Source organism: Oncorhynchus masou, chromosome 23 (genome assembly GCF_036934945.1).
Source record: "Oncorhynchus masou masou isolate Uvic2021 chromosome 23, UVic_Omas_1.1, whole genome shotgun sequence".
Classification (NCBI taxonomy): Eukaryota; Metazoa; Chordata; class Actinopteri; order Salmoniformes; family Salmonidae; genus Oncorhynchus; species Oncorhynchus masou.
This window is the reverse complement of record NC_088234.1, coordinates 15,418,552-15,490,640: the sequence shown is the minus strand read 5'-3', so window position 1 is coordinate 15,490,640 and position 72,089 is coordinate 15,418,552. Positions and strand designations below refer to the sequence as shown.

Sequence of the window (72,089 nt, the reverse complement as noted above, 5' to 3'; positions counted from 1 at the left end):
CACACTCAGAACACCATCCATAGACGTTATAGTCTTGTGTCTCATTGTGACACACTCAGAACACCATCCATAGACGTTATAGTCCGGTGTCTCATTGTGACACACTCAGAACACCATCCATAGACGTTATAGTCCGGTGTCTCATTGTGACACACTCAGAACACCATCCATAGACGTTATAGTCCGGTGTCTCATTGTGACACACTCAGAACACCATCCATAGACGTTATAGTCCGGTGTCTCATTGTGACACACTCAGAACACCATCCATAGACGTTATAGTCCGGTGTCTCATTGTGACACACTCAGAACACCATCCATAGACGTTATAGTCCTGTGTCTCATTGTGACACACTCAGAACACCATCCATAGACGTTATAGTCCGGTGTCTCATTGTGACACACTCAGAACACCATCCATAGACGTTATAGTCCGGTGTCTCATTGTGACACACTCAGAAGACCATCCATAGACGTTATAGTCCGGTGTCTCATTGTGACACACTCAGAACACCATCCATAGACGTTATAGTCCTGTGTCTCATTGTGACACACTCAGAACACCATCCATAGACGTTATAGTCCGGTATCTCATTGTGACACACTCAGAACACCATCCATAGACGTTATAGTCCGGTGTCTCATTGTGACACACTCAGAACACCATCCATAGACGTTATAGTCCGGTGTCTCATTGTGACACACTCAGAACACCATCCATAGACGTTATAGTCCTGTGTCTCATTGTGACACACTCAGAACACCATCCATAGACGTTATAGTCCGGTATCTCATTGTGACACACTCAGAACACCATCCATAGACGTTATAGTCCGGTGTCTCATTGTGACACACTCAGAACACCATCCATAGACGTTATAGTCCGGTATCTCATTGTGACACACTCAGAACACCATCCATAGACGTTATTGTCCGGTGTCTCATTGTGACACACTCAGAACACCATCCATAGACGTTATAGTCCGGTGTCTCATTGTGACACACTCAGAACACCATCCATAGACGTTATAGTCTTGTGTCTCATTGTGACGCACTCAGAACACCATCCATAGACGTTATAGTCTTGTGTCTCATTGTGACACACTCAGAAGACCATCCATAGACGTTATAGTCCGGTGTCTCATTGTGACACACTCAGAACACCATCCATAGACGTTATAGTCCTGTGTCTCATTGTGACACACTCAGAACACCATCCATAGACGTTATAGTCCGGTGTCTCATTGTGACACACTCAGAACACCATCCATAGACGTTATAGTCTTGTGTCTCATTGTGACACACTCAGAACACCATCCATAGACGTTATAGTCCGGTGTCTCATTGTGACACACTCAGAACACCATCCATAGACGTTATAGTCCGGTGTCTCATTGTGACACACTCAGAACACCATCCATAGACGTTATAGTCCGGTGTCTCATTGTGACACACTCAGAACACCATCCATAGACGTTATAGTCCGGTATCTCATTGTGACACACTCAGAACACCATCCATAGACGTTATTGTCTGGTGTCTCATTGGGACACAATCAGAACACCATCCATAGACGTTATAGTCCGGTATCTCATTGTGACACACTCAGAACACCATCCATAGACGTTATAGTCCGGTGTCTCATTGTGACACACTCAGAACACCATCCATAGACGTTATAGTCTTGTGTCTCATTGTGACACACTCAGAACACCATCCATAGACGTTATAGTCTTGTGTCTCATTGTGACACACTCAGAACACCATCCATAGACGTTATAGTCCGGTGTCTCATTGTGACACACTCAGAACACCATCCATAGACGTTATAGTCTTGTGTCTCATTGTGACACACTCAGAACACCATCCATAGACGTTATAGTCCGGTGTCTCATTGTGACACACTCAGAACACCATCCATAGACGTTATCGTCCGGTGTCTCATTGTGACACACTCAGAACACCTCCATAAACGTTATAATCCTGTGTCTCATTGTGACACTGCTCAAAACACCATCCATAGACGTTATAATCCGGTGTCTCATTGCGACACACTCAGAACACCATCCATAGACGTTATAGTCTTGTGTCTCATTGTGACACACTCAGAACACCATCCATAGACGTTATAATCCGGTGTCTCATTGTGACACACTCAGAACACGATCCATAGCCGTTATAGTCCAGTGTCTCATTGTGACACACTCAGAACACCATCCATAGACGTTATAATCCGGAGTCTCATTGTGACACACTCAGAACACCATCCATAGACGTTATAGTCCGTATTCTCATTGTGACACGGCTCAGAACACCATCCATAGATGTTATAGTCCGGTGTCTCATTGTGACACGGCTCGGAACACCATCCACAGACGTTGTAGTCCGATGTCGCATTGTGACACACTCAGAACACCATCCATAGACGTTATAATCCGGAGTCTCATTGTGACACACTCAGAACACCATCCATAGACGTTATAGTCCGGTGTCTCATTGTGACACACTCAGAACACCATCCATAGACGTTATAGTCCGTATTCTCATTGTGACACGGCTCAGAACACCATCCATAGATGTTATAGTCCGGTGTCTCATTGTGACACGGCTCGGAACACCATCCACAGACGTTGTAGTCCGATGTCGCATTGTGACACACTCAGAACACCATCCATGTTGGAGGCACCACCCCACAATTCTCAACCAGTGCGGCTCCTGTACAAGTCTAATCCTCTGAATATGTTGACTTTTGGAGAAGTTGCTCGAGCTGCACTGAGAATTCAAAAGATAGGAAGCCCACAGTGCAATATTATATAACACAGCTGTGCACACATTTGACTATGATAAACAATTTTAACCATAGAAACATGCTTTTTTTTGTTGCTGGAGATGAACGCTGAAAGTGGCAGAATGGCCCATTAACGCAAAATGGAAAGGTGCACATAATTGAATGAAATACTGCCCAAAATATTTAACTTTGAGCTTGTTTGAATGTGACACTGTCTATTTTAATATGGAAAATTAATCAAATAATTCTAGTCACAAGTATATCCCAAAGTTGAATGGTCTATTCATCACCTTGTTACTGCGTGTGAGTTGATAGAGGTGAGGTTTGGGATTCACCGATGGACTGCATCCCAATAAATATCTCCGTTCTCATGAAGTGTGCACTGCACACTCCCAGGAATGAGTAATGAAATGCTGTCCCTCCAACGCTTACACATTTATGACATGGTGTGCAAGTGCACACAGAAATGTGGAGAAATGTGCATAGCCCTAGAATCACCTCTCCTTTTCAAAATCCAGTGGTGGAGGTCAGAGGGGAGGGACCTCTGGCATTCTCATCCAATGGAAGCGGAGGATGCAATTGAGCTCTTCCCTGGGTTTCAACCCCATTAGAGAGGATCCAAGGACCCTTCTTCAGACCGCCTCCAACAACATGAGAAAGGTAGACATTAAGGACAAGGGAAGCAATGTTTGAAACACTAGTCATGGTTTCAGACTCATCCCACGTTGAACGAAATTAAGGCGACACAATAGTAATATACAGTCTTGTTAGTTGGCAGGGGAAAGACTTGTGTTTTCTACATGCAAGCATAAGGAGCCGGAGGCAAATAGTTAAAGCTTTTATTTCGTGAAACATTTACAAACAAAAAAAACATTAATAGGAACAATAATTATTCCTTTTTAAAACTGGATAACACATTTATCAAAAACTAGTCAAGTGATCCTGACCAGAAGTCTGCCCCAAAAGGCTTGGACTGGCAATGAGTGTCATCATCCACATAAGTGGTTTGCAACAGTGTGGATTCTAACAATCATGCCGTGGTTGGCAGGGTTGAATGCGGGGGAAATAAAGTTAGGGCTGAAGACAGGGAAGAGTATTTCATTGGTTGGCACGTGGTCGTATGTGTAGAGGTAATGCGCCCGAAGCACACACCCAAATTTGCCTGTAAAGTGTAAAGAAGCTCATTGATAAATTCCATTTACCATATGTCAGTTTTATATGAAAGAAATGCCACTCTGGGATATATTAAATTTGTCTTTAAAGCAGTGTATATAATGAGTGAAACAACCACTTGAATAATAGTGTCAAATATCTAAATGCATTTCTTCACATACTTATACGTCAAAGGCTAGCGCCAAAGACATGCATGACACCAACTAAAATGACCTATTTCGCCAGGTCAAATATCCCAGTGAGCCGTCACCTGATTGGCGACACAACATTTAAAATAAACACAACTTCTTTAATGTTAAAGCACCTACCATAGAACATGTATTAGACAAGAGAGCCATTTGGGCCAAGTGTGCCCTGTGTCCAACTATTCTTCTACATACCTTTCTCATTTGTGTTACGATGGCCATAAGGGTGGTGGCAGGGTTGGGGAGTAGTGTGGGCCCAGAAACTCACCTCACGGTGTACCAGGACACAGAACCCCTTCTCAGGGGTGAGACACACCCCGCGAGATGTCATGACTCAGTTGCCACAGATCCATTTCCAACCCAGTCCTTCATCTCAACCTCCCAGTGGGCTCGGTGGAGAGGACGCACGGCACCTGGGAACTTCCTATCCATCTTATTCCGGTCCACTCAAATCTCACAACCATGAGACCCCCTTCTGAACAGGAGCAATGGGTGAGCTGTGCTGGGGTCAGGAGTCACCTCAACTGAGAGGAAAAGAGAAATGGTAAAAGTTGAGGAAAACTACAATCCATTGTTGAATTAATTTTCCAACGTTGAGCAGACATAGGGTTAGCAACACACCAGACACTAAATATAATACACAGCATGGAGGCAGACTCAGGACTACACATTAGCTCACCTGTGAACTCTAACCATGGCAATCTCTGATGGATAAACAGAAGGCAACAAAAATGTATTAGAAAACAAAATTGCAAATGTTTGACGTTGCACATCTGGGCCTGTGTTCATATGTTGTCAGTCTAGGAGCACTGATCTAGAACCAGAGGGGTATCCTACTAATCAGGTTTGAGGAGTGAGGTAGCTTAGGTCAGCTTTGAATGAAACTCATTAACCAGTCATACGAATGTGGCTAACCGTTACATCAGGTAAATGTTTATGGCAAAAAATCCTTCAAAACCAAACTGCTCCCAGGCAGGCTAACACAGGGCTAAAGCCCTTTATTCTGAATTAAGTGTTGGAGTTGAGACCAGTGAATTAAGTATTATTCCCCCTCCCCCCTACAAAGATATCATATCTCCTCCTTTGGAGGAAGATGGCGATAGTTGGCGAGTCCCAGAGTTAAAATTCCGAGTTGGATAACTTCTTGGTGACAGGGAGGCAGTATTGAGTAGCTTGGACGAATAAGATGCCCAGAGTAAACTGCCTGCTACTCTGTCCCAGATACTAATATATACATATTATTAGTAGTATTGGATAAAAAAAAACTCTGAAGTTTCTAAAACTGTTTGAATGATGTCTGTGAGTATAACAGAACTCAGAAAAATCCAACCAGGAAGTAGGAAATCTGGAGGCTTGTAGTTTTTTTAAAACTCAGCCCCTATTGAATATACAGTGGGATATTGGTTATGTTGCACTTCCTAAGACTTCCACTAGATGTCAACAGTCTTTAGAACTTTGTTTGAGGATGCTACTGTGAAGTGGGGGCTCACAAGGGCTGTTTGAGCCAGGTGTCTGGCAGATTGCCACAGGCTCTGAGGCGCAGTCATGAGAGAGTTAGCTCTCGTTCCATTGCTTTTCTACAGACAATGGAATTCTCCGGTTGGAACCTTATTGATGATTTATGTTAAAAACATCCTAAAGATTGATTCTATACTTAATTTGACAATATTCTACGGGACCTGAACGCGCTTTTGGATTTGTTTACCAAACATCCTTACAAAATAAGCTATTTGGACATAGTGATGGACATTATCGAACAAAACAAACATTTATTGTGGAACTGCAATTCCTGGGAGTGCATTCTGATGAAGATCATCAAAAGGTAAGTGAATATTTATAATGCTATTTATGACTAATGTTGACTACCCAATATGGCGGATATATTTTTGGCTGCTTTGTCTGAAAGCGGTACTCAGATTATTGCATTGTTTGCTTTCTCCTTAAAGTTAAAAAAAAAATCTGACAGCGGTTGCATTAAGGATAAGTATATCTCTAAATTCATGTACAACAGTTGTATTTTCAACAACATTTATAATGAGTATTTCTGTAAATAGATGTGGCTCTCTGCACAATCACAGCATGTTTTACAACTACTGAATGTAACGCGCCAATGTAAAAATGTATTTTTTGATATAAATATGCACTTTATCAAACAAAACATACATGTATTGTGTAACATGAAGTCCTATGAGTGACATCTGATGACGATCAAAGGTTAGTGATTAATTTTACATCTATTTTTGCTTTCTGTGACTCATCTCTTTGGCTGGAAAAATGGCTGTGTTTTTCTGTGAGTTGGTGTTGACCTAACAATCGTTTGTGGTGCTTTCGCTGTAAAGCATTTTTGAAATCAGACACTGTGGCTGGATTAACGAGCATTTTATCTTTAAAATGGTGTAAAATACTTGTATGCTGGAGTGTCTTCTGATGAAGATCGTCAAAGGTTAGCGATTCATTTTATCTATTTTTCTGCTTTTTGTGACACCTCTCTTTGGTTGGAAAATGGCTGAACAAAAGAAGCTCGTCAAAGGTAATGCATGTTTTATATTTTATTTCAGAGTTGTGTAGCGCCTGCAGGGTTGATATATGCAACTCTTTGTTGACATTGTGCTATCATCAGATAATAGCTTCCTATGCTTTCACCGAAAAGGTTTTACAACGAGTGTAACTTTAATTGAGTATCTTACATGTGTGATTTAATGAATGTTTGATTTTTATATCATTATTTGTTTGTTTTTTCTTCTTCAAGTGGGACGCAAGCATCCCCTATACCATAATAAGTTAACAAGGCATCAGGGCAAGAGTTGCTTTCCAAAGAGATATCTGGGATTGTAACATACTCTGTTTCATGGAAACATGGCTAGCTTGGGATATGCTGTCAGAGTCAGTACAGCCAACGTAATTTTCAGTGCATTACGGTGACAGGAATAAGCATCTCTCCGGTAAGAAGGGCAGGTTGTATGTTTCATAATTAACGACTCATGGTGTAACCGTAACAACATACAGGAAATCAAGTCCTTTTGTTCACCTGACCTAGAATCCCTCACAATCAAATACCGACCGTATTGTCTCCCAAGAGAACTCTCCTCAGTTATTGTCACAGCCGTGTATATCCCACCCAAAGTCGATACAAAGACGGCCCTCAAGGAACTTCATTGGACTTTTTGCAAATTGGAAACCATATTTCCTGGGGCTGAATTTATTCTAGCTGGGGATTTTAACAAAGTTAATTTGAGAACAAGGCTACCTAAATTCTGTCAGCATATCGAGTACATACACAAGCAAGTAACACGCTCAACCATTTCTACTCTACCTTCTGCAAAGCATACAAGGTCCACCCCAGCCCTCCTTTTGGCAAATCTGACCGTGGCTCCATCTTGGGGCGGCAGGGTAGCCTAGTGGTTAGAGCGTTGGACTAGTAACCGGAAGGTTGCAAGTTCAAATCCCCAAGCTGACAAGGTACAAATGTCGTTCCGCCCCTGAACAGGCAGTTAACCCTAGGCCATCATTGAAAATAAGAATTTGTTCTTAACTGACTTGCCTAGTAAAATAAAAGTAAAATAAAATTGATGCTCCCTTTCTATAGGAAGAAACTAAAACAGGAAGGGCCCATGCTTAGGTCTATCCAACGCTGGTCTGACCAATTGGATTCCACACTTGTTTCGATCACGTCGACTGGGATATGTTCCGGGTAGCCTCAGAGAATAACATAGACGTATACGCTGACTCGGTGAGCAAGTTTATAAGGAAGTGTATAGGATATATGTACCCACTGACTATTAAAACCTTCCCGAACCAGAAACCATGGATGTCAGCATTCGCGCTAAACTGAAAGCATGTTCGACCGCATCAAGGCAAGGTGAGTGGGATTATGGCCAAAAACAGTGTATTTTTTCCTTCCGTAAGGCAATCAAACAAGCAAAGTGTCAGTATGGAGACAAAGTGGCAGTCGCAATTCAACGTCTCAAACATGAGGCGTATGTGGCAGGGTCTACCGACGATCGCGGATTACAAACAGAAAACCGCGACATCGACATTTTGCTTCCAGACAAACTAAACACCTTTGAGGATAATACAGTGGCACTGACGTGGCCCGCTACCAAAGACTGTGGGCTCTCCTTCATGGCCGACGTGAGTAAAACATTTAAAATTTGTTAACTTTCGCAAAGCTGCCGGTCCAGACGGCATGCCTAGCCATGTCCTCAGCATGTGTAGACCAGCTGTCTGGTGTGTTTACATTTTCAATCAATCCCTATCCCACTCTGCTGTCCCCACATGCTTCAAGATGGGAACAGGAACAAGGGTGGCCACGAATGCAAAGCTAACTGAACTGAATGACTATCGGCCCATAGCACTTACTTCTGTCATCATGAACTGTTTGAGAGACTTGTCAAGGATCATATAACCTCCACCCAATAAGTCCACAGATGATACAATCGCCATCACACTGCCCTATCCCATCTGGACAAGAGGAATACCAATGTAAGAATGTTGTTAATTGACTACAGCTCAGCATTAATCACCACAGTAACCTCCATAACTCATCATTAAGCTTGAGACCCAGGGTCTCGACCATGCCTAGTGCAAATGAGTCCTGGACTTCCTGACGGGCCTCCCCCAGGTGGTGAACGTAGGAAACAACATCTCCACTCTGCTGATCCTCAACACTGGGGCCCCGCAAGGGTGCGTTCTCAGCACCCTCCTAGGACAGAGAGGTGGCTGCCTACTTGCAGACTTGATATCATTGGCCACTTTAATAAATAAATGGAACACTAGTCACTTTAAGAATGTTTACATATCTCGCATTACTCATCTCATCTGTATATACTGTATAGTACACCATGTATTGCATCTTAGCCACTCCATCACTGCTTATTCATATATTTTTTATATATTCTTATGCCATTCCTTTACTAGAGTGTGTGTGTTAGGTTTTGTTGATATTACCTGTTAGATAATGCTGCACTGTCGGATCTAGAAGCATAAGCATTTTTCTACACTCACAATAACATCTGCTAACCATGTGTATGTGACCAATAACATTTGATTTTACCAATATGGAGGCACGGTGGCTTAAACACAGCACCACCTATCAGTCATCTAGTGTATATATAAATCTTTGTTTTTCAATGAAATATGTTTGTACACGATTGATAAATGATTGTTGCAATAAATGGTTAAAACATTTTAAAAGGTTGTTTGTGCAGTCCTTAGATTACAATATATCTTGTAGCACAAACTACAAACTTCTGATTGTCAAGAGCGCCATTTGTGTTTGAAATAGTGGCAAGGGAATTATGCTGCTTAATTTACTACAAGTTGAAAATAATTTCCCACTTAAAACAGGCCTCCAACTGGAGTGTTACTAGTAGGAAACTAGTCTTTCATCTTTAGCACCCACATGCTGACGTCACTTATGAAGGAAATTAGCTTGACAACTGCATTTCAGCAGTTAAATACAGCAACAAAACATGTATAAAAGCAATACATTTGTTTTATGCTAGCTTGTTTGCAAGCATGATAGCTGTAATTTTACTTTATGCAGCGTCATCATAGGGCTTGATGGTTTTTGCGACTGCACTTAATGTTCTGCATTGACTGACCATGTCTTTAAGTAATGATGGACTGTCATTTTGCTTTGCTTGTTTGACCTGTTCTTGCCATAATATGGACTTGGTATTTTACCAAATAGGGCTATCTTCTGTATACCACCTCTACATTGTCACAACACAACTGATTGGCTCAAATGCATTAAGGAAATAAATTCCACAAATAAACTTTTAACAAGGCACACCTGCTAATTTCAATGCATTCCAGGCATGAACTGCTCATTTCAAGTAATGCCACATCTCAATTGGGATTAGGTCTGGATTTTGACGAGGCCGTTCCAAAACTTCAAAATGTGCTTTTTAACCATTTTCAAATAGACTTGTGTATTTTGGATCATTGTCTTGCTGCATGACCCAGCTGCACTTTAGCTCACAGATGGCTGGTCTGCCTGATACAGAGCAGAATTCATGGTTCCTTCTATTAAGGAAAGACATCCAGGTCCTGAGTCAGCAAAGCATCCCCAAACCATCACACTACCACCACCACGCTTCACCGTTAGTATGAGGTTCTTACTGTGAAATGCAGTGTTTGGTCTCCCCCAGACATAATGGGAACCATCTCATCCAAAAAGCATTTGGAAGCACCTGGAGGATCAAAGATTCTTGGAGTCTTCTATGGACACACATCGGTCCCATTATGCCTGGCGAAAACCTCGAGATCTGCCACACCCCTTTGAATAAACTTTACTTTAAATCAGAAGAGGAAACATGCACAAATTTAAAAATGATCAAATGTATTGAAAAACTTGTTTTATCACTTTACAGATTTTGCGATCTACCTCTGTAAAACGTAATTTGCTTGATGGGCATGTAGAAGAGTTGCTTAGTACAAAACATATCCTTCCACATTCCCTTAAGCCACCACTTCTCGATTACCTTCGACATTTCTTAAAAAGGAGCTGGAAGAGGAAGCAGGAGTTGAGTAAATCACAGTCCATAGACGTAGTCCGGTGTCTCATTGTGACACACAGAACACCATCCATAGACGTAGTCCGTTGTCTCATTGTGACACGGCTCAGAACACCATCCCACAATTCTCAACCAACGCAATTCCGGTAAGAGTATTAATTTGAAAATTTTTATATGGAGAAATTCCTTGAGCTGCACTGAGAATGAATAAGCCAAAAGTTCAATATTCTAGAACACTGCTGTGCGTACACATTCTGAACCAATGTTTAACCACATGAAGCCATTTTCACATTTGTAGACCCTGGTTTGACGCTGGAGATAAATAGGCTGAAGTGTCAATTGCCAGTTAGTACAAACGGAGGCGTGTCTGACACTTGCCAGGATGTTTTAACAGCTTGTTTAAACACAGGATTGTGTTAGAATGTCATGGAACATTAATTACCTCAAGTCAATAGTATATCCCAAAGTTGAAGGGTTTATTCATCACCTTGCCACCCTGGAAGTCACCCTCAGTTTCATCAGCAGCCTGTGCTAATGGAAGGCGAGGGGTTTGGTTTCCACCAATGGATTGCATCCCAATAAATCTCTTCTCATGAAGCGTGCACGTCACTCCCAGTAATGGATAACAGAAACGGTGGAAACGCTCACACCAAACCAATGCTTTTAAATCCATGAGCTGGTGTGCAAGTGCACACAAATGTGAAGAAGTGGACTGCAACATTCTGAATGGATAACCAATTGATTTGACTGGCAAGAGTCTATACAAAACATGTGCCCAGTTCTACACACTTGGACTGAAATAGGACTTCAAATTGCATAGTCCACGCATCCTCTCCTTCTCAAAATTCACTGGGGGAGAAGGTCAGGAGCGGGACATGTTTTCATGCAATGGTTTACGTGACGAGGGAGCAATTGATCTTTCCCGGGTCTCCTCAACTCCATTGAGGAGAGGACCAAGGTCCCTTCAGACCGCATCCAATGACATAAAATGTAGACATTAAGGACAGGGGAAGCAAAGTTTGAGAAGCTAGTCACACTTTGACTCATCCCACGTGAATCGCAATTAAGGCAATGCCACTATAGAAATATACAGTCCTGTTAGATGGGAGGGGGACAGCTGTACTTTTTCTACATGAAAGAATAAGGAGCTGGAGGTAAATAAAAAAATATATTTTATTTTGTAAAACTTCACAAAGAAATATTCGTAGAACAATAAGTCTACCTCTAAAACATTTTTGAATTCACCATTTTCTAATGATTCTGACAAGAACTCTGCCCCAAAAGGATTGGACTATCAATGAGCATCATCGTCTACGTAGGGGGTTTGTTGCAGTGTGGGTTCTAACAATCATGGCGTGGTTGGCGTGTTTGAATGAAGGACAGAAGTAGTCAGGGCTGAAGACAGGGAAGAGTCTTTCATTGGTTGGCACGTGTTGGTACGTGTAGAGGTGATCACCGAGATGAATGTCGTAGAATGACACAAGTCGCTTCCGCCCGTCAAAGTACACACCCACATGTGCCTGTAACGTGTAATGAAGCTCATGAATAAAAAGTTAAAGTAGATGAGAAATTGCCCCTCTGATATTTAGTACATTTGACTTGAAATTAATGAGAAGCAAAATCACCACTTCAATAATGTCAAATATCTAGACTTGACAACAGGCTAGCTACAAAGACATGCATGAAGCCAACTAAAATGAACTATTTCGCCAGGTCAAATAACCCAGTGAGATTTCACCCCCTATTGGCAACGAGACGTTTAAAGGACATCTAGACTAGAGAGCCCTTTGTGCCCAGTATTCAACTATTCTTCTACATACCTTTCCCATTTGTGTTACGATGGCCATAGGGTTGGTGGCAGGGGTGGGCCAAAGCCTTCCCTCACGGTGTACCAGGACCCAGAACCCCGTCGCAGGGGTGAGAGTCATCCTATGAGAAGTCATGGAGGACTCAGTTGCCACACCTATAAACCACACATCAGATCCATTTCCAACCCAGTCCTCCACCTCAACCTCCCAGTAGGCTCGATGGCTGCTGAACCCCTGGGTGGCGAGGACACACGGCACCTGGGTGAAGCGCTGGGTCGACATAGGGAACGTCCTAGCAATCTTGCTCTGGTCCACCCGAATCTCACAACCATGGGACCCCCTTCTGAACAGGAGCGATGGGTGGGCTGTGCTGGGGTCAGGAGTCACCTCAACTGAGGAGGAGAAGGGATAGGTAGGGGTAGAGGAAAACTACAATCAAATGTTGAATTCATTTTTCAAAGTTGAGCATGTAGGAATATCAACACCAGGCACTAAATACACTGCTCAAAAAATAAAGGGAACACTTAAACACCACAATGCAACTCCAATGTGACAGACGTGACAGTCTGGCGACACTGTGGAGAATGTTCTGCTGCCTGCAACATCCTCCAGCATGACCGGTTTGGCGGTGGGTCAGTCATGGTGTGGGGTGGCATTTCTTTGGGGGGGGGGCGCACACAGCCCTCCATGTGCTTGCTAGAGGTAGCCGGACTGCCAATTAGGTACCGAGATGAGATCCTCAGACCCCTTGTGAGACCATATGCTGGTGTGGTTGGCCCTGGGTTCCTCCTAATGCAAGACCTCATGTGACTGGAGTGTCTCAGCAGTTCCTGCAAGAGGAAGGCATTGATGCTATGGACTGGTCCGCCCGTTCCCCAGACCTGAATCCAATTGAGCACATCATGTCTCGCTCCCTCCACCAACACGTTGCACCACAGACTGTCCAGGAGTTGGCAGATGCTTTAGTTCAGGTCTGGGAGGAGATCCCGCAGGAGACCATTCACCACCTCATCAGGAGCATGCCCAGGCATTGTAGGGAGGTCATACAGGCACGTACTACTGAGCCTCATTTTGACTGGTTTTAAGGACATTACAGCAAAGTTAGTTTTCCACTTTAATTTTGAGTGTGACTCCAAATCCAGACCTCCATGGGTTGATACATTTGATTTCCATTGATAATTTGTGTGATTTTGGTGTCAGCACATTCAACTATGTAAAGAAAAGTATTTAATAAGAATAATTCATTCAGATCTAGGATGTGTAATTTTAGTGTTCCCTTTATTTTTTGAGCAGTGTATAATACACAACATGGAGGCAGACTCAGGACTACACATTAGCTCACCTGTGAACTCTTTAACCAAGGTAATCTCTGAGGGATAAACAGAAGGTAACAATTAGAAAACGCAATTGCAAATGTTTAATGTTGCACATCTGGCCCATACTCATGTTGCTATGAATGCTAATCTAGAACCAGAGGTGTATCCTACTAATCAGGTTTGAGGAGTTGTGAGGTGGCTTAGGTCAGGTCTGAGTGCAACCTGGGATAACCAGTCAGGTAAATGTTTAAGGCAACAAATCCTTCAGAACCAACCTGCTCCCGGGCAGGCTAACTACTCTGATTTTAAGTGTCAGAGTTGAGGACCAGTGAATGAAGTCTGATTTCCCCCCCCACCCCCCTATTGCAAAGATAGTCTCCTGCAACTGAGGAAGAATAAAAAAATGTATTAATCAAATCTTCATTAAAATACCTCATTTAGTAATGACCAAATGCATTTTAAACTTTTGTACGACTCAATATCATTACATCAATAGGTGTGGGGAAAGAGGTCCTCATATGCCTTCAGAATAGCCTCAATTCATTGGGGCATGAAATCGACAAAAAGTCAATAACCATCCCATAGGGATGCTGGCTCATGTTGACTCCAATGGTTCCCACAGTCCTCAAGTTGGCTGGATGTCCTTTGGGTGGTGGACTATTATTGATACACTTTATCCCGTTCGAAGGCACTTAAATATTTTGTCTTGTCCATTCATCCTGAACAGCACACAAGCCATGTTTCAATTGTCATCTACACTGACTGAAGGGATTGTAACAAGTGACAGCAATAAGAGGTCATTCCTTTCACTTGGTCAGTATCAAAGAATGAGCAGGTGTTCTTAATATTTAGGATTCTGTGTATATTCTGACTATGGCTGTGTTCACACAGACCTGAGCCAGCACTGCCGTTTGTAGTGAAGTCTCTCATCTTTGGTAGTTTGGCCATGTTTTGCATGAAATACTCCGCAAGGTTCCCAAGTAGGTCTGTGGGGATCTTGACGCTGCATGGTCCTCTGATGCCATCTGGAGGAGCAGGAGGGAGAGAGGGAAGATTCTAAAAGGAGAGAGTGAGAATGAATGGAGTTAAACAAATGCATCATACACGCATGTTGATCCACCTACAACGATGACCGAGTTGGATGCAAGACGTGTGGATAATCTACAGCGTATTAGATTGGTGTAAGCATTGGCTGGAAGAAGTTTCCACCATAGTTGCATCCATGCCCGGGACTGTAAGACAGGCTATATTTCTGAAGAATCTAAACCATGATTCCTCACAGGGTAAATTGATTGAGCTACAAAAAACATTTAGTCATTTATGATAAAGGGATTTGCAGATCAGTCAATCAACTCTCAAGTTAGCTGCAAAGTCAAACACACCCAATAACTCACATTAAGAAGCTCAAAGGGGTCTGAGAAGCCAATCACTCGCTCCAATGCAAAAGCTCTGCTCATCAGAGCTGTAATGTCTTCTTCAAGCGCACAATTCCAATGGGAAGCTGTCCTCTCCAGCTCGTCCACTCTCCGCGAGGCCTCAGTGTTGTAGCGATCGTAGAGCATACTCACCTTGCTGACCAGGGCTAGGTGGAAGGCATTCACAAACTCGATTTGCCTCACTGCTTTATTCTACAAATAGATGAAACAGAAGTGAGGATTCATGGGATTTGATACCTTCTGGACATTGCAGATAGAAATGCAATAAATAGCACAGACGCAACTTCTTGATAAATTTGACAGACATTTTCTGTTCTACATGATACATTTCTGAACGTTCTGCAGCATTCCACCCCACCGCCGAAGAGGTCAAAGAGCGGTCTTCAAGCCATGGTAATTTTCAGTAGCAGAACAATGTAAGACCCATGGGAAGTTGGAATGAATTACTTTCGAATTCTATGGCGAAAGATTGCAAAATTACAACAGCGTAACATAACCAATTCAAATGAAGTCACCTCACAGAGTAGGACTGAAGAGTTTAATTTCTCTGCCTCAAGCCGAGCGGCCTTCAGCTTCTCCTTGACCACTCTCTTGGCTTTCGCCAGCTGAGCCTGAAGTTAAGACCATAGGTGTTAGCATTCGTGCTGGAACAAAAAGCTGCACATGGTGCCCAATAATTATTTTAAATGCACCAAATGAAAGAAACCCCAATAAAGAGAGCCAAAACAGGGTGGGACAACTACCCAAACAGGAAACAATGTTCTGTTACAAATTTGTTATAGTGTGTCATACAGAATACAGCAAAATATAACGCAACGGAAAACAAAAACAAGCATTTATTGGACAAGTTCAGGTAGTCCCTCCTGGTTTAAGTCAGTTTGCTTCCATTTGGTGACTAATGAATACAACCCTGGATTGATGAACAGTTTCTCCGAAACTCATTCTTACCTTTTGAACCAAGAACTCTACCCGCATACTCACAACCAGGTGGGCCGGCGCCTGGTGAGAGTCACACGCCACACACAACATGGTCTTGTCAAAGCAGCAGTAAAGCTCCAGGAGCCTGTTGTGGGTCGGACACATCCTTTCCTCCAGGTTAGCTAGCGGTCTAACTAGCTGGTGCCTGGAAAACCGGGCATTGTGGACCCTTGCATGCTCCAGGCAGTACGACGACACACACACCAGGCAAGTCTTGACGGCCTTGGACATCCTGTCTCCGATGCATATGTCACAGGAGACCTCTCCCGGAGCCAGAGTCGACGACTGGTCGATGACCTCGTCCCCTCCACTTGCCCCCTTGAAGCTTTCCACAAGGTCTCTCATGACCATGTTGACCTGAATGTTGGGGGCTGGTGTGAAGCTAGTCTTGCACAGAGCACAGATCGCAGTGTCTCTCGTGTTCCAATAGGCCTCGACACAAGGCTTGCAAAAAGTGTGTCCACACGGGATTGTGGCTGGGTCGATGAAAACACCAAGACAGATGGAGCACAGGAACTGGTCCTCTGACAAGGCCATCTCTTCAAGCTGTTGGCAAAGGATTAGAAAACATTGCAATCCCTTTGAGTTTCAAATTCATTAGTCTGTCATTTCATAGTGGCACAGACACACCATTATATAAAGTGACTAGCCGGTTAAAAAATATATATGTTTTTTTAAATATTTACATTATCGCCAAAATTCACATTTGAGAACACCAAAATCTTGTAATAATATTTGAGCACAGTAAAAATAGATCCCTCAAATAATGTGGGTTGTGTAGAAGCTTAGAAATGCCAAAATGACAATGTGAAAAAATTAAAATAAATGGTCTCCATTGGACACAAAAATACTTGGCTTGCCTTAAATCATGCTTAAGTCACTCAGCTGAGCATATAACAAAAGCTTCAACTCATGAATGGAAGTCTGCATGTGTAGCATGCTGGAACAGACACTCCAAAAACAGTCTAAACCATCAGAGGTTTGACTATTTATTTAACTAGGCAAGTCAGTTAAGAACAAATTTAACACGGTTAACAGCCTGTTTAGGGGCAGAATGACAGATTTGTACCTTGTCAGCTCGGGGATTTGAACTTGCAACCTTCTGGTTACTAGTCCAACTCTCTAACCACTAGGCTACCCTGCCACCCCTACAGGCCATACAAAGACTGGTCAAAACCTTATAGAATGCTAACAGAAACCATTACCAGTGCGCAACTTGGGCAGGAGCTCACCGGAAAAGTACGAGCACCTCAAATGTTCTACTGCTCGGGCTCCTGTTCCTACACTAAGTATTGTGTAGCTCCTGGACCTAAACAGTTTGAGCACCCAAATTGAGTACAGGCATTTATTTCAGTCCAAGTCAAGCACTGATCATTAAATTGAAGACATGAATAATAAACAATTAATCCATAACTGCCCAAAGCAATACATTTTATCAGAGTCACTGACACAATAGAGCTGATGTGCACATGCACACAGCCTCAAAACAGGAGAAAGCAAATAAATAGGTTGGCAAGAATTTCTGAACTCCAGATAACATCAGCATGGTATTGGCCATCTTGCAGCTTTTAAGCCACTGGTCAGCCATATTGGTACTCTAGTAGGAGCAGTACTTCAATTAAATGTTACGGACAAAATCATTTATTATTAAGTTTTGTGTTGTAGTAGGGAGTGTAACAGTCGTCTCAAAATGTCCTTTTTTAACATATGTTAAGCTCACATAATAATGGAAAGTCTAAAAGAATAAACATGACAAAAATAGGAACAAAATCATTTCTATAGGTTCCAAATATTTTAGTGGTGAATGAATACCAATATAGAGGTGTGATGGCTTAAACACAGCAACCCCTGTTAGTCATCTAGTGTATATACACTACTGTTAAAGTTTATGGTCACTTAGAAATATCCTTTTTTTGAAAGAACCATATTTTTGGTACATTAAAATAACAAATTGATCAGAATTACCATGTAGACACTGTTAATGTTGTAAATTACTATTGCAGCTGGAAACAGCTGATTTCTCACATGGAATAGCCGTCATTTCTCAGAACAAGAATAAACTGACAAGTTTCAGAATTAAGTTGTGTTTCTGGCCATTTGAGCCTGTAAACGAACCCACAAATGCTGATGCTCCAGATACCCTTCTAAAGAAGGCCAGTTGTATTGCTTCTTTAATGAGCACAACAGTTTTCAGCTGTGCTAACAGTTGCAAAAGGGTTCTAATGATCAATTAGCCTTTTAAATGTATAAACTTGGATTAGCTCACAACGTGCCCTTGGAACACAGGAGTGAAGGTTGCTGATAATGGGCCTCTAGATATTCCATAATGTTTTATTTAAAGCCATTTCCAGCTATAATAGTAATTTACAATTTTAACAATGTCTATACTGTTTCTGATATAGACATTGATGTGATTTTATTGGACAAAAAAAAGCTTTTCTTTAAAAAAAACATGTATTATTCTGCTACGTTCCTTTCACATTCCCACAAATGTCAAAGTATTTCCTTTCAAATGGTATCAATAAAATGCATATCCTTGCTTCAGAGCCTGAGCTACAGGCAGTTAGAGTTGGGTAATTTTAGGTGAAAATTGAAAGGGGCTAATTCTTAAGAGGTTAAACAGACATTTCTAAGTGACCCCAAACTTTTGAATGGTAGTGTATATATATTTTATATCTTTAAACGATTGTTGCAATAAATGGTTAAACGGTTCCAAAAATAAGTGTAATCAACCTTGCACGCATAGCATTGTAGGCAAAACTGTAGGCTACAGATTCACTCGTCATGCTGCTCTCATAAAAGTGAATTTACCACACACACACACACTTGAACAGCCGCCAATTAATTAGTACCAATAGAAAACGTGTCGCTCATCCTGATCCCCAACATGCTTTCACCAACAAAAGGAAATTCTCTTGACAACTGCATTTTCAGTAGTTAAATGCAGCAACAAAAACATGAAACCCATATATTTTTAAGACTAAGTTGTTCACAAATATGATAGCTGTACCTCATGTTTTACGCAACTTCTTGGCCATTAGCCAATCAGCGTTTCTCAACGAGTAAGAAGCATGTGAATGCATCCAACTGGTATGTGAGACTTCACAAATGGTAAATTGCCACCTCCCACTTAGTTCCGAACACAACATTTGACTAAAAGGCCTTAAGAATTCCACATGGGGATGGTACAGCATAGTTCACATTTGACAAACTTTTCTGTTAGTCTCATCAAAAGTATTCCTTTGAAACTCACCTTTCTGTGTATGCAGCAACAACCAAACAGAAAAAATGTTCTTCTTCTGGGGGGGGAGTGATCTAATGAGTTTCCTTGGTTTCAAGTTGCATTTTGTACTGTAAGCTCCTCCCTCTTTCATGAAAAAATAAATCAGTGGAAGTGCCATTATGATTCCCATACCCACATCTGTGCTCAACAACTATTGGTTTAACCCTGCAGTACACAGATTGAAAACATTGTAATGCTTTTGGTACTTTGAAGACAACTGGGAACTCGGTTAAAAACTAGGTAAAAACATGACTTCTGTGATTTTCAGATCATTTACATTACATTTACATTTAAGTCATTTAGCAGACGCTCTTATCCAGAGCGACTTACAAATTGGTGAATTCACCTCAGAAAGTCGGATCTTGAGAAAGAGGCCAGGGTTCCCAACTTGTAATTCCAAATTGGATGACCATTCAAAACTATTTTTCCCAGTTGGAGATTCTTCCCCGTTTATTTCAGAGTTGTCTGGAACGCACTGAAATTGACTGAATTTGACTACAAATTGACTGAATTATTTTTCTAACTCCCCAGAGTCCGATGAACTTGTTCTATGCAAACACGAAAGCAGGGACCCGCTCCTGCTGGTTCATTCTCTACAACATCCGCAGAGTACAACCATACATCACAGAGGAAGTGGTGCAGGTCGTAATCCAGGCACTTGTCCTGTCCCGTCTGGACTACTGCAACTCACTATTGGCTGGGCTCCCCGCTTGTGCCATCAAACCCCTGCAACTTATCCAGAACACTGTAGCTGCTTAATTTTCAACCTTCCCAAGTTCTCTCATGTCACCTCGCTCCTCCGCACACTCCACTGGCTTCCAGTCGATGCTTGCATCCACTACAAGACCATGGGGCTTACCTACGGTGCAGCAAGAGGAACTGCCCCTCTCTACCTTCAGGCCATGCTCAAACCCTATACCCCAACCCGAGCACTCCGTTCTGCCACCTCAGCTCTCTTGGCCCTCCCATCCCTACGGGAGGGCAGCTCTCGCTCAGCCCAGTCCAAGCTCTTCTTTGTCCTGGCACCGCAATGGTGGTCCTGAAGCTGTCCTTAATCCAATTGTTTAACATTTGTTTTAATCTTTTATTTAGCATGTACCACCCTTATCTTGCCACCGAGTCTAAAGTTTCACTGGTTTCTTTTCCGCATGACCACTGCACCACCATGTTCATGAACTAAAAAAAAATAAGTTCACTTTTAGCTTTGGTAACCCCTATGCTAATTCCTCGTGACCCCTCCACCCTTTTGTCCGTTCCAGGAATATTTTTCAGAATAAAATGACAAAATGTCTCATGATATTAAATCCCCCAAGGTTTTCTGAGTTGCCAGGAGTGTTTGTGTCACGCCCTGACCTTAGAGATCTTTTTTATATCTCTTTTTTGGTTTGGTCAGGGCGTGAGTTGGGGTGGGCATTCTATGTTTTGTGTTCTATGTTTTCTATTTCTGTGTGTTTGGCCGGGTGTGGTTCACAAACAGAGGCCGCTGTCTATCGTTGTCTCTGATTGAGAACCATACTTAGTTAGCCTTTTCCCACCTGTGTTTTTTGGGTAGTTATTTTCTGTTTTGTGTGTTTGCACCAGATAGAACTGTTTTGTTTTCCCACTTTGTTATTTTTTTGTTCAAGTGTTCAGTTTGATTAAAAATCATGAAAATGTACCACGCTGCACCTTGGTCCTCTTCTTCAAACAGCTGTGACAGTTTGGCCAGAATTTAAATTTGTTACCTCTTTAGAATCCATCCCCCTGGCATTTCACCTAGATTCTTGAACTGAAAATACTTTTTCCTGTGGCAAATTTAGCCAATTTCTCATAAGAAATTTGTGACATTGGATCCCTGGCATCTATTAGAAAGTTATGTAAAACGTGGTTTCCTACGTCCTCATTCACATAGAAACTGTAATCTATATGAACCATTATCGATCGAACCATAGCCATACACCGCTGTGTGTAAGTTTCTTGTCCCACTACTTTCAGAAGGATTTGTTGCTGCTCTTTCGAAAAAGAGGCAAACGCTTTCCATGGCAACATTTCCTCCGAATGCAGCAGGCTCCATTCCCACTCAAACTTCCAATGCCCAACGGCCCCACATCTAAAACAGGGATCTCTCCCCATATGCTTTGATGTTTTTCTCTACGTTTCTTTGTCTTACCTTGGCCATTGAAACTATAGTTAGTGACTTCCCCTGTGGCCGTATTAACCTCTCGCACATCTGCGAAGTGAGTGTAGTTATTTTAGACAATCAAAGCATCCTGCTCTATTTCATCCACTACCTCCGCAATTGTCATTTTGATCACAGGTTTCAAACCTGCCTTCAAAGCTAAAGTATAAATTATATCAATGTACTCATGCAAAGGAGTACATCTACTAATTAAGTTATCGGTTATACTCTTGTTGATAAAACACCGACATCAAAACACTTGTATATTGAGCTTGCTTGATGTCATTGTGCCATACCACAACAGAATCTCAGTTATTTGAACAATATTTTTCCCATATTTGAGCCGAATTGGTAGAATGCTTGTGCGCTTCTTTCAGCACCTCCATGTCTTTAACTTCTTAAAAGTCCTCTAGCTCTGCTTTACAGGGAGAATCACGACCGCCTGTCACCATATCAATAGTTATTATTCCCGAACCTCTCCCATTTTGTCCACTGTGTTTAGATTTCTTCACTCCCGTCTCTAATACACACCTTCTATTAACTGTTGTCCAAGGTAGAGCTACCCACTTTCCCAGAGAATAGTTATGGTATTTGTGCCTATTAATTGGTCACAGCACTTAATACATTGTATTAGACCCAATACTATAGTGTCTGCAGATGTATTACTGGAAAATACGGATGACATGATGTCTTATTCCAGTGTTGCGCCTCAATTATCACTGTTGTTGATTAAACACATTCCCAAAGTTATTCACACCTATCTTCCCATTTCCACATAATCTGTCATGGTTCCCCACCCCAAAAGGGCATAAACAAACCTCTCTCCTTATTACTATTGCTCGTACACGTAACTCAAAGTGTTCAAATATCTTATTGCTTTTCATTTTACCATGCATGTGGCATTCCTTCAGAATTTATAGGTAACCGTCTTATCATTATCCACATACACTCTACTGCCTCACAGTAGCTGGGACTTTCGTCCCTCACACAGATCTCGCAGGGAAATACCCCGACAAGGGACCTATCATACACGGAACCTAAACCATATATTTACGACCGGTCTGTCGTGTCTTTACTATCATTAAATTGAAGACTTAGTTTTTATCAAAGATTCTCTGTAATTAGTATTACGCGATCAAACTGATTAACTTTTTATGGCTGCAGGGGCAGTATTGAGTAGCTTGGATGAAAAGGTGCCCATATCAAACGGCCTGCTCCTCAGTCATAGTTGCTAATATTTGCATATTATTATTAGTATTGGATAGAAAACACTCTGAAGTTTCTAAAACTGTTTGAATGATGTCTGTGAGTATAACATAACTCATATTGGCAGGCTAAATCCTGAGTTGAAATCAAAACAGGAAGTCAGAAATCTGAGCTTGTATGTATTCACCAGAGTCCCCAATGAAGTCCCCTTGAGATATGAATGATGTTGCACTACCTAGGGGTTCCACTAGATGTCAACCATCAATAGAAATTATGAGGCTTCTATGTTGTTGTTATGGAGTGAATGAGAGCAGAATATATCAGCTGTCCATCAAGCAGCCATTTTGTGATCCCACTTTTTCCTCATGGTAGTCACTTGCATTCCATTGCTCACGAAGACAAGAAAGAAGAAAGAATACTCCGTTTGGAACTTTATTGAAGCTATATGTTAACATCCTAATGATTGATTCTGTACTTAGTTTGAAATGTTTCTTCGACCGGTAATATAACTTTTTGAAGTTTTGTCCGATATAACGCTGACCAGAATTAGCGTTTGGATATGTATACCAAACGCTCTAACAAAAGAAGGAATTTGGACATAAATAACGGACATTTTCGAACAAAACAAAAATGTATTGTGGATCTGGGATTCCTGGAGTGCTTTCTGATGTAGATCATCAAAGGTAAGGGAATATTTATCATGAAATTTCTTGTTTAAGTTGACGCCATCTTTGCGGCTGTGGTGTTTTTAAATTGAGCGCCGTCTCAGATTGCATGCATTTCTTTTTCCGTAAACAAAAAAAATAATCTGACACAGCAGTTGCATTAAGAAGAGGTATATCTATAATTCCATGTGAATAACATAACATATAACTCATCTACATTTATGATTAGTATTTTGTTGAATGATGTGGCTATGCAAAATCACTTGATGTTTTTGGAACTAGTGAATCTAAACGCGCCAATGTAAACTCAATTTTTTTTTACATAAATATTAACTTTATCAAACAAAACATGCATGTATTGTGTAACATGAAGTCCTATGAGTGTCATCTGGTGAATATAATTCAAGGTTAGTGATTTAATGTTATCTTTATTCCTGTTTTTTGTGAAGGCTATATTTTGCTGGAAAATGGCTGTGCTTATTGTGATTTGGTGGAGACCGATCATAATCATTTGTAGTGCTTTTGCTGAAAAGCCTATTTGAAGTCAGACACTTTGATGGGATTAACAACGACAATAGATTTAAAATGATATAAGACATGTATGGTTTAGGAATTGTAATTATGAGATTGCTGTGGTTTGAATTTTGGCGCCCTCTATTTTCACTGGTAGTTGTCATATCGATCCCGGTATCGGGATTGCAGCCATACCAGGTTAATCATGTAACTAATTAACTAGGAAGTTGGGGCACCAAGGAAAATATTTAGATTAAAGTTATAATTTCCCAATATACCCTTTCAGTATTTTCATATCTGATCAATAGTCTTCTGATTAATGAATTATTTACTTTACCTCACATTAGTCTCATTCCAAACGTCGTAAATTGTTGGTTATCTGCAGGTACCCAGTCTTCACTATGAGTCATCCATACATCAATTGTCTTAAATAATTAATATTTACGAAGTAATTCACAAATGCATAAAACAAAGTAAATATGGTTACAAGAAATTATAGGAGAATGTGCCCTAGTGGGCGAAACCGGCATGGTGGCTTGTTAGACAAAAGGGAAGTGGGGTTCGACTAAGAAGTCACTACAGAGTTAATAATTATAACAGTTGAAATGCTAATCCTTTACACATGAACGCTCACTCATTCGGAAACAATTGCAATCAATATATATATTTACGCTCAGTGTGTCATCTTGATTGCTGTTGAAAAGTTTGTTTCTTTTGTAGAATTGTCTGTCTCTGTCGTGGTTATAGTGGATAGTTCAGAGCGACATTCACTCATGTTGTAGAATGAAACAGTCCAAAAATCACATTACACAATTTTACAAACAGTATCATCCTCACTCCTTCATCTTATACAACAATTAGATATAAACCTCATGAGGCTATTATATAAACAGAGTTAAGGTAATGTGGCCGCACCATCTCCCATGAGCTTCCCCAAGTTGTAACAAACAGACCAGTCCGTAGCTGGATTCTTCACCGATCTGTTATACTTTCTCCGGAACATAAATGTTGTTCGGACCTCAAGCTCTGTGAGGTGGAAGAAATTCCTTTGTTCTCTATGAAACTTCACTATCTCTATACTGTGTGGCCATGAGGCATGGTCTTCCCTAGGAATTTACGACCTCACTCTGACCACAGCAGTCTGGTTGTAGAAGCAGAGAGCGGGGGATGGTGCTCGCTGTACCCAAAGAGGGCAACGTCATGACATACCCCCCCCTGGTGGTTTGTCCTGCAAGTTACAAATCAACATAAAATCATGAACACGTCATGTTTTTAGATCATCGTTGCAGTCCCCTCTGGTGGTTGAACTTGGTAGACTTCTCTGAAAGCGGATCAGTCCACCACAAGGATGGCAGTTGATATCCGGTTGGTGATCGCCGTTGCGGTCCCCTCTAGAGATGTACCTTGGTAGGTTCCCTGGAATCTGCAAAGTACCCCAGGGAGGGCCAGGGGATGTCCTGGTTGGTGATCGCCGTTGCGGTCCCCCCCCCCCACCATCTGGGGGTTTACCTTGGTAAGCTCTCTGACAGTGGAACATGCCGCCACAAGGATGGGCCGTGGGTGTCCGGATTTGGGGTCGCTGTTCTGGATCCGTCGTCCGGTCGTTGTCCAGACTGGAAGATCTGGGCAGTAACTTAGGCAGATGTTAACAACGCACACACACTCATGAAATATATATAATTACCCAATGAGCGGCGTTGTGGCACTAAGTGATGGTTGTACGGGGAATTTGTTTATGGCTCTCACCTCCTACGTGAGAAAGGAACTGAACCAAAAAAGAATGAAAGCATAAACAAAAGCTATACAAAAGTATAGTTCTCACACAAATCCAATTGGACTGTATTCTATATACCTCCAATGTTCTGGCAAAATGACTATCATGGCATTGTCTCTTGCCATATCTTGGGTTTTCCTACTTGGTGTGTTGCTTAGGCACTATCCTAAGTTGATAACTATATGATAAGTTTACAGCTGTAAGGCACTAGTTTTGGGCAGTCTACAGGGATGACCTATGGACTTCTGGGAAGAAAACTGGTGAGTGCTGTAGAGTCAAAGGCCTAGAAGTAAATGTTCAACTTTACTAAGGCTGGTATTTTGCTTGGACCCTTAAGTGATCCTAGCATAAATTCTAGTTGGATGTTCCGTTGTGCATGTGCGTTTATGCTTCCACAAGCGCGCATGTCAAGGGAAGAGAACCAGATTACAACTTGATTACAACTTGTACAGAATGAGTCTGACGTACATGTCTGACACATCTCATTGCTTGGTGTTGCCTATTTTACATTGGCAGCATTCTAGGGGCGTCCTGTACTTTTATATTCTTTAACCGGTTTGTGTAAAATGCCAGACAGGGTTAGACACAAGTTTACTTTTTGTTGTTCAAACAGAAGAGTTGTACCTCCGATTTGCTGTGTTTAACCCATATCCGGGAGCGTAATCATAGCCTCAAGCTCATTAGCATAACGCAACTTAACTATTCATGAAAATCGCACATGAAATGAAATAAATATATTGGCTCACAAGCTTAGCCTTTTGTTAACAACATTCATCTCAGATTTTCAAAATATGCTTTTCAACCATAGCTACAAGCATTTGTGTAAGAGTATTGATAGCTAGCATAGCATTAAGCCTAGCATTCAGCAGGCAACATTTTCACAAAAACAAGAAAAGCATTCAAATAAAATCATTTACCTTTGAAGAACTTCGGATGTTTTCAATGAGGAGACTCTCAGTTAGATAGCAAATGTTCAGTTTTCCAAAAATATTATTTGTGTAGGAGAAATCGCTCCGTTTTGTTCATCACATTTGGCTAAGAAAAAAACAACAAATTCAGTCATTACAACGCAAACTTTTTTCCAAATTAACTCCATAATATCGACATAAACATGGCAAATGTTGTTTAGAATCAATCCTCAAGGTGTTTTTCACATATCTATTCGATGATAAATCATTCGTGGCAGTTGCCTTTCTCCTGAACCAAATGGAAAAGTGGACGCACCTGGAGATTGCGCAATAATTTCGACGAAGGACACCAAGCGGACACCTGGTGAATATAGTCTCTTATGGTCAATCTTCCAATGATATGCCTACAAATACGTCACAATGCTGCAGACACCTTGAGGAAATGACAGAAAGTGTAGGCTCATTCCTGGCGCATTCACAGCCATATAAGGAGACATTGGAACACAGCGCATTCAAAATCTGGGGCATTTCCTGTATGACATTTCATCTTGGTTTCACCTGTAGCATTAGTTCTGGGGCACTCACAGACAATATCTTTGCAGTTTTGGAAACGTCAGAGTTTTCTTTCCAGAGCTGTCAATTATATGCATAGTCGAGCATCTTTTCGTTACAAAATATCTTGTTTAAAACGGGAACTTTTTTATCCAAAAATGAAGAGAGCGCTCCTTATATCGAAGAAGTTAAATACTTCAGGCCACAAGCTTACCAGTCTTCAAAATGTCACCTGAAACCAATCAAACAAATATCCACCCACACAGTAGGTGGCGAAATGCACATTAATTTGTTGTTTGGCTTGTGCCTGCTGTAGCTAACTAGCAAGCTGTGGTAATGTTGTTGCAAAGAGCTAGAATTGGTTTTTAAGCCCTTGTTGATACTAACCAGATGGCCACAACTAGATAACTAGCAATATTATAATTAAATCACAATGTATTAACTCAAATGAAGTAGCCACCTTAGCAGTCAAGAGTAGTAACGTAAACTGACCCCATTCCGTACAAATGTGCGCAACCTCAACATTCAAAGAAAGCTAAGGGGACTGTAGCGACTGTGTTGATTTCAAATTGGGGGTGTGAGCTAGGTTTCTATTCAAGCTTTGATCGACATGGTAATGGCTCTATAGTATTAGAGAAAAGTTGAAAAAAACGGACCCTCCGTCACATCGTGACGTGTCATGTCGTAACGTACAGCACGCATAAAGCAACTATTTCTGTTTTACAATCTCTCTCCACCAGGCGTAGCATTTCTCTCATCGTTTAAAAACAAGAAATGGACAGTGACGGGCGTAAGGGGGGATACCTAGTCATTTTTTGCGTCATCATTGCATGCGATCATCATTATCAAAGCCGCCGTTTACTTCTAAGATCACTTTAGCACCGCCCTAAACTCAATTCAAATTCGACACAAACCTTCAAATAGGTACACTGCTCAAATAAATAAAAGGAACACTAAAATAACACATCCTAGATCTGAATGAATGAAATCTGCCTGATGTCTAGTGTAACACCAATGTTAAAAACCGATGTCAAAGCTAACGCACATACCTATGTAACGTAGGTACATAACATAATAAGATTGTGTGTGGACAGGTGTCTTTTATACAGGTAACGAATGCAAACAGGTGCAGTTAATACAGGTAATGAGTGGAGAACAGGAGGGCTTCTTAAAGAAAATCTAACAGGTCTGTGAGAGCCGGAATTCTTACTGGTTGGTAGGTGATCAAATACTTATGTAATACAATAAAATGCAAATTAATTACTTAATCACATTGTATGAATTTTTTTCTGGATTTTTGTTTTAGATTCCGTCTCACAGTTGAAGTGGACTTATGATAAAAATTACAGACCTCTACATGCTTTGTAAGTAGGAAAACCTGCAAAATCAGGGTGGCAGTGTAGCCTAGTGGTTAGAGCATTGGACTAGTAACCGAAAGGTTGCAAGTTCAAATCCCCGAGCTGACAAGGTACAAAATCTATCATTCTGCCCCTGAACAGGCAGTTAACCCACTATTCCTAGGCCGTCATTGAAAATAAGAATTTGTTCTTAACTGACTTGCCTAGTAAAATAAATAAAAAGTAGCAAATATTTGTTCTCCCCACTGTAATTTACCAAAACAATATGGGGGATTGGAAATGATGCAGACAATTACATTGATGGAAGAAACATTCTTTCCGCAATATTAAACTGATCCACTCCTTAAAAAAATAAATCTATTTTTTTTAAATAGTGGGATTTGCGGTTTGCCTTCAAAATAAAAAAGTATGTAATTGACTGATGCAAATGAATACAAATAGTAGAATTATGCCATACTTTTATTGTGAAGGCTAACCGCAAAGTCCACTATTATGGCTAATCCTTCACATAGATGGGTCCGACCACCGTTAATCAAATAAGAACGGTCTAATAAATTAGGGTTATTCTAGATGACACCTAGCTATATAGTTAGAAACAGATTATGTTGTGTTATTTAACACGTCAAACAGTTAATTGACCTGTATCTTTGACAGGCAAAGTCCCAAACGGCATTCCATAGAAATACTGGTTGAGAATGAAACGACTGAACGAAGCACAGCAAATAAGTGAAATAAATAGGTTTGATTATGTTTTACTGGTATTGGGGACATACGTAAATGCCAGCAAAATAACTTTTTGGTCAGTGTGGTGTGTGTGTGTGTAACCTTTATTTAACTAGGCAAGTCAGTTAAGAACAAATTCTTATTTACAATGACGGCCCAGCATCATGCTGGGCCAATTGTGCGCCACCATATGGGACTCCCAATCACGGCCGGATGTGATACAGACTGGATTCGAACCAGGGACTGTATTGACGCCTCTTGCACTGAGATGCAGTGCCTTAGACCGCTGTGTTCGTGTTTGTGTGTGTGTGTGTGTAACTTTAACTGTGCTAGAATGCTTAAAATACCTCTACAATTCTAAATATCAGTTATCAGAATCGGTGTAGTTTTTTTTTGGCAAGGGAAATATCGGGTATCGGCCAAAATTGTCATATCGGTTCATCACTAGTAATATCCAAAATTACATTTGAATTCTGTCAAAAATACATGTTTCCTTTTACCAAGTAATTTACGGTTTCTATGTCTTTAGTTTTCCATGTGGACCAATTTATTGGTGAATTCTGAAAAGCTATCGAAGGATCGTTCCATAAGGTTGTGTTTTAGTTAGTGATATTGGTTCTTTTAGAATATAATTAATTTTCTTCCATATTGTTATAGTGTTCTTAACTATGAAATTGTTCATGTTCTTAGCTTTAGTCTTAAAAATAGACACATACAAATCTTCTGGGGATGAGCATGCGCATCTTCAATATATACCCATTGTTCCTCTTTAGTGCATTTAACCATATGTCCAAAGTAAAAGCCTTGGGTAGCGAGTTGATACAATTCCAAGTCTGGAAGGTTAAAACAACCCTCAGCCTTAGGAAGATTTAAAACTTTCCTTTATTCTATTAATTTAATTTGCCCATTGTTGTTTCCACTCAAAATGTGCACTTGTAAATAATACATTTTAATCAAAATAAAGCTGTAGACAGAAGTCAAAGATCAAACAATAGACATACAACTGATGTCTCTCCTGTGTTCTGCCCCGAACAAAAGAAACACAGGATCTTATATACCCGAAACCTTATGGTGTGATCTCCTATGTCAAACCCTGCATGTGCAGCTAAAAGTTATTCTTAACACAAGGTTTCTGAGAACCTGTCTCAGTGGCATGCAAATCTGCCCTTGTTTCAGAGAAAATAGACACCGTGTCTTGCTATCACCCTCAGTCCCTTTTCTCACCTTTTCTCACAGATGCGGGGCTGCAGGTTTTGGCAGAGAGCTAGACACAGACAGAGGCCTCAATATTCAGCTATACAGTGAGCATAAGTGCAATGGCACGTAAGCAAATTAATAACAATCAATGGTGGGGGTCAATTTTAATCCTTCACCATATACAGTGCATTCAGAATTCAGACACCTTTCCTTCTTCCACATTTTGTTACGTTAGTCTTATTCTAAAATGGATTAAATATTTGTTTTTCCCATCACTCTGCACACAATACCCCATACTCACTAAGCACATTTAGCAAATGTATAAAAAACAGAACCTTATTTACATAAGTATTCAAAAATTTTGCTATGCTATTCGAAAGGATGTATCTGAGCTCAATGTTTCCATTGATCATTCTTGAGATGTTTTTAGAGCTTGGTTTGATTCTCTGGTCTGATGAAATAAAGATTGAACTCTTTGGCCTGAATGTCAAACGTCATGTCTGGAGGAAACCTTGCACCATCCCTATGGTGAAGCATGGTGGAGGCAGCATCATGCTGTGGGGATGTTTTTCAGCAGCAAGGACTGGGAGACTAGTCAGGATCAAGGGAAAGATGAACGGCGTAAAGCACAGAGAGATCCTTGATGAAAACCTGCTCTAGAGTGCTCAGGACTCCAGACTGGGGCAAAGTTTCACCTTCCAACAGGACAATGACCTTAAGCACACAGCCAAGACAATGCAGGAGTGGCTTCGGGACAAATGTCCTTGAGCGGCCCAGCCAAACCCAGACTTAATCAGATCTAACAACTGGAGAGACCTGAAAATGGCTGTGTAGCAACACTCCCTATCCAACCTGACAGAGCTTGAGAGGATCTGCAGAGAAGAATGGGAGAATATTCCCAAATACAGGTGTGCCAAGCTTGTAGCTTCATACCCAAGAATACTCAAGGCAGTAATCGCTGCCAAAGGTACTTCAACAAAGTACTGAATAAACAGTCTGAATACATATGTAAATGTGATTTAAATGTTTATATATTGAATGAATTTGCAAAAATGACTAAACTGTGTCATTATGTGGCCTTGTGTGTAGATGGATTACATTCTTGTTTTTCTCAATTTTAGAAGAAGCCTGTCATTTAACAAAATGTGGAAAAAGTCCAGGGGTCTGAATACTTTCGAATGCACTGTATATCAGGAGACCATCTGCAAATACATTTTGTTGATATTCATGCTTACCAATGCTGCTACCTGTTACGTTTGGGTCCTGTGTAATTCTTTCTGCAAGTGGTTCAATTGCCACTAACGGCTGTTGGAAGGAGAGGACCAAGGTGCAGGGTGGTACATGTCAATATTTATTAAATGAACACGAGAATAACCAAATAACAACAAGAACGACCGAAACAGTTCTGGCTGGTGCAGACACACAGCAGAAAACAATCACCCACAACTCAAAATGGGAAAAACCTAAGTATGGTTCTCAATCAGAGACAACGATCGACAGCTGCCTCTGATTGGGGACCATACCAGGCCAAACACAGAAATGCAAACATAGAAATCAAAACATAAATGCCCCCCCAACTCACACCCTGACCAAACTAAAACAGAGACATAAAAAAGGAACTAAGGTCAGGACGTGACAGTTTAATAATGTATTATTTGTGTATCAGTGGAGGCTGGTGGAAGGTGCTATAGGTGTATGGGGTCATTGTAATGGCTGGAATGGAATTCATGGAACGGAGTCAAATGTGCTTTCCATATGTTTGATTACAATGAGCCCGTCCTCCTATCGCTCCCCCCACCAGCCTCCACTGTTGTGTATATTTTTTCTCGAGGACAGTTATACAATATTTGTATTACATGTTTATCATTTCAGCCAGAAAATTGAAAGCTTCTCAAGTTTTGAATAGGAATGGCCTTACAAGATGGCCGGAAGCCTTTTGGGCCTCAACAACCATGATTGATAAATCGATATCTTGTTTATTGGTTTATCGTATTAATCTGAACCATGTTCTTGTATTTGTTTGTGAGTGTCTATTTTGATAAACCCTGTTTGATTGATATGTATAAATACCGTTAAGACTTTGCCATTCTATTGCTTTTAACCTCTGGGGGCACAGAACTAATGCTACAGGCGAAACCAAGATGAAATTTCATACAGGAAGTGAGCCAGATTTTGAAGGCGCTGTGTTCCAATGTCTCCTTATATGGCTGTGAATGCGCAAGGAATGAGCCTACACTTTCTGTCGTTTACCCAAGGTGTTTGCAGCATTGTGACGTATTTGTAGGCATATCATTGGAAAATTGACCATAAGAGACTACATTTACCAGGTGTCCGCTCGATGTCCTCCGTCGAAAATATTGCGTAATCTCCAGGTGCGTGCACGTTTCCATTTGGTTCAGAAGAGAAAGTCAACTGCCCCGAATGATTTATCATCGAAAAATAAAAAAAAACACCTTGAGGATTGATTCTAAACAATGTTTGCCATGTTTCTGTCGATATTATGGAGTTAATTTGGAAAAAAGTTTGCGTTGTAATGACTGAATTTTCGGGGTTTTTCTTAGCCAAACGTGATGAACAAAATGGAGTGATTTCTCCTACACAAATAATCTTTTTGGAAAAACTGAACATTTGCTATCTATCTGAGAGTCTCCTCATTGAAAACATCCGAAGTTCTTCAAAGGTAAATGATTTTATTTGAATGCTTTTCTTGTTTTTGTGAAAATGTTGCCTACTGAATGCTAGGCTTAATGCTATGCTAGCTATCAATACTCTTACACAAATGCTTGTGTAGCTATGGTTGAAAAGCATTTTTTGAAAATCTGAGATGACAGTGTTGTTACCAAAAGGCTAAGCTTGTGAGCCAATATATTTATTTCATTTAATTTGCGATTTTCATGAATAGTTAACTTCTTGAAACTCCCCATCCCGGATCCGGGTTTGTGACTAAAGCCTCAGGCTCATTAGCATAACGCAACATTAACGATTTCTGAAAATCGCAAATAAAATGAAAATAATGCGTCTGCTCTCAAGCTTAGCCTTTTCTTAACAACACTGTCATCTCAGATTTTCAAAATATGCTTTTGAACCATAGAAATTGACTAATTTGTGTAAGAGTATGCAAAGCTAGCATAGCATTTTGAGTAGCATTTAGCACGCAACATTTTCACAAAAACCAGATAACCAAATAAATAAAATCATTTACCTTTGAAGAGCTTCTGATGTTTTCAATGAGGAGACTCAGTTACATACCAAATGCGCAGTTTTTCCTGAAAGCGTCTGTGTGTAGGAGAAATCGTTCCGTTTTCTACATTGCGTCTGGCTACCGAAACGAACCGAAAATTCAGTCACCTACAACGTAAAACTTTTTCCGGATTAACTACATAATATCGACCGAAACATGGCAAACGTTGTTTGGAATCAATCCTCAAGGTGTTTTTTCACATATCTCTTCATTGATATGCAGTTCGTGGAAGCTTGCTTTCCTTTCTGTATCCCAAGGAAAAATACTGGCAGGTGACTTTTGCACACCAATTTCGGCGCAGGACACCGGGCAGACACCTGGTAAATGTGGTCTCTTATGGTCAATCTTCCAATGATCTGCCTACAAATACGTCACAATGCTGCAGACACTGTTATGAACTTGAGTGAAGACCCAAAAGCGGTTTTAACAGAAAACAGAGTTCTTTAATGAAAAACAGGAATGGCATAAATCCTCTTCCAACGTTGTCAGCGGAACAAAAAGAACGTTAGTATAGTGCAGGATGCACCTGCCAGGCAGACTCCGACAGGACAGGACAAGGTGGAAGCAAACGAGACGACAGCTTGCTTCTGGCATCAAAAACACAAACAAGAATCAGACACTGAAAGTAGCAGGAACAGAGAGAGAAATAGAGACCTAATCAGAGGGGGAAGAGAGAACAGGTGGGGAAAGGGTGAATGAGCTAGTTAGGGGGGATGTAGAACAGCTGAAGAATGAGAGACAGAGAAGGTAACCTAAAAAGACCAGCAGAGAGAGACAGAGTGAAGAGAAAGGACAGGAACAGACATAACAAGACATGACAGTCACCTTGGGGAAACGACAGAAAGGGCAGGCTCATTCCTCTCGCATTCACAGCCATATAAGGAGACAATGGAAAACAGAGCCTCAAAAATCCTGTTCATTTCCAGGATGCCATCTCATCTTGGTTTTGCCTGAAGCTCACGTTCTAGGGCACGCACAGAGAATATCTTGGTAGTTTTGGACACGTCAGAGTGTTTTCTTTCGAAAGCTATCAATTATATGCATAGTCGAGCATCTTTTTGTGACAAAATATCTTGTTTAAAACGGGAACGTTTTTCATCCAAAAATGAAATAGCGCCCCCATAGATGTAAGAGGTTAACGTTGTGTTATGGTAATGATCTTGAGGCTATAATTACGCTCCCGGATACGGGATTGCTCGTCGCAACAGGTTAAACTTTGTTATTATATTATTCACACAATTTAATAAACTTATGGGTCTATAATAAGCAGGGGACACTCCAGATTATCCTCTTTTTATTATCACTTAAATAACTGTTTGATACATGGAACTAGGAAGTAGTGAATTTAGTTACATGTGTGTTGTGATTTGTGTAAATAGGGGGTTACTTTGTCCCTAAATGTTGAACAGAATTCTATGGGAAAGCTATCTGTTCCTGGTTCTTTCCTAATGCAAATGTTTTAACAGTTTCTTCTTGCGTGATCTATGTTTTTATTGATAATTTTTTGTCTGCTGTTATTAAGTCTTAGAAGGCTATAGGATCCGTCCTACTGCTGTTTAATTCGGATTCAAATATGTTTTCATAGAAGCTATTAAATGTGTAATTTATTGCATTGTTGTTTCTAACTACCGCTTTTGTATCTTTTAACCTTTAAAATTATAACTGGTTTAGCATGTATGCGTTTTGTGCTGCAAGATGTATACTAGGTTTATTTGGCGTTAAGTAGAATGTTTTATTTGTTTCTCTTCAAAAGCAGAATAGCGTATTTCTGCTTAAGTTCAGATATTTTATTCTTCACCTTGTGAAGATTGTAAAGGTGCTTTTTCAAAGATAGTAATTTGTTTTTTAATTTTAATTTCTCAATCAGATGTAGCTTTTGCCGAGTATGAGATTAACATTCCCCTGATGTACGCCTTAATGGCAAATTCTATCCAGGCTTTTCTCTGTCCTCTAACGTTTTTAATTTACTTATTTTATAAATATCAGAAGATGCGCTCTGTTCATTCTCCAAATTCTGTTGCTAAGTATATTTTCTATTGATGCATGATACCGGAGAATGATATGATATCACTATATTATGAATATTTTTAATCCAGTAAATTGTTGAGTGAATTTTTGCATGTAGTCAATTCTTGAATACCTTTATTTAGTTTGAGGAAAAAAAGGAATAATCCTTTGTAGTCGGGAATAGTAAACTCCAGGTGTCCTGTAAATTATTTGTAGAGATGAACATTTCCCAGCCTCTTTGGAGTCTCCCTAAATGTGATCTTATCAAACGTATGATTTATGTCACCTGCTAAAATAATAGTTCCTTTCTAGATTTGATCTAATAAAGCTTGAATTATATCTAAAAACACCAGATTTACCCCCTGGTGGGATATACAATGAAATCAATTTGTGTTTTTCACCATGTAAGATACAATTCCTCAATTAAAAATGGCTTTCATGGTCCACGTGCCGGGATATAAAGGAAAATTGTGTATTCTTTTTTTATCAGGATGCCTACACCTCTGCTGTTACTACACTAGGTGACAGCATAGTCCTCTCCAACCAAGATCCTCTTAAAATTTCAAATGTTTCTCTTGCAAGAAAACCACATCTGCTGACAATCTCTTTAGGTGTTTGAGAACCATACACGTTTTCCCCCCATCATGGAGCCCATGCATATTCCATGTGATAAGTCGGATTTTGTTGGTCTTTACTTAGAATCAAAGTTAACCTCATCTATTCCGTCTATCACCCCATTCATTTCATATGACGTGTGTTACTGCCGGGGTCAGTTAGCAAGCTAACGCTAGCTAGTTAACTAATGAACAGGTGCACATGATCACTCAACCTAACAAGAAATCCCTCGAGCACAAAACTCCTTATCTAGATGTAAATATTTAAAGACTTGATTACGAAAAAACATGTATTTTTCAGCTTTATTGTTTAATTAGAACAATTCTGATTAAAAGGGGGTGGATTACACTGGTAAAAGGGTCCTCTTTTTCTTGTCTCTTCTGTATGCTCCCCCACATGGAGGTTCTCAGCCACTAACCTGCATTGCTATTCTACAAGTAGAAACAGTTTGTCGGTACCAGCTCAGTACACAGCAGGAATGTCTTTTGTTCGAGCAAGAGATGGAACGGCCACCTACTGTGCTAAGTACCTATCTGCAGTGATATTTCTCGGGGTGTCTGTACCTTAAGGATGAGACCATCTGATATGGTCATAAAATCCTCATGCCAAAGTGGCAGTCTGTTTCTGCGATCATGCTAACTCATTGTCATGTTTGGCTTGACAATGACAGAAATGGAGTTGGCAAGAGTAGAAACTGATCTGGGAACAGGCTAAGAATCCTAGGGTATTGAATAATTTTCTTACCAAATGTATTGACTTCAATTGTTCTCTGGGCTTTGATTACCTTGCAATAGATATGGGTTTTGGGTCAAGATTCAAATGACATTGACCAACACACTATTCTATTAAGTCTTGAGTGTTAAGGATATGTAGCGCCCTGTCTTCGCTGGTCCTGGCGATATGGCCTGTGACCTCTGCTCTGGGAGGAAGCTCAAGTCCCTGAATTCCTGCCTGGTGTGTCTGACCTCTTTCTGTGAGATTCACCTGGAGCCTCACCATAGTGGCAACCCTGAAGAGACACACGCTAGTGGACCCTGTGAAGAACCTGGAGGACAGGATGTGCAAGAAGCACAAGAGGCTCCGGGACATATTCTGTCAGAACGACCAGACGTGTCTGTGCCAGATGTGTGCTGAGACGGACGACAAAATCACTTAATTTTAACTGTGGAAAAAGAGTCAGAAGTGAAGATGATCTTGTGGAAAAAACGTACCCACAGCACTTTTCTAAAATCAAAAATTATATTTAAAAAAAAACTGTACATAGCAGACAAAAATGAATGAGCAAATATGGGGCATGAATAAGGTTAGTAAATTCCAGTAACTTTACCCCAAAATGCATAGGATATCCAGATATCCAAGTTGCAGGACTCCCGGATTTCCTCCTGATTCCAGGAGTCATCCAATCGGGATTTCTAGAAAACCTGGGAATTTGTCAACCATTGATTAGTAACAATTTTGTTTACGGTTGTTTCCCCCTGCCCAGGTCAAGCACACTTGAGGTAAATGTTCAGCAGATGCTCCAGGGCAGAGAGAAGAAGGTGCAGGAGATCAAACAATCAGTGGATCTCAGCAGAGTGAGTTCTCACATAAGCATCCTGACTTGTATCGTTCTCCTCTATGTGGGATCCACTTTAATATATTCTTATCCTGCTGATACATTATTCATGAGGTGTCATTTCTTGCCCCTATATAATATCAAAGTATATTTACCAATTTGTTCTTTAACTTATTTTTGATCTGTCATTTGTGTTGTATTTTTCTTACCAGACGAGTGCTAATAAAAAGTTAATTGACAGTACCCAGATATCCAGTGATTTAATAAAGTCAATTTCCAAGATCCATATTTAGCTCTATGATGTGATTGAGGAGAAGCAGAAAGCAGCAGAGACACAGGCTGAAGGGCTTGTCAAAAAGCTGGAGGAGGAAATCACTGATCTACAGAAGAGAAGTGGTGCTCTGGAGCAGCTGTCACACACCGAGGACCACGTCTACCTCATACAGGTACAAAACCATAAGCCACTTTGTTCTAAGCATCGTTTTGGATATGTATTTCTCACCGGTTTTAGAAGTTCTTTGTGAGTCTGTGAAAATATATGTTTTTACAATATGTATTGTACACATCAAGCATATCATGAAAAAACCCAGTATCTGGGCTTGGTGGAAAGGGGAATATATGCGATATAGGATTATCTCATGAAGGAAGTGAGAGTTATTAGCTGAAAGTAAGATTTTATAATAATTTATAAAGGCTTATTTATGAAAAACTATTTTAAGGTCTTACCAAGTATTTTAATGTGTGGGTTGGCAGTCTTTAAATTCTATTTGTGAAATTGGATAAGAATCAATGTTTTCTTCCTCAGAGCTGAAAGAGATGCAACAATATGCAGGTGGGTGTGAATCATTGTGACTATTCGCATGTTTTGCTCTAAACTTCTGACCCACTGGAATTGTGATACAGTGAAGTATAAGTGAAATAATCTGTCTGTAAACAATTGTTGGAAACATTACTTATGTCATGCACACATTTATTGTCCTAACTTTCTTGCCAAAACTATAGTTTGTTAAAACTTATTTTTGATAGGGGAAGTATTTTCACTTTTGGATGAATTCTGTGCCCATATTGAACTGCCTCCTTGTTAGGAATTTTATGAATAATGACTAAACAATGTGTACATTTAAATAAACTATAACTAATTAAACTCTAGCCTGTTTTACAATATCTGATTTGAAACCTGTTTGGGTTAGGGGGCAGCATTTTCACTTCGGATGAATTGCGTGCCCATAGTGAACTGCATCCTACTCTGTCCTAGATGCTAATATATGCATATTATTATTACTATTGGATAGAAACACTCTAAAGTTTCTAAAACTGTTTGAATTATGTCTGTGAGTATAACAGAACTCATATGGCAGGCAAAAACCTGAGAAGAAATCCAAAAAGGAAGTGAGAATTCTGAGACTGGTCGATGTTCAACTCATCGCCTATTCAATCCTACGCCTTACACTAGATGTCAACAGTCTGTAGAATGTAGAATGTCTGTAGTCATTGGTCTGGCAGAATGCCAGTTCCTGGTCACGCGCATTCCTAATGATTTCGTCTTGCTTTTCATAACTTCTAGAGACACAAAGGAATTCTCCGGTTGGAACGTTATTGGATAGTTATGATAACATCCTGAAGATTGATTCTCTACTTAGTTAGACCAGTTTATTCGACCTGTTATATAACTTTTTGAAGTTTGTCCGAGTTCGCCTGCATCTGCGCGAGCGTTTGGACATGTGCACTAAACATGCTAGCAAAAGTAGCTACTTAGACATAAGTAATAGACATTATCGAACAAAACAACGATTTATTGTGAAACTAGGATTCCTGTGAGTGCATTCTGATGAAGATCATCAAAGGTAAGGGAATATTTATGATGTCATTTCGTATTTCTGTTGACTCCAACATGGCGAAGAAATGTTGCTTTATCTGATTGCCGTCTCAGATTATTGCATGGTGTGCTTTTTTCGTAAAGTTTTTTTTTTTTAGATCTGACACAGCGGTTGCATTAATAACAAGTATATCTTTAATTATATGTTAAACATGTATCTTTCATCAACATTTATGATGAGTATTTTTGTTATTTGACGTGGCTCTCTGTAATTTCTCCAGATATTTGAGGCATTTCTGAACATGGCGCCAATGTAAACCGAGATTTGTGGATATAAATATGCACATTATCAAACAAAACATAAATGTATTGTGTAACATGAAGTTCTATGAGTGCCATCTGATGAAGATCATCAAAGGTTAGTGATTAATTTTATCTCCATTTCTGCTTTTTGTGACTACTATCTTTTGGCTGGGAAAATGGCTGTGTTTTTCTGTGGCTATGTACTGAGCTAACATAAGCGTTTGATGTGCTTTCCCTATAAATCCTTTTTGAAATCAGACATGTTGGCTGGATTCACAACATGTGTAGCTTTAATTTGGTGTCTTTCATGTGTGATTTCATGAAATATTGATTTTTATAGTAATGTATTTGAATTTGGCGCGGTACATTTTTTCTGGCTTTTGGCCAAGTGGGACGCTACCGTCCCACATATCCCCGAGAAGTTTAACATAAAATTTGTGGAGTGGTTGAAAAACTAGTTTTTATGATTCCAACCTAAGTGCATGTAAACTTCTGACTTCAACTGTATATAGTGTACCTTAAAAGTCTGTTTTATCATGTCCAGTGTCAATAATGGCTTCCATTGTTTCTAAGTAGTCATCTGGGCCGGACTTGGACCCCCGCGGCTGGTGGCTGCCTTTCTCAATGGCTCATAGACAGATTTTTCACCTAGTCATATCGGAGATTTGAACCAACAACCTTTTGATGACTAGTCCAACATTCTTAAATGCTAGGCTACCTGCCACCCCCGGAGGAATCATAGAATTCCATCCAGATCAGCAGGATGGATCAGCCAACGCATTATACCAGAAGAGAAAGCAAAACACATGTTTCCCTATTTTTTTTCTAATTGGGCGGGGCCACTCAGGGCAACTTATTTTCCCCGTTGAGGCGAGCAGGGAGGGGACACTAAGTAGCCCAGAGTCAACTGTTCTCTCTCTCTCTCTCTCATTAGCATGCTAGATATTATGGAGGACCAGTGAGCTCGCTCGGGAAAAGCATGCTCACGCAAGAGATGGAACGCCCACTTACAGACAGGAACCTTGAAAATGGTTTTCAATGGAAAACGGACTGAGTATCTTATTTATCCACCATCTTTGATTATATTTCTAAGCAAATATCCCAGCTCTGTTTAGGTGCTTGGCTTTATGCATGTTTAAACTATACACAATCCTGCACAGTAGGTGGCGGTATGCACCAATAAGTTTGAAGAAAAAATGTACTAATTTAATATGGAGCTTGCCCTCAATGGTACTGCCCATACTCTCACAAAAAAACGGATAATACAGGAGGTTGTGTTCTTGTTCAACTCTAGGAGGACATGCATCCGGATGCAAAGTGAAAGCAGATAAGAGACAACACATTCAAAGGTAAGAACATTACTTGAAATAGAAATTCATACCATCAACAGGACAATCCAGAAAGAACATACCATTTTAGAAGTCTATTAAGGTATTCTGATACTCATGCAGAATATGAGTTATTTCCCGAAAAATAAATAACATGTCTTCCTTTGTACTTGTGGGGAAAAGTATCTTCAATCCCAGCCATTACAAGAAATGTCAGATGTTTTTGTTCTGTGTTATATCTTCCTATCATGGAATATGAGATTATTGTTTTTTTTACAATCCATCAAATTGCAAAGTTAATTGGTACAGTGCACCTCTTATTGTTGTATGTGGATGGATATAATTGCTTTGAAGTGAATTTGTTTGTGGTTGAGCAGTTCTAAACAGTATATTGATAGATTTGTATGGTAATTATATTCTAAATGTTTACAGGCATTTACCAGGAGAGATATTTCCTCATGTTTATCAAAGATGGTGTCATTTCTGAGAAACAGTATGCTGCTTAAACTGACCTAGAGATAATCTGATATGGTCTTAGAAACGAAGGGCATTAAAGGATACAGCCTGTACCTCACAAATGTTTAGATAAATATTCACTATCTTAAACTGTCACTTCTATTTCTCTCAGTACTCTATTACTAAATCCAACACTACTAGGCACTCTGTTCAAAGTAAAAGGTAGCACATATTTATCTGTCTTTATCATCGTCTAGAATGGTTGTAAAACAGGCGTTGTGCTTTTATCTTGACGCCTGATGTAATCTCTAGGCTCACGGGGGTGTGGCCACTTTGAGCAAAGCACTTCATATTTGTGACTTCTGGGAAAGTTAAACAGAGACTGATGAAATCTACAGGACGAGCCAGTGTTTCCAACAGAGAAGACAACAATCTATGGTCATATATAAATGAACTGCAATGATTCTTGAATGAGCGGCCGTTCATGTGCAAAGGCTTATCATTTCAAAGAATAGAAATATAGACTGTGTAGCGAATCACATCTGTCTTCCCAGCTCTTTCTCAGTCCTCACCCCTTTACTTTGCCGACCAAACCGTCATATCTGCTTAGCCCACTAGGGACTTTCTATCATTGTTACTAACCAATATCTACTGTTTGTTTGTTTGATGTATTTCTGTGATTTTTAGTTCGTCAGTAAATTAATAATTAAGCCAATTTTGTATATTACTGATTTGTTAAAAACTAGGGTTCGTGCAGATTACCAAGAATTGTATGACATTTGGAAGGAAACTAATCAGGTAATAATTAAAATAATTTATAGAACACTGATAAGATACGAAAATATCTGAAGAGTCAATTCGGGAAATAGACTTTATTTTTTTTAAATCATGGTGCCCCGACTTCCTAGTTAATTAATGTTTACATGATTAGTTTAATCACATAATAATAATTACACTGATAATTGATTTGATAAAATAACAGTCTTTACATTTAATGATAGTCACAGACATGACACTCTTAACCGCTAGGTTACCTGCCACCCCCAGGATGAATCACAAAATTCCATCCAGGTCAGCAGGAGAGATGAGCCAATGTATTATATCAGACACAGAAGAGAAAGCAAAACAATCGGCTCCCTAAAATGTTCTGATCGGGCAGGGCCACTCTGGTCTACTTAAAGCCCCTCTGGTAAGCTAAATAGCCCAGAGTCAACTGTTCCCTCTCTCGCGTGAGCATGCCAGAGATTATTGAGGAACTGTGAGGTCGCACGAGAGGGAACACTCACTTATACAGACAGTCTCCTTGACACCATCGCTGATTGTATTTCTGAACAAATATTCCAGCACTGTTTAGGGTCTTGGCTTTATTGCTGTTTAAACTATACACAATCCTGCACAGTAGATGGAGGATATTGACTACTTTAAAATAGAGAAAGCCCTGCATATAATGTCACAAAAACGATAATGGAAAATATAGGTGGTGTGTCCTCGTCCAAATTTAGGATGACCGAACATTTAAAGAGGAGTATTTAATGATTTTTATTCCAGATGTAAAGTAAAAGGTAATTAGAAGAGACAACACATTCATTGGTAAGAACTTTCCTTGTAATAAAAATTCATATTATAAACAGGTAATTTAATACTGAAACGACATACCCTTTTAGAAGTATATAATGGTATTCTAATACTATTGCACAATATGACTACATTTCCATATTTATTTTAAGTAGCTTAAATCCCAGCTATTATAAGAAATGTCAGAAGTTTTTGATCTGTTTTATCTTCCCTATCATGGAATATGCAGTTGTTGTAGAAGTGAAGTGCACCTCTTATTGTTGTATGTGGATGGATATAATTGCTTTCAAGCTATTTTTTGGGGGGGCTAAGCAGTTCCAAACGGCCTTTTGATAGATTTGTATGGTAATTAAATTCAACTTGTTTACAGGCCTTTACCGGGAGTGATATTTCAGGATGTTTATCAAAGATTGTGTCATTTCTGAGAAACAGTATGGTGTTAAACCTGTTCTAGAGATCATCAGATATGGTCTTAGAATCCAAGGGCATAAAAGGATAATTTCCCCGTAGCTCTACCAATGTTTATATTTACTACTATATTAACAACATTGTTTTGTCATAAACCAAATCAAATCAAATTTTATTTGTCACATAAACATGGTTAGCAGATGTTAATGCGAGTGTAGCGAAATGCTTGTGCTTCTAGTTCCGACAATGCAGTAATAACCAACAAGTAATCTAACTAACAATTCCTAAACTACTGTCTTATACACAGTGTAAGGGGATAAAGAATATGTACATAAGGATATATGAATGAGTGATGGTACAGAGCAGCATTGGCAAGATACAGTAGATGGTATCGAGTACAGTATATACATATGAGATGAGTATGTAAAAAGTGGCATAGTTAAAGTGGCTAGTGATACATGTATTACATAAGGATGCAGTCGATGATATAGAGTACAGTATATACGTATGCATATGAGATGAATAATGTAGGGTAAGTAACATTATATAAGGTAGCATTGTTTAAAGTGGCTAGTGATATATTTACATAATTTCCCATCAATTCCCATTATTAAAGTGGCTGGAGTTGAGTCAGTGTCAGTGTGTTGGCAGCAGCCACTCAATGTTAGTGGTGGCTGTTTAACAGTCTGATGGCCTTGAGATAGAAGCTGTTTTTCAGTCTCTCAGTCTCAGCACAAGCTAGAACAAGTGCATTTTAATTTAATTGCAAGAATCAGGAAGATTCCACTTTCTGTGTATTTGTCTGTTCATAGCCGACCACAAGGTTGGACATTCATAGCAAGTGTAGGATGGGACAGAGCAGGAAGCACCACCAAACATGATATCATTGATTTTGCATATACAGTGCTGTGGTAAAGTATTTGCCTCCTTTCTAATTTCCTCTACTTTTGCACATTTTGATACCGAATGTTATCAGAACTTTGACCCAAACCTAATATTAGATAAAGGGAACCTGAGTGAACCAATTACACAATTACATACATATAATCTATTTCATAAACAAACTGTTCAATACCCCTGTGTAAAGACGAATTGCCACATTTTAGCTGCAATGACTCCAACTAAACGCTTCTTGTAGTTGTTGATCATTCTCTCTAGTATAACTACTTTAACTCTGTGACCATTTGTGGGTTTTCAAGCATGAACTCCTCGTTTCATTTCTCAAGATCTTAATTGTGATTAGGTCTAGAACTTTAAATGTGTCGATTTGTAGCCATTTGACTTAAGTGTGTTTTGGATCATTGTCTTGCTACATAACACAGCTGCGCTTCAGCTTCAGCTCACAGATGGATGGTCTGACATTTTTCTGTAGAATTCTCTGATACAGAGCAGAATTCATGGTTCCTTCCATTACAGCAAGTTGTCCAGGTCCTGAGGCGGCAAAGCATCCCCAAACTTTCACACTAACACAACGTTTGACCGTTTCTATGAGTTTTCTTTACTGTGGAATGCAGACTAATTATAGAATAATTGTTGAGCTTCTTATTCATCAAATTCTTATTTATAATTTTAATTATTGTACTGAACACATATTTCACATTTTAATTTTATTTACCAAGGACACCATACTGTATTCTAGCTAAATCCAAAGATGGGGAATACACAGAGTGTCCTTGAGAAGAAAGGATACACTATCCTGAGGAAGGTAGAGAATGGTGTCATTGTGACTGGCAAAAATGGGGACCAGTTTGTCATTAAAGAGATCAAACTGAATGAGGTAAGTGGGCACCATTTGGTTTTCTTTGAGAGTAACGCTTTTAAATAAGTTGTGTTTTTTATGTGACTATAGATCATTTATGGAATTTGGCACTCGTCTGCTTTTTTGAATTTAGGACACATCTTAGGTATAAAGATGTTTTTTTTTTAATGATAAAATATTGAATTGGGCCTTTACTACAATAGCCCATAGAAACGCATTGAGTAACACATTCATAAATGGAAAAAAAGAGTCAACAAATGTATTAGGAATAAGGTTTAGAAGTGCCTGTCCTATATGTAGGAGATATAAGTAGCTCAGGAAATACAGTGCCTTGCGAAAGTATTCGGCCCCCTTGAACTTCGCGACCTTTTGCCACATTTCAGGCTTCAAACATAAAGATATAAAACTATTTTCTTGTGAAGAATCAACAACAAGTGGGACACAATCATGAAGTGGAACGACATTTATTGGATATTTCAAACTTTTTTAACAAATCAAAAACTGAAAAATTGGGTGTGCAAAATTATTCAGCCCCTTTACTTTCAGTGCAGCAAACTCTCTCCAGAAGTTCAGTGAGGATCTCTGAATGATCCAATGTTGACCTGAATGACTAATGATGATAAATACAATCCACCTGTGTGTAATCAAGTCTCCGTATAAATGCACCTGCACTGTGATAGTCTCAGAGGTCTGTTAAAAGCGCAGAGAGCATCATGAAGAACAAGGAACACACCAGGCAGGTCCGAGATACTGTTGTGAAGAAGTTTAAAGCCAGATTTGGATACAAAAAGATTTCCCAAGCTTTAAACATCCCAAGGAGCACTGTGCAAGCGATAATATTGAAATGGAAGGAGTATCAGACCACTGCAAATCTACCAAGACCTGGCCGTCCCTCTAAACTTTCAGCTCATACAAGGAGAAGACTGATCAGAGATGCAGCCAAGAGGCCCATGATCACTCTGGATGAACTGCAGAGATCTACAGCTGAGGTGGGAGACTCTGTCCATAGGACAACAACCAGTCGTATATTGCACAAATCTGGCCTTTATGGAAGAGTGGCAAGAAGAAAGCCATTTCTTAAAGATATCCATCAAAAGTGTAGTTTAAAGTTTGCCACAAGCCACCTGGGAGACACACCAAAAATGTGGAAGAAGGTGCTCTGGTCAGATGAAACCAAAATTGAACTTTTTGGCAACAATGCAAAACGTTATGTTTGGCATAAAAGCAACACAGCTCATCACCCTGAACACACCATCCCCACTGTCAAACATGGTGGTGGCAGCATCATGGTTTGGGCCTGCTTTTCTTCAGCAGGGACAGGGAAGATGGTTAAAATTGTTGGGAAGATGGATGGAGCCAAATGCAGGACCATTCTGGAAGAAAACCTGATGGAGTCTGCAAAAGACCTGAGACTGGGACGGAGATTTGTCTTCCAACAAGACAATGATCCAAAACATAAAGCAAAATCTACAATGGAATGGTTCAAAAATAAACATATCCAATTTTTCAGTTTTTGATTTGTTAAAAAAGTTTGAAATATCCAATAAATGTCGTTCCACTTCATGATTGTGTCCCACTTGTTGTTGATTCTTCACAAGAAAATAGTTTTATATCTTTGTTTGAAGCCTGAAATGTGGCAAAAGGTCGCAAAGTTCAAGGGGGCCGAATACTTTCGCAAGGCACTGTATATACAGATAATATTATTTCCATTTTTTTTTACATATATACAATATTTAACTCCTTATTCTGGGTAGGGTCAAACCTAACTCCATACTTCCATTCATGTGAGACCCCTGTCATGTTATTGAGAGTCTAGTCTTTACATGGAGTGGCAATATTAGTTTTGTAGGCCAAACTGTTCGGACGCTACAAAAGTTTTAGTGAGAAGACCAGTTTTCAGGATGTCTCATGGTCTGACAAACACCGTTGTAGCTCGGGCACCTTAGACCACAGATGCGGAAGGCCCCCTTATGCAGGTGTGGTGGATTGAGAAACAGATATCTCCAGTTTAAATTGACAGATTTTGATGAGGATTTTTTCATTATGTTACTTAGATTGACGCACCAGTGTGTCAATAGACTCTAGAGGTTTAAATACAGTTTGATTTGAAGGAAGACACAGCTATGCTTAATTTAGAAAACTTTATAAAGTAAAGTGTTTGGTTTTGATTTAGTACTGTGTTTTTTTGCTTTAATAGAACTCAGTCATGAACTCCAGTGCTGGAGACATAATCGATGAGCTTGAAACTCTCCTGCAGATAAATCACCCTCATATTTCAAGCCACAAGAACTCTTTCCGAGGTGACTCGTGTTTCCTTTTCAGTTTAGAGAGACAATGTTAGGGGCAGTTTCTCTGACACAGATTAATCATTTTCCTGGACTAAATATATTTTTTAATTAATGCGTTTTAGTCCAGGACTAGGCTTAATGTCTGTCTGGGAAACCACTCCAATATGTTTGCAAGTAAGCTAGCATGCTATAACAATATGTCCCACAATAATACATTCACACAAACTCTTCATTTTTACAGATGATGAAAGTTACTATGTAGTGATGGACCATTGTGACGGTGGAAATCTTGCACAGAAGATCAAAGAGGGGAACCCATTTTCAGAAGAGCAGGTTTCTGATGGAATAACATATTGGTTGTGTTCCAGACTGACGACATTGCAGATGTCGCATTGCCTCAACCAATGGTTGCATGCCAAGTTATCAACTCTGCAGTTGGGCATCAGATTACTATATCATATATTAGCTGATATATTCACCTATCAAGGTTGAGATCTGTCAGGCTTCTGCAATGTAGTCAGCCTGGAACAAAGCCATTTCTATTTATGACATATTTAAAACAATTGTTTTAGGCTAAACAAATTCTGGACTGCTTTACTTCTCAGATCATGGACTGGTTTGTCAAGATCTGCATGGCTCTGAAGCATGTCCATGGCCTGGGCCTTCTTCACAGAGACCTCAGACCACAGGTACACACTGGTCTGCAAGGTGGTTCTCAACCCTCTCCTCAGGGACCCCCAGATGTTCAATGTTTATGATTTACTCCAAAGATGACAAACCTAAATTCTTTAGTCATCAAATCATCAAGCTGTTGATTAGATGAATCAGGTGTGCTAGTTCAGCGTTACAACAACATTTAAAATGACTCTCCGAGGAGAGATTTGAGAACCACTATTGAACACCAATGTCATCAAGGCAAGGGTGGCGACTTAGAATCTCAAATATAAAATATATTTTTTGGTTACTACATGATTCCATGTGTGTTATTTCATAGTTTTGATGTCTTCACTATTATTATAGAATTTAAAAAATAGTACAAATTAAGTTAAACCCTTGAATGAGTAGGTGTGTCCAAACTTTGACTGGTACTATATATATATATTTATTTTATTTTATTTATTTCACATATTTAACCCTTTTTGGGGGGTAGGCAGAAAATGACCTCCATATTTCCATTCATTTTTTTTTTACCTGTACCGGTTACCTTCAGACGAGTCTCATAAAACTAAGTTTGTTTTACTCACTGCTTTAGCACACTCCGTCAACCCTGATGTTCTTGCCGTGTCTGAATCCTGGTTTAGGAATGTCACCAAAAATACCCAACTACAACATTTTCCGCCAAGATAGAACTGCCAAAGGGGAAGGAGTTGCAACCTACTGCAGATATAGCCTGCAAAATTCTGTCATACTTTCCAGGTCTATACCCGAACCTCTAATTTCAGAAATAAGTGTCTCACTGTTGCCGCCTGCTATCAACCCCCCCCTCCGCTCCTAGCTGTGCCCTGGACACCATTTGTGAATTGATCGCCCCCCCCATCTAGCCTCAGAGTTTGTTCTGTTAGGTGACCTAAACTGGGATATGCTTAACACCGCGGCAGTCCGACAATCTAAGCTAGATGCCCTCAATCTCACACAAATCATCAAGGAACCCACCAGGTACAACCCTAAATCCGTAAACATGGGCACCCTCATAGACATTATCCTGACCAACTGTCAAAACGGAGGGCATGTTGTCCGGACCTCTGGCAGTCTCTATGGGGGTACCACAGGGTTCAATCTCGGACGGCTCTTTTCTCTGTATATATCAATGGTGTTGCTCTTGTGCGGACGATTCCCTGATCCACCTCTACGCAGACGATACCATTCTGTATACTTCTGGCCCTTCCTTGAACACTGTGCTAACTAACCTCCAAACAAGCTTCAATGCCTTACAATACTCCTTCCGTGGTCTCCAACTGCTCATAAACGCTAGTAAAACCAAATGCTTGCTTTTGAACTGTTCGCTGCCCACACCCGCCCGCCCGACTAGCATCACCACCCTGGACGGTTCCGACCTAGAATATGTGGACAACTATAAATACCTAGGTGTCTGACTAGACTGTAAACTCTCCTCCAAGACTCATATTAAACATTTCCAATCCAAAATCAAATATAGAATAGGCTTTCTATTTCACAACAAAGCCTCCTTCACTCAAGCCGCCAAACTTACCCTAGTAAAACTGACTATACTACCGATCCTCGACTTCGGCGATGTCATCTACAAAATGGCTTCCAATACTCTACTCAGCAAACTGGATGCAGTCTATCACAGTGCCATCTGTTTGTTACCAAGTCACCTTATACCACCCACCACTGCGACCTCTATGTTCTAGTCGGCTGGCCCACGCTACATATTTGTCGCCAGACCAACTGGCTCCAGGTCATCTATAAGTCTAGGCTAGGTAAATCTCCACCTTATCTCAGGTCACTGTTCACGATAACAACACCCAACCGTAGCACACATTCCAGCAGGTATATCTCACTGATCATCCCCAAAGCCAACACCTCATTTGGCCGCCTTTCCTTCCAGTTCTATGCTGCCAGTGACTGGAACAAATTGCAAAAATGTTTATTGTTTACTCCATGTGTAACTCTTTGTTGTTGTCTGTGTCACACTGCTTTGCTTTATCTTGACCAGGTCGCAGTTGTAAATGAGAACTTGTTCTCAACTAGTCGACCTGGTTAAATAAAGGTGAAATAAAACATTTAAAAATTAATAAATGGAGAACACCATCGTGTTTGTGAGAATGTCCCCTTATCACAGTGGGGTCACATTAGTTTGTAGCCCAAACAGTTCGGATGCTACAAACAGAAGATGGCACATCGACGGTACTAACATCAGATGAGCCCCATGGGGCTAAATATGTATTTACATGTTTTTGTCATTTTTGAGTTAGTGGCTTCCACGCACCCCACATCTGTGGTGAAGCCGCCCACACACCACTAGTATACAATATATATATATATATATATATCTCATTCTTCCATATTAACACAGAAATAATGATAAATTGTGTTTTGTGGTCAGAAGCTAGTTACTTGACAACGTCCTAATGTTTCTTAACAATCAAAACAAGGGTTTACAAATCAAGGCTTTTTGACCCCTGTTGGTGCTTTAGGGTTATTCTGTACATATTCATCATCTTTTTGAAAAGACGAGGGTTAGAGTTGTCCTGACTATAGCCTTTATGTGGGACAATTAACTGTATATGTTATTTGATGTGATTATAAAATGGTTAATTAGCTGTTTTGTTTTCAGTCAACTAAATATATTTGTCTTCCCTAGAATATATTCCTCACAACATTTGGGACACTTTGTTTGGGAGATTTTGGAAGAGTCAATGAAAAGTAAGTTATCTTTTTTTACAATAATGAACTGGTGAAAATGGATTTCAATAGATAGATGTTACATCCTGTTAAATTATTGTTTGCTCATTAGTATCTCTCCTACCAGTGCTTCCCAATCTGAATCTTCAAAAGATGGAATGGTGGGTTATTTAGGCCCAGAGATTCTGACTGGTGGAATTTATGACACTAAAAGGTAAATTCTAAATAAAAACAAAGACAAATATATCAAAGGGGACCTGCAACCCTGTGATGTCATATGTTTGGCCAAAGCAATTTTTTTTATATAAATGAACATTTGCCTCCAATGTTAAATCACCATGGAGAATAAAATATAAATGCATTTTCCCTCCTTTGCAGTGATATTTGGTCCTTGGGATGTGTGCTGTATGAGTTGTGTATGCTTCAGAGTGCAGTAAGTAATGTCTCCATCTCCTCATTTGCCTCTTGCTAAAGCAACATGCAGTGTGATAGTAACAGTTCTTTCATAACAGTTCACTGCAGGAAGCACAATCAAGCTCATTCCCAAAATACTGGGGGGTCCTTACCCATCTCTCCCAGAGAGTTTCTCACCTGAGCTCCATCAACTACTGTGTGACATCTTCCAACAAGAACCCACCAGTAGACCTTCAGCTGGTGAAATCCTGGCAAAACCCTTCATTATTAGTTTCCTCACAAAAAAGGTTTGCAATACATGATGATATGATACAATTGTTTGTTCATTCACTCATTCATCCATAAATTCCATCCATATTTCCATCCTTCAATCAAATGATCTGTCTGTCTGTCCACCCATTCATCCATCTGTCTAAATTAATTTTCTTACAGAATGAAAAAACTGTGGAGGAGCTCCAGACAAACGTGAACACTCTGAGAACTCTGGCAGACGGCTTGGAGTGTGTGCACCAGGGCACCACCATAGGCAGTCTGACTGGAGGTGTTATTGGGGCAGCTGGAGGAATCACTTCCATAGTAGGCCTCATCCTGGCTCCCTTCACTCTGGGCGCCTCCCTGATCGTCACAGGAGTGGGTGTTGGGGTGGCTGTCGCTGGTGGAGCCACAGCCGGAGTATCCAACATCACCAACATGGTCAATCAGTCTACCGACCGCAAAGCCATCAACAACATCATCAAGGACATCCAGGAGAAGATGAACTCTGTGGTGACATCTCTGCAAAACATCGCTGAGGGTTTGGAGACACCGCAGATGAGTGGCTCCTTTACCACAGAAAGAGGCATTTTAAATGTAGAGAAGCTAGCAAATGCTGGGGCGAGGGTTGGGAGGGGCCTAGGGAGCATCCCAGAGCTTGTACGATTGGTCCATGTGGCCTCCATTGGCAAGGTGGCAGCTCAAACTGCTAGGGCAGTGCGTGTTCTAGAGATGGCAACAGGAATATTCTCTGCTTTCTTTGTAGCAGTTGATATCTTCTTCATCGCCATGGATGCAAAAGAGATCCACAACATACGACAGGCGAAGGCTGAGAAACAGTCTAGTGATAGCAGTAAGTTACACTTGATGGACACAGACTCCATGACTAAGCTGAACCCTGAATGTTCAGAACCAAAGGCTGAGGTCAAGTCAGAGGCCATGAAGTTCACCCAGACGATCAGACAGACAGCTGATCAGCTACAGCAGTGCCTGGACGAGCTAAGTGACGTCATCTCATTCATTCCTAAGATAGAGGGCTGACACTTAGACAATTGAAACTATACTCAGTTGTAGTGATTGTAAAAAAATCAGAAACAAGAAATAGAGCAGATTGAATCAGTCCTTGATACACAATTTAACTGTAAAACACAGGTGTGGGCGGTGCGACTTTGACACCCAGATAAGCCTTTAGGTTTTAATTGTGAGCAAAATCCCTTTTCTGTTCTTCAATTCTTGCAAAAATCAGCTATGATAATAAGTAGGTTGTAGAAACATAAGTATACAGTATATCTCAGCTTTAGTACTGAAGCACTTTCCTTTCAGGTTATTACAGTTGACATGATTTGATCATTTTTTTTCTCACGTAAAATGATATAAGTTGTATTACACAACTACAAAAGTGTCAGTTGTTTCAATCTAATAATAGCCTACATGAAGTGGTGATGGTGATTGTATAAAAGTGTAATTGTTGCAAAGAAAGATTTAGTAATTTTTATGAAATTATCCTGGGTAAACAACATATATAATACAATCATAATCTATAAATGTCTGCTTACAAAAATAAAAAGGACGTTTTAAACTCAATATACCTTCTGTCTTAATTGAACATATTAAACAGATCATATAGAAAAAAGAAAACTTAACATAGCAACTTGACAAACATCTTTTTTTGTCCAACTTTGCTATGTCCATGATTGCTACATTTATTATTTATAAAACAGTAAATCAGTTAAACAGAAAATAAAGTTCAAAATATGACCTTGGAAATTCAATTCAACATCACCTAAAAAGTCCTATAAAAAGTTTGAAAACAATGTTAAATGGATGAAAGTATACATTTATTATATAGAGTGAGCTCCAATAGTATTGGGAAAGGGCAACATTTGTTGTTTTTTGGCTTTGTACTCGAGCCCTTTGGACTTTAAATGATACAATGACTATCAGGATAAAGTGCAGAATGACAGCTGCTTTCATTTGAGGGCATTTTCATTCATATCAGGTAAAACGGTAAAACATACTCCTCCCATTTCACCTACTGTATACAGTGCATTCAGAAATTGACACCCCTTGACTTTTTCCACATTTTGAAACGTTACAGCCTTATTCTAAAATGGATTAAAATTGTTTTTTCCCCCCACCAAACAATACCCCATAATGACAAAGCAAAAAAATTTTTTACATAGATTTTTTCTATTTAAAAAACTGAAATACCATACATAGGTATTTACACCCTTTACTCACTACTTTGTTGAAGCACCATTGGCAGCGATTACAGCCTCAAGTCTTCTTGGGAATGATGCTACAAGCTTGGCACCCCTGTATTTGGGGAGTTTCTCCCATTCTTCTCTGCAGATCTTCTGAAGATCTGTCAGGTTAGATAGGGAGTGTCGCTGCACAGTTATTTTCAGGTGTCTCCAGAGATGTTCGATCGGGTTCAAGTCCGGGCTCTGGCTGGGCAACTCAAAGAAATTCAGAGACTTGTCCCGAAGCCACTCCTGCGTTGTCTTGGCTGTGTGCTTAGGGTCGTTGTCCTGTTGGAAGGTGAACCTTTGCCCCAGTCTGGAGTCCTGAGCACTCTAGAGCAGGTTTTCATCAAGGATCTCTTGTGCTTTAAGCCGTTCATCTTTTCCTTGATCCTGACTAGTCTCCCAGTCCCTGCCGATGAAAAACATCCCCACAGCATGCTGCTGCCAACACCATGCTTCACCGTAGGGATAGTGCCAGATTTCCTCCAGACGTGAAGCTTGGCATTCAGGCCAAAGAGTTCAGTCTTGGTTTCATAAGACCAGAGAATCTTGTTTCTCATGGTCTGAGAATTTTTAGGTGCCTTTTGGCTAAGTCCTTCTCCCCCGATTACTCAGTTTGGCCTTGACGGACAGCTCTAGGAAGAGTCTCGGTGGTTACAAACTTATTCCATTTAAGAATGATAGAGGCCACGGTGTTCTTCGGGACATTTAATGCTGCAGACATTTTTTAGTACCCTTCCCTAGATCTGCAAAATCCTCTCTCAGAGCTCTATGGACAATTCCGTCAACCTCATGGCTTGTTTTTGCTCTGACATGCATTGTCAACTGTGGGACCTTATATAGACAGGTGTGTGCCTTTTCCCAAATCATGTCCAATTAATTGAATTTACCACAGGTGGACTCCAAGTCATCTCAGCAATGATGAAACAGGATGCCCCTAAGCTTAATTTCCAGTCTCATAGCAAAGGGTCTGAATACTTAATAAAATCAACCAGACATTATTTACTTATCTACAAAAAAAAAAAAAACTGATTTCACTTTTGTCATTATTGGGTATTGTGTGTAGATTGACGAGACAATTTCTTTATTTAATCCATTTTAAAATAAGAATAATGTAGCAAAATGGTCTGAAAAAAAGTGAAGTGGTCTGAACACTTTCCAAATGCACTGTACATTCCATTCTCAGCGTCAACAAAACTGGGATCTGTTTGTATAGACACAAATTAACAGCTTTCTATGAGTCAAAAACACATGGCATGCTAGGTCCATCCTGGAGGCATAGTGGGCTAATTCCATGGATAGAGAACAGAAGATCATAGATTTGAATCTCACTAAAGCGATGCCACAATAAAAAAATACATGTGTTTGCATGTGTCATATCTGTTTTTGGAGTTCAAACAGTCAACCCAAACTAAGCTAGCAGTGTTTAATCAAACTATTTTTGGAAACATATTGTTAGAATGTAATTTAACTAACTACCAATAACCTGTCATTTCCATTCTCAGAGGTTAATAAAACCTCCCAGGAAAACTTTCAGGGAACCATTGTAAATGTTCTCAGAATCTCCATACAACCTAAAAATGTATGTTTCCAGAACAGGCAACACATTTACGTTCAGTTTTAACATTCCGGAAACTAATGGCTTCTTTCCCAGATCAATACAAAATTAAATGTGCTAGCTGGGCAATTACCTATTGATAATATGATATTATATAACAAGGAAAGCATTTAGGAAGACTTTGAGAGTACAGTATATTCAGTGTCAATCTTACCATCTTGTTGACAAGGAGAACCATAATGGAAATACACCTTTTGGGCTTTGTGTTTAATCGTTTATTTTTACATTTTATTTAACCTTTATTTAACTAGGCAAGTCAGTTAAGAACAAATTCCATCATTCGACAATGACGGTCTACCCCAGCCAAACCCGGATGACGCTGGGCCAATTGCGGACCGCCCTATGTGACTACAAATCACGGCCGGATGTGACACAGCCTGAATTGGAACCAGGGACTGTAGGGACGCCTCTTGCACTGAGATGCAGTGCCTTAGAACGCTTCGCCACTTGGGAGCCCTTGATTTAAAGGGGCAATTAGCAGTTGAAACATTAACAAAATGGTAAAAAGCTGAGGGAATGGGGCTGGAGAAATGTAGTCACTCTCAAACTCATAGACAGAGTTATGGATGCAAGGACCGACTATCCACGATATAAAATGTATAGTTTTAACCATGTTTAAAGGCTATACAGTGTTTGTTTACATACATTGGACTAAAGCAAGCCTATGTTTTGAGTTCTGATCAGGTACTGTACGACTGTTGAACTAAGCTCATGACGCATTCAAAAGTTATATTCTTCAAGAATCAACGGGTAAATACTGTATCATTCATTTATTCATTTAAATAAAAAAAATGAATATAGCAACTGCAGATTTCCCTTTAAATGCATTTACATTTACATTTAAGTCATTTGGCAGACGCTCTTATCCAGAGCGACTTACAAATTGGTGAATTCACCTTATGACATCCAGTGGAACAGCCACTTTACAATAGTGCATCTAAATCATTTAAGGGGGGGGTGAGAAGGATTACTTTATCCTATCCTAGGTATTCCTTAAAGAGGTGGGGTTTCAGGTGTCTCCGGAAGGTGGTGATTGACTCCGCTGTCCTGGCGTCGTGAGGGAGTTTGTTCCACCATTGGGGGGCCAGAGCAGCGAAGAGTTTTGGCTGGGCTGAGCGGGAACTGTACTTCCTCAGTGGTAGGGAGGCGAGCAGGCCAGAGGTGGATGAACGCAGTGCCCTTGTTTGGGTGTAGGGCCTGATCAGAGCCTGGAGGTACTTCGGTGCCGTTCCCCTCACAGCTCCGTAGGCAAGCACCATGGTCTTGTAGCGGATGCGAGCTTCAACTGGAAGCCAGTGGAGAGAGCGGAGGAGCGGGGTGACGTGAGAGAACTTGGGAAGGTTGAACACCAGACGGGCTGCGGCGTTCTGGATGAGTTGTAGGGGTTTAATGGCACAGGCAGGGAGCCCAGCCAACAGCGAGTTGCAGTAATCCAGACGGGAGATGACAAGTGCCTGGATTAGGACCTGCGCCGCTTCCTGTGTGAGGCAGGGTCGTACTCTGCGGATGTTGTAGAGCATGAACCTACAGGAACGGGCCACCGCCTTGATGTTAGTTGAGAACGACAGGGTGTTGTCCAGGATCACGCCAAGGTTCTTAGCGCTCTGGGAGGAGGACACAATGGAGTTGTCAACCGTGATGGCGAGATCATGGAACGGGCAGTCCTTCCCCGGGAGGAAGAGCAGCTCCGTCTTGCCGAGGTTCAGCTTGAGGTGGTGATCCGTCATCCACACTGATATGTCTGCCAGACATGCAGAGATGCGATTCGCCACCTGGTCATCAGAAGGGGGAAAGGAGAAGATTAATTGTGTGTCGTCTGCATAGCAATGATAGGAGAGACCATGTGAGGTTATGACAGAGCCAAGTGACTTAGTGTATAGCGAGAATAGGAGAGGGCCTAGAACAGAGCCCTGGGGGACACCAGTGGTGAGAGCGCGTGGTGAGGAGACAGATTCTCGCCATGCCACCTGGTAGGAGCGACCTGTCAGGTAGGACGCAATCCAAGTGTGGGCCGCGCCGGAGATGCCCAACTCGGAGAGGGTGGAGAGGAGGATCTGATGGTTCACAGTATCGAAGGCAGCCGATAGGTCTAGAAGGATGAGAGCAGAGGAGAGAGAGTTAGCTTTAGCAGTGCGGAGCGCCTCCGTGATACAGAGAAGAGCAGTCTCAGTTGAATGACTAGTCTTAATGTATGATGTTTTCTCTTTCCATTTTAAATGATAAATTCAAACCTTTTTTTGTTGAATTAATCAGAGTCCTTAACTGTGATTGTATGACTCTTCATTGTAATTTTACCTCTGAGCAGGAGGTGGGTTCAGTTCGCATGAACGTTTTTTAAGTTGTGGAACTCCACTACCTGTCTGTAGCCACCCTTTGCCTTCATGACAGCTTTGCACACTCTCAGCATTTTCTCAACAAGCTTCATGAGGTAGTCACCTGGAATGCCTTTCAATTAACATGTGTGGCTTCTTAGAAGTTCATTTGTGGAATTTCTTTCCTCAATGTGTTTCAACCAGTCAGTTGTGTTGTGACAAGGTAGGGTGGTATACAGAAGAGAGCCCTATTTGGTAAAAGACCAAGTCAATATTATGGGAGGAACAGCTCAAATTATCAAAGAGAAATGACAGTCCATCATTACTTTAAGACATGAAGATCAATAAATTCAGAAAATGTCAAGAACTTTAAAAGTTTCTTCAAGTGCAGTGGCAAAAACCATCAAGCGCTATGATGAAACTGGTTCTCATGAGGACCGCCACAGGAATGGAAGACTCAGAGTTATATCTGTTGCAGAGGATACAGTTGAAGTCGGATGTTTACATACACCTTAGCCAAATACATTTAAACTCAGTTCTTCACAATTCCTGACATTTAATCCTCATAAAATTCCCTGTCTTAGGTCAGCACTTTCTTTTAAGAATGTGAAATGTCAGAAAAATATTAGAGAATGATTTATTTCAGCTTTACCCTTCCACAAGCTTCCCACAATACATTGGGTGAATTTTGGCCATGCTTTTTCTGTTCTGCCCATACATTTTCTATAGGATTGATGTCAGGGATTTGTGGTGGCCATCCAAATCCTTGACTTTGTTGTCCTTGAGCCATTTTGCCACAACTTTGAAAGTATGCTTGCTGCCACCCCCGTGCTTCACCGTTGGGATGGTGTTCTTCGGCTTGGAAGCCTCCCCCTTTTTCCTCCAAACATAACGATGGTCAATTATGGCCAAACAGTTATATTTTTGTTTCATCAGACCAGAGGACATTTTGCCAAAAAGTAAGATCTTTGTCCCCATGCGCAGTTGCAAACTGTAGTCTGGCTTTTTATGGTGGTTTTGGAGCAGTTGCTTCTTCCTTGCTGAGCTGCCTTTCAGGTTATGTCGATATAGGACTTGTTTTACTGTGGATATAGATACTTTTGTACCTGTTTCCTCCAGCATCTTCACAATGTCCTTTGATGTGGTTCTGTTATTGATTTGCACTTTCTGCACCAAAGTACACTAATCTCTAGGAGACAGAACGCGTCTCCTTCCTGAGCGATATGATGGCTGCGTGGTCCCATGGTGTTTACTATAGCCCTAGGACCATGCCTCAGGACTACCTGGCCTGATGACTCCTTGCTGTTCCCAGTCCACCTGGCCGTGCTGCTGCTCCAGTTTCAACTGTTCTGCCTGCGGCAATGGAACCCTGACCTGTTCACCGGACGGGCTACCTGTCCCAGACCTTTTGTTATCAACTCTCTTGAGACAGCAGGAGCGGTAGAGATACTCTGAATGATCAGCTATGAAAAGCCAATTGACATTTACTCCTGATGTGCTGACCTGCTGCACCCTCGACAACCACTGTGATTATTTATTTATTTTATTTTTTTACCCCCAATTTCGTGGTATCCAATTGTGTTTTAGTAGCTACTATCTTGTCTCATCACTACAACTCCCGTACGGGCTCGGGAGAGACGAAGGTTGAAAGTCATGCATCCTCCGATACACAACCCAACCAAGCCACACGGCTTCTTAACACAGCATGCAAAAAAAATAATTAAAAAAGAACAGAAAGAGACTTAATCCCTCACCATGGGCCAGAGGGTGGAGGGGTGCTGACACAAGGAATATTATTGGTTCCTACACTCACCCCATCCCTGGGTTCATATTAGATACACATTCACATATAAAAACAATGCTCCCCTCTGACCTCCTATTGCCATGTTCTCTTTCAGCTACTCTCCACAGCAACATGTGATGAACAAGCCTGACTTCTCTCCTCAAGTGACTGAGGTCAAAAAGACTGAGTGGTGTCTGAGGAGGATGTGAAAGCAAACACTTTCACCCCGCCTAAACACAGGCCCATGAGGAAGGAAATACAGCCACCAACAACAGTCTGAAGGGAGACATATCAACAGTAATTAAAACATGTAAGCATATTCTGCAAATGAGACACCTTAATTATTTCAATGTTACTTAGCTAATTCTGATTTCCCTCCTATATTCCTTTCTTAAAGGCAATATGTTCTTTCTTGAGAAAATAAGAATAGTAACATGGCAACTTACATGGTACAGGTTATAAAAATGAATTTAAAAAACCTATATTTCCATGTAAACTACCTCCGTTGGGGAACTAAGTTTACAACCGTTATTCCTCAGGACATTATCACAATTTGAAAAAATAGAAATGAGAATCAGAAAATACAGATTGCTAGATACACACCTCATCAGATCAAATGGTACAGTCATGTCTGTGGCATCTGGTACAGTCCAATGGGTCTGCATGATATAAGTGCTGATCCCCTTTTGTCCAGCCTTTCCATTCAGTTCATCGTATGGCACCTCTTCAGTCACCACGTCCATATGGCAACTGTAACGAGAGAGATAAGAACAAGGGCAAACACCATGATGGTCAGAGTCTCAGCTTGACCCTCCCCTGGCCATCCCTCGACGACTACCCTACGCCATCCTGAAGTCCATCATCTCCCTGGTGGTATGGCACCATCCTGCAGTGGCTAGCATGGATCCACAAGGACCTCTATAGCTACTCAGACAGCGGTGGGGGTTGTCAGCAACACCTGGAACGGTCCAGTAAAACCATCTGCAAAACAGGAGAATCAGAAACACACAGCTGCTGCGTTTCCAGCCAGATAAGTCACTGGATTGCCTTTGGAGACAGGATCAGAAGAGTTAGTATGTGCCAGACACTTACACACTGCTATTTCAGAGGGGAGAAGAATTGCTTTCAATAGGTTATCAACCAGTTTCGATAGGCAATTGTTTTATACCAGAGGACATGAGGAACCCACACCGTTTCCACAGAGTACCAAAATCATGCATGACCCCAAATGCATACATGCTGTTAGTATAGTTTGTGGCCTTTAGCCAGGATACAAGCGCTTAAGAGTGCATACAGTTCTGCAGCCTGAGCTGAGAGGTGTGATGCCAATTTAGCACATTCAAGTGTGGTTGAAGCAGATGTTATAGCATAGGCAATAAAGTGGTTCTCCTTTCTCAGACCTCTGAGCTGAATCATCCACAAATAGTTCCAAATCAGCATTTTGGTTTTGATACAAGCTCTTTTCAGGGTCACATGATACATATTAAGAAGCACATACTGATAGAGGAGCAGCCTTGCTGGAGTCAGATGAGCAGTCTTTGCCTGTAAGATGAGAGCATGAACAGTGTGAAGCACATTCAGTTAGTTGACTCATAGCAACAATGTCAGCACAAACCAGTACAGCTTCAAAAGCAGCAGCTACTGCTCTCAAACAGCACACCAGGCCTTTAGCAACACTATCTAATTGCTGAGAATGGTAACCCACGGGTCTCTGATTTGCCCCCCATGGTCCTGTGTCAACACAGATGACATAAAACCCTTTTTTCACACACAAGCAGGTAAAATGGTTTAGAATGGTCAGGGAGACCCAGACATGGGGAAGTAGTCATGAGTTGTTTCAGTTTCATCAGAGCAGTTTGTCCTTCAGAGGTCCATTTTATTTTTTCATTCATAGCCATCTTGTCACAATCAATGAGATCTGAGAGAGGCTGGACAACCTCGGCAGTGTCAGGCAGCCACACCTTACTGGTGATGTCACTGCCATACCAGTCAGTGACAGCATGTGGTGTCTGGTAACAGGCTGGGGGACAGATGGAATAGTTTGCACTCTCTCTGGGCCCAGCTGCCTGCCATTGGGGGTGATATCACCTTCAAATACTTTACAGTTGCAACTTATTTTTTGAAACTTTTTGGTGGTTCTCTGCCAGAAAGGTCAAAAGAGTTTGAGTATCAGTTTCACACGCCTCAAGAGTTTCAGAGCACAATAACAAGTCATCAACGTACTTTATTAGAGTGCTCCCCGCCGGGATAATGAAGCTCTTCAAATGTTGTGCTAATGTAGCTAAGGATATTGCCAGAGACTTAGTGTAACTCTTTCCGAAGAACGTGAAAGCAAACCGGAACTGTGACTCTGGCAACGGGAATGCTTCGAAACACATTAGCCAGATCAATAACAGGAAACCACTTAGCAGTGGCTGGAACTGCAGATAACAACTTAGTTGGATTGAGAACCACAGGGGCACGGGCAAAGACAGCTTCATTAACTGGCCTTAAATCTTGAACAAAAATGCCAATCCCCTGAGGCTTTTCTTACAGGCAAGATAGGGGTATTACAAGGTGACTCTGGACACAGGACTAACCCTCCATGCTCTAGCAATGAAGCATGTACCTGAGTAATACCAGCAATATCTTCTTTACTGAGTGGATACTGTGCTCTGGAGGGGCACCTGGTGTCTTTAGCAGTAACCACAAGCGGCTCAGCCCTTTTCATTCGACCAAAATCATACTTGTCCCTTGACCATAGGCAATGGGGGACCCCTCCCAGGAGGGGTGAATCCTCATTCAAAAGCATGATATTGCTGACAAATGAGGGCTGATGAAATGAAGTCCATGCACACCCCTGTCAACTGGCGTATCCCAAAACATTCATGTGCTAGGTGAATAGGTTGACACATCTGGATGCATTTCCCAATCAACAGCATTCCCCAGCCCCTTCATCCAGTATCCACCCACTCAACTCAAGCCCTCACACTGCACTGACTCTTCACCTATACTCTTTGAGAACCATTCCTTCTCAGAGTGCAAATCTCTTGTCAATGGTGAGAAATTGGAAATGCAATGTAAGCCTGTCTCAGGCATGGAACTGCCCTTGTGGCCCCAATGGGTTTTGGCCATTGAGAAAAGACGAGCAATATTGGGCACCTCGTTGTTAACGTTCTACGCATAATACCAGTCACAGAACTCAGACATCAACATCAATTGCTCTCCCTCGTCCTCATGTATAACTGTCAGCCCAGTCGGCCCACACGTTATGTTAATACCCAACTTACATAGGATGTCTCTGCCCATTAGATTGAAAGGGCAGTGATCAGAGAAGAGGAATTGATGCTGCCATTTCTCCTCACAAAGGGAGACTGGCAAGGGCATAGTTACGTGTTCCCTGAAGGGGAGACCCGATGCCCCAACAGTCTTGACTGTTTCACTAGACATGAGGTTTTTTCATAGTCTTACAGTTAATCACAGACATTGCAGCCCCAGTATCAGCAAGAAAAATGATTGACTCACCATTGACGCAAGCCTCCACTGTTGGCTCAATTCGAGGGAGGGTGTCACTTCTTAAAAACAAATGCTCTGGTTGCTCTGACGATTCTAACACAACTGTCCCCGTCTCCCCTTCATGTCAATATTCCTCCTTCTGGCCTGGCCTGGCCTGGCCTGGACCTGGATTGTACAAGGTCATCTGTGCCGATGGCCTGTCTGCCATTGCCCAGGCTGGCTTCTTCCATGAGGGCACCCATTGGTGTGGAGGCTGATAGGCAGGGGGATGCCACAGTCCTGGGGCTCCTGCTGGCCCATGTCCTCTAGGGGCCCCCTTTGGGGATTCTCCACCTCTTGGTCCCCCCCTGCCTCGACGTCTTCCACCGTCTGAGCTCCAGTCTGAAATGCTTGAGGATATTGAGCTGGGAAATTTCTGGATTGCCCATACGTGAAACAATTTCCCGGCTTAGTCTTAACCCCATGACCCTTCCCAGCCCCTGCTTCAGCATTCTGCTGGCCTTGGTAGAAAGTTAGTTGAGCAGTTTGTTGCTTCTGGGTCTTCAGCTTCTCTTCCTTCTTCCACGTCTTTTGGATCCACACAACAGGCTGCCAGAGCGCGTGTCCCGCCTCTCCTCTCTGGTGCCAACTTCTTCTGTCGCCTGGTTCTGTTCGCTGGGGGAGGAAATGTCTTTCACCCCAACTGTGATGATGTGCCGCTGTCCACCTCTACTGCGGACCTGTTTGCGTCTCCCATTTGGGAAAAGGGGTTGATGCTCTTTCTTTCCTTCGCTCTGGCTCCCCCAGCAACTTCTCTCTCTTTTTGGCAGCTTTGGAGTTCCTCCCATCATATCTGCCAGGCCACTTTGGCCACCACATCTGTCAACGGGGAGGCGGCTTGCAGTAAGGGCGGGCGTGACGACTGGTGCAGTAGACGGCAGGGGGTCCAGCAGGGCAGGCAGAGGAGGAGGGAGGGGCAGCTCACCATCCACTGGCAACACGGGGTAGAGGTTAGGATAAGAAGAGTAGGGAGGGGTAAATCTCCCTCATCTTCTTTCCTATTCTTCTTAACTGTTTCATCTTTCCCTTTCTGTCTTCCTCCCCGGTCTGTTCTACCATGTTCTGATGAAGCTTTCCCCTGAATCGGTCCTGCCTTTGTGTCTGCCTCTCTTTCCCACTTTCTGGAATTTATATCTTTAAATTAATGATTAGAATATTCCACACTGAAACCATATAATTGATTAGAATCATGAAATTATTCTAATGATGTGTGTAGTTTTAGTCAGTAAAATTATATATATGTGAGTGTAATTTTAGTCAGAATTAGGGTAAAACAGTGTATCTGTACAATATGTCTTTATAGTATCGTATTAAACACAGACTGTCTGAGCAAAATTGGGTCCCGACCTGGCTGGGACAGGGAGTACTTCTCACGGTCTCCTAAACCTGAGGGAGGACAGGGAGTACTTCTCACGGTCTCCTAAACCTGAGGGAGGACAGGGAGTACTTCTCACGGTCTCCTAAACCTGAGGGAGGACAGGGAGTACTTCTCCCCCTAATCTTTGTCGGCTGGGTAGTGATACAGTATGTGCGTGCGTAGGATACCTACTGTTTGGCTGTGAATGTAAGTGCGTAAGGAGCCAGTATAAAATTAATGGTTTTGTAGAATGGACTAGGGCTCTCGTGAATAAACATTTTCACTATCGTAGCTGGGCCTCCGTCTGTTTAACATTGAGAACAAAATTCTCCCAACAATCTTCTCATTCTTTCCTTTCTTAGTCTTTCCCTCACAAATTAGGAAGGGACTAACTTCGCTATACCACAATTGCACCTGGTCCAGAACATCCCTTCCGCACTTATCTGCCATAACCTTCAGGGGTCCCGTCATGGGGTCTGGCAAGCTATGTCCTCTGCTCCCATGTGCTCCCATGGCTCCTGCTCCTTCACTCACACACTCACAGAAACACAGAACACATACACAGAGCGAAAGAACAAACAGAATAAACAGGTTACCACTTTTCTGATTTTATATTTTATCCATATGAACAGGGAATTTCATATATCCATTAAAATATTGCCTACTTATTGGCTCCAGAATGGGGTGTTATTTCCATACGGGAATATCACCTACTGCAATTACTGTGGTATAGATTCTCTAATGTCTATCCAAAAACTACCAACAGAGCACCTGTGTCTCCTATCTAACTGTGTAACACGGTCCCAAAAATCCAATACAACATCAACACCAGGAATAACAAAACACTAAAAATAGCATATAACAATTGTAACCAAGGGCATTCCTGTTTACCCCATTTAACAAAACATTACACATTATAATTTGAACTTTGCCAAGCCAGGTGCCCTCGTAAGGCATCACACCTACGCTCTAGTCCCTCGTCCGATGGACTTTTGACTGCCCGCAACTGGCTAGTTAACAATTATGTACAAGGATACCTCACTTAATGAGTTCCTGGAACGGTAGCGTCAACATCCGGACCTGGCTAACATCCGGATTTGATTTGATTTGATCCGGTGAAATTGCAGAGCGCCAAATTCAAATTAAATTACTATAAATATTTAACATTCATGAAATCACAAGTGTAATACATCAAAATAAAGCTTAACGTGTTGTTAATCCAGCCGCTGTGTCATATTTCAAAAAGGCTTAATGGCGAAAGCAAACTATTTTCTGAGGACAGCACACAAAATATTACATACAGTTACCATCCAAGTAGATTAGTTGCGGAAGTCAGAAATAGCATTAAAATTGATCACTTACCTTTGATCTTCGTATGGTTGCACTCACAAGACTCCCAGTTACACAATACATGTTTATTTTGTTCGATAAAGTCCCTCTTTACATCCAAAAACCTCAATTTGTTGGCGTGTTTTTTTCAGTAATCCAATGGCTCAAAGGAAGTCGCTACGGGCAGACAAAAATTCCAAATAGTATCAGTAAAGTTCGTAGAAACATGTCAAACGATGTTTATAATCAATCCTCAGGTTGTTTTTAGCCTAAATAATTGATCATGGACAATCGCGTCATCTATACAACAAAAAAACCTCATCCGGAGGTGAAAATAGTGCCCCCTACCCTAGTGAGGTTAACCTTTTCATACGTGAGTTCCAAATATCTCTAACGGTCCCCCCAGCGTGAGTTTTTTTAGGCACGTGATGTCAGAATGTGCTCACTGTTCCAAAATGTGATTGCTACGCAACAGGACAGTAAATCTGCACTGCCCTCAAACCAAGGCACGCTGCCTGCTTTTATTTATAGGCTGTTTCAACCTGTCAATTTCAAATGATTTTCTATTCTATTTTTATTTTCAAACAACACTTTGAATTGCGGTGTGTTCCGCCTACTCATTAATTCCCCCCCAAAAAGGAGGCCATTTCACTTTTGCGGACAATGAACTTTTTAGGTATTACTGACCTGGACAAACTTCCCCAAACACTTCCCAATTGTTTTGGTAGAGATTTGTGCAGCTCCAGTCAGAACAGGGGCTGTTCGCAAGTGCCCGCATTGCATTCATTGTTGTTTTCATTACTGCTAATAAACTGGAAATGTGTGCGTTTCTATCAAAGCCTTATTACGTTATAGTTTCTGTATGTCTTATGTTGTTTCTACTGTAACTCACTGTATGTATGGAGCATAATCTCTATGTACATTCCCTATAACCATGGACACGCGAGGTAACGTTACTAATTTCATAACCTTTATGGTGTTATATTCAAATCGGCTTATGTAGCTAGCTACATTATTCTATTATCTCTGTAAAACACTGTTAATTGTGTCAGAAGTATTAACTTGTGTTGTCTTTTGAAGCTACCCTGCCCTGCCCCCTTATGGGGCTCAACAATTACTGTTTCTTACAGTTATATAACTAATATTTGTGATTTTGTGAATGCATTATATTATTTTTATATCAGGGTTATTGTTACTTCTTTGTAATATTGTTTTATTGCTATATCCTGATAGTATTCTAACTACTAATATTTCATCTTTATTCTGTACTTTCAGAAACCACACACACGAACAGTATTGAACGTTATTTGTCAATATCATAACTGCAACTGGACATCTTTGGAGCTGAAGATTGAGGACAGCTTGTGTATGCTAGCGTACACTGCTTAATCTTGATACTCCCCATCCCGGATCCGGGATCGTGAATAAAGCCTCAGGCTCATTAACATAACGCAACGTTAACGATTTCTGAAAATCGCAAATAAAATGAAAATAATGCGCCTGCTCTCAAGCTTAGCCTTTTCTTAACAACACTGTCATCTCAGATTTTCAAAATATGCTTTTGAACCATAGCAATTCACTAATTTGTGTAAGAGTATGCTAAGCTAGCTTAGCATTTTGAGTAGCATTTAGCACGCAACATTTACACAAAAACCAGATAACCAAATAAATAAAATCATTTACCTTTGAAGAGCTTCGGATGTTTTCAATGAGGAGACTCTCAGTTACATAGCAAATGTTCAGTTTTTCCTGAAAGAATCTTTGTGTAGGAGAAATCGCTCCGTTTTGTACATCACATTTGGCTACCGAAACGAACCAGAAATTCAGTCACCAAAACGTCAAACTTTTTCCGAATTAACTCCATAATATCGACCGAAACATGGCAAACGTTGTTTGGAATCAATCCTCAAGGTGTTTTTTCACATATCTCTTCATTGATATGCAGTTCGTGGAAGCCTGCTTTCCCCTCAGAATCGCATGGAAAAATACCAGCAGCTGAAAAAGATGCACCAATTTCGTTGGAGGACACCGGGCGGACACCTGGAAAATGTAGTCTTATGGTCAATCTTCCAATGATATGCCTACAAATACGTCACAATGCTGCAGACACCTTGGGAAAACGACAGAAAGGGCAGGCTCATTCCTCTCGCATTCACAGCCGTATAAGTAGACAATGGAAAACGGAGCCTCAAAAATCCTGCTGGTTTCCTGGATGCAGTTTCATCTTGGTTTTGCCTGTAGCTCCCGTTCTAGGGCACCCACAGAGAATATCTTTGCAGTTCTTGAAATGTCAGTGTTTTCTTTCCAAAGCTATCAATTATATGCATAGTCGAGCATCTTTTTGTGACAAAATATTGCCCTTAAAACGGGCACGTCTTTTTATCCAAAAATGAAATAGCGCCCCCATAGCATCAAGAGGTTAACAAATTTATTGGATGAAAACACAGCAAGAAAACACATACTGTAGGCCAATATGTAATAGTTGTGTATTTTGGTGTTTGAATTGGTGGTGGTCGAACAACAACTAAAACTTGTTTAACTAGAGGAAAAAAACCTGCAATAAAAGACTGTTGGATTATGAATATGCATATAATATAACCCATATTTCATATTAATGCAGTGATTGAACAACAACTGCATTTCAACCCCCCACTTGTAAAGGCATAGTATCATGGCAGGTCACCTGTCAGGTCAGTTAGTCAGTAATTGCTGGAGATGTGCTCAGTAGTGCTTGAGCATATGATACTCCCCAAATCATGGTGAAACACAGAGGTGTGTCACAAGCTAAACACGTGTACTTTGTCAACCTCCTCAATGCTACAGCTTAGCTCACTAACTACATACATAAAAAACAACACTGAAATGGCTCAGAGTGGGATTGAGAGGTCATGTGATTGACTGCTGGCACGCACCACTTTTATCAACAAATCACTCTCAGAAAATGTTTTGTGTGGTAATTAGTTATTTATTTCATGTTCTATTCACATGTTTTCAAGTACTGGGTACAAATCATGCATTCCGATTCTTGCATAGATTTTAATGGGAACATTGTGTGTAAAATACTTTTTTAAAGGTTGTACTGATTATAATGAGCTAAGCTAATTGCTGCTGTGTGTGGAGCCATGCTTGTTGACATAAAATGCATTCTGGGTTTCACGGAGACGATTGTCTGACCAAAGATGTTAGAACAAAATCAGGTGAGGGAGTGTTCACTCATTTTTCAAATAAACTTCCGGAAGTGAATGGGATGTGAGCAATGGTAGAAAACACATCCCCTACAATATGCATACTATAAACAGACCAAACTCATCTTGTCTCCTCTTATTATCTTTGGTAGATGCGAAAAAAACAAACATGGCAGCGAGCACAAACTACCCATCGTCGGATTACTATCAATTTCTAGAAAGTGTTTTACTAAATTATTTAGATCAATGGTGAGCTCACCTGTGATGTAATTTTATTATAAATAGTAATTGCTCTTTGCTAATTCATATTGTAGTTTCTGTCAGCCGAGAGTTATAAAAATATGACCCCTTTAGTTATGTCAATTGGACATTCTAAATAAGCGTTCTGATCACACCGGTTTGATCGTACCCTGCAGAATGATCACACCCAATTGTTTGTAAGTGTGAAAAGGTTAAGAACACTGTCATCAACTCAACTCAGTCCTGCTAGTCACCTCAGGGAGACTTAAACCCCTGGGCCAGGGGGTGGAGGGGTGCTGACACACGAACACTGTGAAAGAATGTTATTGGTTTCAACGCTCAAGCCATCCCTTCACATTAGATACACATTCACATATAGAAGCAATGTTCCCTTCTGACCTTGTTTGCCCTGTTCTCTTTCAGCTACTCATCACATCAACAGGGCCATTTTTTCCCTTTATTTAACTAGGCAAGTCAATTAAGAACAAATTCTTATTTACAATGACAGCCTACCCCGGCCAAACCCTAACCCAGACGACGCTGACTTCTCCCCTCTCTGGGCCCCAGGTGACTGAGGTCAGATAGACTGAGAGGTGTCTGAGGAGGAGAATATGAAAGCAGAAGCTTTCACCCCCGCCTAACCACAGGCCCAAATGAGAGAGGAAGTTGAAGGAATTTAATTCCTCTGTTTTAATTCCCAATTAAAACTAAACACTCTGTCAATTCATAAGAACTTGTAAGACCCTTATTTTATAGGAATGGACAGAGCCCAGTCTTAAAGGTCAAGTAACAGCCTTTATTCAAGAGAGTACTGAGTACACACACATTTTACCACAGGTTATAAACTGAAAATGACGTCAGCATTTTCTAAATGTGTGTCTCTTCTTGACACTGGTAGAAAGGCTCTATAGCTCTCAAGCCTTCCCTTCCCTCCTCGCCTAGAGCCAAGGTCAGTCAGTGTAGATAAGCATTCCAGTCAGTCTGGAGATATAGTTCATTCATTTGTACCAAGGAACAGACCGTCATTGTTCTAAACTCTTGACCACATACACATTATTTTCAGTACTGGGATTAAGAAAGAAAACTCATACATATACAGTAACATTTAGTATTCTGATTAGTACATCCAGATTGAATTGTATACATAATTAGTCATTATAGATAAAAATTCCCTTAACAGAAGTGCAGCCACCAACACCAGAGTCTGAAGGGAAACATATCAACATTAAGTAAAACATGTAAGCATATTCTGCAAATGAGACGCCTTAACCTTTTCAAACGTGAGTTCTAAAGGTCTCCCCAGCATGAGTTGTTTTATATAGTAATGTCAGAATGCGCTCATTGTTCCAAAATGTGATTATTACGCAACATGACAGTTAACATGCGCTGCCTGATAATTATCTATAGGCCATGTTTCAACTTGTCAATTTCAAATTATTTTCTAGCAAGTTGTATTTTCTAACAACAGGTTGAATTGAGGTGTGTTCCGCCTCCTCATTAATGAATTCACATAGAAGGAGCCCATTTCTGTGTTGCAGACAATTTATGTTTGAGGCTTTACTTTACGGAGCCCACTGCACTTCACTCATGTTTGCGCAGATCTAGTGTGCATATATTTGTGCAGTCTTGCAAGAATTTGAACAGGTTCTTGGTGGCACTCGCTTTGCCTTCCTTGTTGTTTTCCTTACACATAGGTAAGTTCCTTATTTTCTGTATATGGTGTTCACGTTTCTACTGTAGGCGCATACAGTATGTATGTAAAGAGGATAATGTATTTACAGTTTTATTCACTTGTTTTCAATTACTGTTGACATAATGCATTCTGATTATTGCAAATATTGTAATGGATACCTAAAATACTTTTTTGAATACTGTACTGATTATAATGAGCTAAGCTATTTGCCAGCTATGTGTGGCGCCATGTTTGTTGACATTATACAATGCATTCTGTCAGATCAAAGATGTTATGAGGTGAAGGAATGGTTCACTCATCTTTCGGGAAAACCTCCGGAAGTGAATGAAGGGAAGTGGATTATTGTAGATGACACACCCCCTACAACATGCATACTATAAACAGACCAAACTCATCTTGTCTCCTCTTATTATCTTTGGTTGATGCAGAAAAAACAAGCAAGTGTTTAACTCAGTTATTTCGATCAATGGCGAGGTCACCCGTGATGTGATTAATATAAATAGTAAATGCTATTAGCTAATTCATATTGTAGTTTCTGCCAGCCGAGAGGTATAAAAATATGACAGCTTGTGTTATGCCAATCTTGCCTCAGTTAGCGCTTGGACAAATGCAGCCTACATTTTTCCGGTTTGGATGCTGTAGCTACTTCTGTGAATGTCTGAACATTGCATCCAAAAATAAACTGGTCACTTTCTGGACATAACTTTGTAAGGACCTTGTTTGTGCAAAATGTTTCTGAAAAAAAAAACAGTGTGGCCAGTTCAAATGCTGATTGTTGCATCATACCGAAACTGGACCTCCTAAAGAAGCATTCTAATCACACCGGTTTGATCGTACACTACAGGTACCACTGTAGAATGATCATTCCCG

At 40.7% G+C, this 72,089-nt stretch overlaps 2 protein-coding genes across 3 annotated transcripts; one reads left to right on the top strand and one right to left on the bottom strand.

Moving 5' to 3' along the window:
- Positions 1 to 11,894: 11,894 nt before the first annotated feature.
- On the bottom strand, positions 11,895 to 19,500 carry LOC135509916 (E3 ubiquitin-protein ligase TRIM17-like). Its single transcript, XM_064930743.1, has 8 exons — positions 19,456 to 19,500; positions 16,173 to 16,748; positions 15,740 to 15,835; positions 15,183 to 15,416; positions 14,682 to 14,844; positions 13,815 to 13,841; positions 12,485 to 12,864; positions 11,895 to 12,184 (listed from the first exon to the last, which is right to left on the bottom strand). The coding sequence occupies exons 2-8, from the start codon at positions 16,737 to 16,739 to the stop codon at positions 11,969 to 11,971; spliced, it is 1,683 nt and encodes a 560-aa protein (XP_064786815.1). The 5' UTR covers positions 16,740 to 16,748; positions 19,456 to 19,500; the 3' UTR covers positions 11,895 to 11,968.
- A 21,838-nt stretch (positions 19,501 to 41,338) lies between these two features.
- On the top strand, positions 41,339 to 53,506 carry LOC135510405 (probable serine/threonine-protein kinase DDB_G0284251). Of its 2 annotated transcripts, none has more exons than XM_064931285.1 (10): positions 41,339 to 41,425; positions 45,483 to 45,620; positions 47,800 to 47,902; positions 48,132 to 48,223; positions 48,496 to 48,579; positions 51,216 to 51,277; positions 51,384 to 51,470; positions 51,635 to 51,689; positions 51,769 to 51,957; positions 52,103 to 53,506. In XM_064931285.1, exons 2-10 carry the CDS (start codon positions 45,495 to 45,497, stop codon positions 52,961 to 52,963), a joined length of 1,659 nt encoding a protein of 552 aa, XP_064787357.1. In that variant the 5' UTR covers positions 41,339 to 41,425; positions 45,483 to 45,494; the 3' UTR covers positions 52,964 to 53,506. The 2 variants fall into 2 exon arrangements, with proteins under 2 accessions (XP_064787357.1, XP_064787359.1); XM_064931287.1 differs by having other exon boundaries at positions 45,463 to 45,620.
- The last annotated feature ends 18,583 nt before the right edge of the window (positions 53,507 to 72,089 follow it).

What these genes read in the sequence shown, in the direction of transcription:
- LOC135509916 (XM_064930743.1), bottom strand. Translation starts at nt 16,739, where the DNA reads ATGGCCTTGTCAGAGGACCAGTTCCTGTGCTCCATCTGTCTTGGTGTT. An exon ending in ACCCCTTTGAGCTTCTTAAT is followed by an intron (nt 14,845 to 15,182) that starts GTGAGTTATTGG and finishes CTCTCCTTTTAG; the next exon opens with AATCTTCCCTCTCTCCCTCC. An exon ending in AAACGGCAGTGCTGGCTCAG is followed by an intron (nt 13,842 to 14,681) that starts GTCTGTGTGAAC and finishes TTTATCCCTCAG; the next exon opens with AGATTACCTTGGTTAAAGAG.
- LOC135510405 (XM_064931285.1), top strand. Translation starts at nt 45,495, where the DNA reads ATGGGGAATACACAGAGTGTCCTTGAGAAGAAAGGATACACTATCCTG. An exon ending in AAGAGATCAAACTGAATGAG is followed by an intron (nt 45,621 to 47,799) that starts GTAAGTGGGCAC and finishes TTGCTTTAATAG; the next exon opens with AACTCAGTCATGAACTCCAG. An exon ending in TTTGGAAGAGTCAATGAAAA is followed by an intron (nt 51,278 to 51,383) that starts GTAAGTTATCTT and finishes CTCTCCTACCAG; the next exon opens with TGCTTCCCAATCTGAATCTT.